General features: G+C 35.3%; 1 protein-coding gene across 2 annotated transcripts; it reads right to left on the bottom strand.

The window, feature by feature from the left end:
- Positions 1-16,471: 16,471 nt before the first annotated feature.
- On the bottom strand, positions 16,472-69,146 carry LOC145693645 (uncharacterized). Of its 2 annotated transcripts, none has more exons than XM_081769839.1 (3): positions 68,386-69,146; positions 46,583-47,121; positions 16,472-22,475 (listed from the first exon to the last, which is right to left on the bottom strand). In XM_081769839.1, the coding sequence occupies exons 2-3, from the start codon at positions 46,960-46,962 to the stop codon at positions 21,191-21,193; spliced, it is 1,665 nt and encodes a 554-aa protein (XP_081625965.1). In that variant the 5' UTR covers positions 46,963-47,121; positions 68,386-69,146; the 3' UTR covers positions 16,472-21,190. The 2 variants fall into 2 exon arrangements, with proteins under 2 accessions (XP_081625965.1, XP_081625966.1); XM_081769840.1 differs by having other exon boundaries at positions 68,452-69,146.
- Between the last annotated feature and the right edge of the window lie 2,943 nt (positions 69,147-72,089).

The following is a 72,089-nucleotide window of genomic DNA, read 5'->3' as shown; positions in this document are numbered from 1 at the left end:
TTACAACGTACGTCACCACACTTCGATTGCCTCTCTCATTTCCTGCTGGTTATGCAAACACACACTGCACGTAAACATTGTACGCCATTTTGTATCTTTTCGAGCTTTTGACCTGCTACCACGCCTTATGAATTACTGGTGGATAGACTCGCCCTCGATTTTCATGTCGAGACCCCTTTTCCTTGGGCAATTTTCCAGGAATCCCTCTGTTTCTTTGGGGAATCCCTTGCGCGCGCACTGCAGAGCTATTAACCATGCATTTCTGCATAGCGCAGGTCTGACTTCGATAGTCATTCATTGGACAGCCCTCTGTCCGATTCATACTTTTTGAGATATTCGTCTCTAAACTTCATTTTCCCACACTTTCGACAGCCCCTATCTCCGTTACGAAGCGTTTGCGGACACATGTTTACTAACACTTTTTTGTTAGTTTTGGCGTGTACTATCTACGTTTTAATTTATGACCATTACTTATTAAACACCCTATATATAGTCAAAAAGAACGATATTAGTGTTGAATCTATAGTTCTTGGGGTCGCCGAGATGACCGGTGACACTTCCGACCCCCTTTAAAATCAAATTCAGTCCCGCAGCTTGGGGGAAGGGGAGATAATAAAATGATCGAAAATGACCAATATTAGTGTCGAATCCATGGTTTTCGGGATCGCTGAGACGATCAATGATATTTCGGATGCCGTTTAAATCGATGCCATTAAAAACGAAAATAGCATATTTCACATAAGATACGGAGTTGTGCATTTAAATTTTTATTTCAATCCAGCGAAGGGGATAATTTATGCTAGTACTTTATACACAATAACACATTACTACACCGACCAGTTTTTTCATCCCGTTAAAAATGTCAGAACATGGTAGGAGTTGTTCTATGTGTGTATGAGACACACATTCTTTTTCTTCACTGAGACAAAATTTGGACCTTTTCTTTCACTGTCCATAGAGTAAGTTTATTTAATTAGAGTTAACCATACATATCAGATGGCAACGCTTCCAAATCCTACCACCGCCGGCATTTTACAGATCCCAAGAGCTTCAGATATCCTGTGACCTGATTGGCCGATACAGATACGATATCAGGAGTCATGACATAGCACAAAGTAAACGAAAGCTACTGTGACCCTCGTGGCCGAGTGAGCTAGCGCAAGATGCTAGGAAGTAAAAACGTTTTTGGCGTGGGTTCAAACCCTGCCTAAGGAAAGTTTATTTTATTATTTTTAAAATTTTTATAACACTTCCTTTGTTAAAATAATATTAAGAATAATATTCAGAAAGTTATTTAACGATTATTTTTTTTAAATTTCCATTAATCTTCTTTCATTAAAATAAGCTTACCCTTGTTCTATACAGATTCATAGCAAAAGCAGTAGTAGTAGTAGTAATAGTAGGTGACGTGGCCATTCAGCCATCGGTACGTGGCCAATAAGAATGCTACTTCAGCCATGTTTTGGATGAACCTCTCGGGATCGGCGAAAATGCCCCCCGCCGTTAACTCTTAACAGAAATTTCCAAGGTCTTCGTTTTTTTCCAGGCGAATGCCGAGACCATACTTCATAATGAACTACATTTGCAACGTAAAAATATATAGAAAGTGTTGAACCTTGATTTAGCTCCTCTCTCTTTTTTTTTTCAATTTTGTTTTTCGTTCAATGAAAAAACTTCCCATCCCTCTCGTTCACTCTGTCGTTCATCTGCTTGGAAAATGACATTTTCTTGACAAGTGGTGAGAAGACAAAAAAGACTTCTTACCTCCCTCCACCTCGTGTTTAGGCCAACATCGAGGGTTAACATTCATTCATATTTCTTTGCTCGAACAAAGCGGCTTTGCTTGGGGATGTGGGCTAACGGTCATGGCATCCTCTTCTGGAAAACAAGAAGCGACATACCAAGAAAGCAAGATAAGTTTTATTGCCCGCCCTGGAGTCAAAACGCTCGCTCGTAGTTTTTAAGAGGCAATTTTGAGAAAGATGGAAATAATGAATACTTGAATAAGGAGAATTTCGCATTAATCATCAATGATCAAAATTTTAAATTGTGCCAAAGTACACACAAAATGCACACAGATTGATATTACACTCAAAATGCACACACAGAGGACAAAATTGCACAATTTTGTGTAATTACACACACAATGGCAACGTTGATCAAAACTCTCTTCAATTCAGCGCAACAAATAATCAATTTTTCAGTGTTGCCAATTTCGCTGACGAAAGAAAAAATTAAAAGCGATGACCAACATTCCTTAAGGAAGCACTCTACATAAGGCAATAAATTGGTTATATCTAGTTACTGATTGAAATATCACAAAGGAGAAATACCGCTAAGTACATAAACTGATAATCGTGCAATCCTGTTTTATAGGGCCATAATTATATTTTTGAGATATTGAAACATGGATAGAATTTGCACTTTTACTGCCTTAGAAATTGCTTTTTCAGGAAACCATTTAAATTAATTGCTTCAGATCAGTGACGTAACTAGACTGGATCGAATCGTGCAATTGCTCCAGGGCCCTCAGTAAACGAGCACAAGGGCGAAAAAAAGGATACGGAAAACTTCCTTATGCAAAGAACGTTAGAAAACATTTCAAAAGGTACAGTATGATTATTAGCAGTTAATTGGCAACAGCTGGTAGCAGGGGAAGATCTAGGAATTTTTTTTAGGGGAGTACAGGTCTGAAAAATAAAACATTTCTCGATATTTGGTTCGCTAACTAAAAATGTGGACTGCAGTACTTCATAATATGTATTTATCTTCGCCCTTCTGGAGGCGGCATTGAAGATAGCCACGTTGTTCAACACCAGAGAATCCGGGATTACCCTGAATTGGAAACGCTTACGTTATCTGCAATGAGTGGAAAACGCATCCAGAATCTTCCTTTTGAGAAAAGGTTTAAAAGTTTTTATGCCACAGCCTTTGATCAAGCTCTTCATTAGGGACTATATATGTTAGTCCCCTTCCTTGATCCCCACTGGGCGATAGCCGGAGTCCCGTACAAGTGTCAGGGCAATGTTTGTGTAGCTAGCTGACTAGTGAAAGTTTTGCATAATGAGTCATTGCAATCAGCGCGTCCCGCTTTTTCCCGGGTTTGACCTTCACCCGGGAATAAAACGAATGTTAGGCCAGTTTAAAACGTAGTTGACACTTATAAAACTATAATTTACTCCTTATACACTACAGATCTTGTGTGTTGGAACCCGTAATTATAACCTTTAACCAATTTTTGTAATGTTTATAATTTCTAATCTTTTAAAATTCCCTTCAGTAATAAACTTTTTCGATGTGTTTTGTTTAATACGTACGTCAGGTAAACCGTTTTGAGACGGAAGCTGTTTTACCACTATAACTTGGGTAATAATTAATGTTAAATTTTTTAACAGATTCTTCGAAATCTTTGTTATAAAACTCTTTACCATGATCTGGTGCCCTGGGAAGCCAAAATCAAAAAGACGTATGCGCAGAGAGTTTTTTCCACAACGTTGCAGATAATAATGGAGGATTTGCAATTGAAGCCATAACATCCTTATTTCATAAAGGTTCTTACCGACGATGAACGGGATAAGCGTTTGGAGTTTGTAAAAAAAAGGTTGTGAATGTTGAAGGAAAAGCCGGGTTTCGAAGACCAGATCATTTGGACATATAAGTCAAATTTCATGTTTCGTGAAGGGTAAACCGACACAATTGCGTGTACTGGAAGAAAGAAAACCCTAATGTAAACATCACAGAAGAGTTTCTCAAGATTCCAGTGGGGGTCTGTCAAGCTTCTTGTGACAACTTTGCTCTTCGTCTTCAGGGATGCATCGATTTGCATCTTGCATTGGTGGAACATGCCATGGAGAACATAGATTGAAATTCTTGTAAGAAAGGGCAGAGAATAATGTGTTTGTCTTCAATTTTTTGTTCAAGTTACGTTGCTAGTTTCTTTACCGCAGTCTTTGAAACATCATATAGATAATTAAAGGCCACCCTGTATAATATTGGAATACGTGTATGAGAATGAATATAAACATGTCAAACCTTAATATGAAATTGTTCATTATACTCGTATAAATAAACATAAAGGTTTATTTGAAAAAAGGTTATACATGTAATTGTTCAACGGAAGTATGCGTTGTTGTTACAAATGAAGTTATACCTTCGAATCCGCCAATGTACAGACTAAAATATTCCACGAACGAAGAAGTTAAAGAAATATTTTAAGAGTAAGGATTATTAAAAAATAAACATAAGTAAAGCAGAGCCAGATTCAGGTTTGGTGGGGCTCTATGCTATTGAAGGTAATCTGACCTTCTATATGTCAAGCTATCCTTTGTTAACTGACATTTTAGGAAGCAGGCTAGCAGGAGGGGTCCCATTACTTATAGAAGCATGCTGTTACTGTATGTAGATTATATTATATTTACCTTATTTTTGAAAATGTACATCCAGTTTTTTCATTTGATGTTTTCGGGCCCCTAAGAGAGTGAAGCCCTAAGCTGTAGCTTGTTTAGCTTATACGTAAATCCGGCGCTGAAATAAAGTGTGTTGTAGAAAAAAGTATTAAGATAATGGTGATAAAGTATATTTTAAATGGTTATGGTTTGATGATTGGCATAATAGTTTGATAAGTAAAAAGTAATACGGTTTTATAATGGCATGTGTTTACCTTTTATGTATATAAGTACAGAAAAAATATAGGTTTAAGTGTATGGATATTTTGTGTATAATTGAAGAGAATGTAGGCCTATATCATTTCTAATATTTTAAACGGTATATGCTACAAAGAGATCGAAGACAATTATTGGTATGATATACTTTATGATTTTAAATCTATTATCGATAAATCTGAAGGACATTTCAATGATACTGAATTATGTGAAGATGATGGAAGATGTTTTAAAAATTATTTGAAAATATTTTCTAAACAGTTGATAAAGTATTATAACCAAGACCCGTGTCACGGGGCTATAACCCTCAGGCCCCGAACTTCATGGGTTCCTGTGCAATTGTAAATTTCACATTACGTTTCCTACACATTTCGTTCTAATTGACTTTCAAAGATTTAATACGTTATATACATACGAATAAAAGTATTTACAGGAATTTGCAATTCAATTCTTCATCATTTAATTTGTTTTCTTTTTATTTTGTTTTCTTTTCAGGTTAACATTAAATTAGTTTTTTTTAAATAAAAGAAAGTAGTTTTTTTATAAAAGAAAGAATCTTTATTTTTCGTGTCATTCTGTGATACATCTTATTTGTAGGTAAGGTTAATAAAAATAGTGGAGTTTGCTGTGTTCGGGACTTAAACCATATGAAAACAATCAAAGACAAAACTAAGTCTTAAAATCACTCTGTGATATTAGATGGTCAAGCCACGGTGAATCATGTAAGGCTATAGCTTTAAATTTTCAAACAATAATGAAGATCCATTAGGAAATAAGCGAAAATGAAGAAGAGCGCACCGATACTCGACAAGATGCTAACATTCTTCACAGAAAGATGATGTAATATGAACTCCATTTTGCGGCTGTTTTGTGACACAGAATACTAACAAGATTTAATAAAACCAGTAACTACATGCAAGAGCCTGGCTTGGATATTGTAACAGCAGTTAATTTGATGAAAAATCAGGAAACTTTCATATCCTCACTAAAGTGTTACAGATATATACAGAAAATATAACAAATGGCAATAATACACCTGAAAGAAGAAAAACCAAATGTTCCCTGACGGTAATGATGACATTAATTTAACGTTAAGAAAAAAAAATTCCAAGTTGAGACGTTTAGCGTTATTATCGACACACGTCTTCTCGGAATCAAGAGAAGAATTCCCACACATGAACATGTCTGTTCTATTTTCCACTTTATTCCAAACTGAAATACGTTAAGGAAATGTCCAACATTTCATTGCAGTTTACAAAGAGGACGTGGAAAATGAAAATATAAATGATGAAATCACTCATTTCTCTAGCTATACGATGAAAGAGCAGCTTGAACCACAAGATAAGACTGTACAAGGTATATATAGGCGTACGTGTAACAATGATTTGCAGTAAATTTTTCCAAATTGTTTATTGCTCTTCGCCTCTATCTAACACTCCCTATTTTTAGTTGTAAGGCCGAAAAAACATTCTCAAAATTGTCTGTCAACTAAGACCCAGTACCAAGTCACTGCGTTAAAGGAAGACAAATTGAATGCTCTTACCATTCTATCGTCAGAACATGATATAACTAGGGAACTGGACTTTTCTGAAACAGATTCAGTTTGCTGCACTGAAAGGAAGATGCAATTCAGTGTATGAAAGTAGGCTTATTTTAACATATTTCTTCCTAACCTGAATGCAGGTGTTCCTATGTAATTTAGTATATGTTGTTTGACATGTAATTAATGGTTTGAGATAATTTTTGTCCAAAAAAAAAAAAAAAAAAATATTCATGGACATGGATGTAAAATGCCAGCAACTATGTTTCAGTTACTTCTAATGTGTATGCAATTAAAATGAACAAATGAAGATGAGTTATTCTCAATAAAAACAATAATGTGACCTTTCTCCTGTTCATGGAAACTAGGATGTCTATATTATTATTATTATTGTAGTAACAATATGTGGCTATTCCTTTTATTTTTTGTATTTTTATATTCGACCTAATATACAAACTAGAGTATACCTAGGTACTGGAGTTATTATACATGTTTGTGTGCCTATTAAATGATCATCTTGTTTTTCACATGACTACTCACAAAGAGCTCCTATCGAACTTTATCCTTCCTGCATTTTCTGCTTTTAAATGTGCCCTGATTATAACAATAAGATTTGAAAAGCTCCGATTTCGAGAGTGTTCAAAAAATCAACATATGTGATAAAATTAGCCGGTTCTGAATTAAACAATACCACTCTCTGACACTTACATGTATATGACAATACTTCTTGATATTGCTTGTTGATTGTAAAAGATGTTTATGACAAATATTATATAATTGAGGATTATTTTATTGAAGATTTTAAACAATTTAAAGGAAACAAACAAGAAGTGAAAATTAAATTTGAAGAAGTTGAAAAATTAATGACTGAATTGAAATTGAAGTTGAATCTCTCAAACACACGGAAAAAGAACATACACAAGATCCTGACAAGTCCATAAGGTTCTCGTTGGAAAAATTAATGTATCAGAAATACAATAAATAAATAAATAAATAAATAGGAGAACACTATAAGGTGGTAAAAGAAAATTTGTTTAAAAGTACGAAAGACATTCTTTTATTTAAAATGCTCAACAACTTAAACATAACACTGGCTTACAGTGGTTTTGGTGCCGGGTGTTTCTTAGCTGATTTGAAGTAGAATTGGGACGCTGAATCCAAATATGGCGTTAGTTTTCCCCTAACAGCTTTAGTTTTTGAGATATAGGAATTGCAAGACTGACCTGCTACAACGTTGAAAATTGCATAGGTGCTGTTTTACTGTAAGTGAAAAGAAAACTATGACATTTAAATCTGTTATTTGGAACACTTTGAAAATAATGAAAACCATATAAACACAAACATCAAGTACATAATAACTCTGTAACTACATTTTATAATAGTTTTTATGAATAAAAAATCAAATAATTTGTTCAAAACGATCTATTCAACACTTCGGAAGCTTCGTTTTCGTGACATCCTTGAATGTTTCTTTGCACAGTCTCTTTTTAGGTTCCAGCAGTAATCTGCCATCATATGGGCATCCCATCTTCCTTGGTAGCGGTCCTCCATTGTTTTAATATCTTGGTGAAATCTTTCACCTTGTTCTTCACTCAGACTGCCTACGTTGTCTGGGAAACGGTCCAAATGGCTGTGCAGGTAATGAATTTTGATACTCATATTACATCCAAGTTTTTGGAATGCATTAAGCATCTGGTTCACTAGCTCAACATAGTTATCAGCTTTATTATTGCCAAGGAAATTCTTGATAACTTCTACAAATGAGGTCCAAGCTCTACGTTCAGTCTCATTCATGGACTCCACGAAAGCCGGATCTTTCATGAGTTGTCTTATTTGGGGACCATCAAATATTCCAGCTTTTAATTTTTCTGTGCTGATCTGAGGTAGCTTGTTTCCCATGTAAGCAAAGCACGGCCCGTCCTTATTTAGCGCCTTTACAAACTGCTTCATCAAACCGAGCTTGAGATGTAGAGGTGGCAAAATGATTTTGTCACACTCAACAATAGGCATGTTAATAATATTTTTCTTACCAACAACCATGTCGTCTCTCTGCGGCCACTCTTTTTTTGACCAATGGTTTGCTTTGTCTCTACTATCCCACAGACATAGAAAACAAGGATATTTTGTGTAGCCACTTTGCTGTCCAAGAAGAAAGTTCACCATCTTTAAATCCACACAAATCACCCACTGATGGTCCTGATATTTAATTTTTTCCATAACCAAAGCAATTGCTTCATATTCTTCTTTCAGTCGTGTTGAATGAGCGATTGGAATTGAGCCATATTTATTGCCATTGTGTAGAAGGACGCATTTTAAACTTCGCTTGGAGCTATCAATAAACAGGCGCCAATCATCTGGATTGTATTCTGGAAGACCCATGTGTTCTAGGAGACCTCTAACATCGTGACAGAATACGAGATTTGTGTCTTCAGTGAAAAATGGTAAAAACTCCTTTTCCCTTGTTCGGTAGAATGTGATTTTAGTTCTTTGTTCTAGTACGTTTTCCTCCTTCAATCTGGAAGCAAGTAATTCAGACGATTCTTTTGAAAGATTAAGGTCCCTAACTAGATCATTTAGCTCATCTTGATTAAACTGTTGAGGAATTGTTAACATTCCCTCATAATCACTGTCACTTCCATCATCCATGTCACAAGAATGTTCACTACGTTCGTTTTCAGTCTCACAAAGCTCTGGCAAGTGGTGAAACGTTGGGATTGGTATTTCATCGGAATGAACAACTGGACGTCTTGCTGAAGGCAGATCAGGATATGTCCACTTGTTCCGGTTATTTCTATTCATACCCGTAACATTTACCAGGCAGAAATAACAGTCATCAACATGGTTTGTGGGTTCCCTCCAAACCATTGGAACACCAAACTTAAGACTTTTTCTTTTTCCAGTTGTCCACTGTCGCAAGTGTTCAGTACACATTTTACACACAATATGTGGAGCCCACGTTTTATCTTGGTCCCCTAGACGTACACCAAAATATGCATGATATGCTTTTTTTTTACAAAGTCACTGATATGTTTTCTATTGTCTTTAAATGTGTACTCACCACATATGTAGCAAAACACATCAGGATGGTTAACACAACTTCTTCGACTTGAACTCATTTTATGTTCAGGCCACTAACACGGATGTTAAATATAAAGCCTTAGTATACGCGATACAAGTTATGATTTCAGAACAAAACTCACATGTTCCAACATGTCACTCCACCTGCAAGACAACAACTACGATCCACTAGCCAAGTAGAATACCATGCAATCTAGTGGACGTTCCTGGAACTACTATATGACTAGTTTCCGTTTAGTACCGACAGATAGCAGCACTAATGAGAAAAGAGCGCCGTTCTTCCAAATAGAAATCTCTATAGAGCACAGTAGGATTTATTTGAGTTGCAGAGTTTATAAGATCATATTCAAACTTGTTATTACGAGAATATTTGTATTTCTTTTGCTTATTTTGTATACTATTGCAAGAAGCATGCAGAAATAGTGGTTACATCATTTATAATTTACATATTTATTTTGGATTGTAATATTTCTTCCACATACATTGTAACGTAAATAACACTACTGGTACAGTAGCCTGTATCTACCAAAGTAGAGCTGATAGAAAAAAACTGCTTACATTATTGGATTCAGCGCCCCACACATAGTTAAAATCAGCTCTAAAATTTTAGGCACCAAGAAAATTTTTTTTTCTGTAGGCCTGTGTAATACTTCAATACATTAGAGAAGAATGTCCAGATATTACCGTACTAACTAATTCAATTAATCTACTGAATAAAGCAAAATATAATTTGTCGTTGACTATAGTTGTCACTTAATTTAGATTGTTTTCAAAAAATATTGATGATGATGATCAATATGGTTTTGTTGTGGAGTTTTTTTTTCTGAGTGTTAGAAATTCAAATTAAGATCGATAAGGTTTGACATTTTCTGTATTTTTACATAAAATGATCTAGATAGAACTCAATGTTGAGTTTTGTAGTTTTGTTCCATATTATCTATTTCTTTCGTCTCGCAAGCTTCAAAAATGAACTCGTTTAAAAGATTTTCAAGAAACTGTCGAGGGATTTATTACGAGGTTCAGATGTTCAGTTTGGGAACTGATTACAATATACAGTATTAGTGCAAAACAACAAGACAAATTAACATCAGGAATATATTTTTATCTTTATATGTCAGTTAAAAATTAATGATTTAATAAAATTCGTGTAGTTACTTTACATACCCTCCCAAAATTAAGTTTATCATAACATTCTTTCCTTAAAATCATTCCATCTAAATAGTGTCTAAATACGTATATATACTTTGAAGAAAGATCGTAATACTGCCAAAGCACTCCATCTTTAAATTTAAAAATAGAAGCTCCTGGTTCATGTTGTTTCATTGAAATCAAGTTCCGACATACTTTATCAACACAATGTCTTATACTGTTCTCAGATAAACTTTGGTAGAATGAAAAGTGAGTTACCAAAAATCAACTTTATCTGTAAGCTCAATAAATTCAAAATCTTCAGAAAAGTTTTGATTTTAAGGCACCTCTTCCCAATAAACTTTATCTGCAAATTCTTAGTACAATTTTCTGATAATCCTCAATATATAGAAATTTCTTTCAAATCAAGCTTGTCTGTTAATTTTCTAATAAAATCTTGGGAAAACTGTTTTTGCGATATTATTTTCTAAATCTTGCGTTTACGTATGAAATCCTATACAGCATATTCAAATTCATATTCATCTTCACATTCTTTGCAACATATAGAAAACAACTGATCGTCAGATAGTGATTCATAACACACCCACGAATATTTTCTTAAGGTATTTATCATTTTCTCAAGTTGATATTTTGAATAAATGACGTAACATATTAATTCACACACACAAATTGATTAAGTTTTTATCTGTGTAATCATAATCAATTAAACAGCTACACAGATAACTATGAATTTAAGAGATATCTCTTTAGCATATGACACATTTAACTGTATTCTCGTAATTTCTTTGTATGAATGTATATCAATTCATTTTTTCTGCATAAACTTAAAGATATTTACATAAGTGTCGGTAAGTATTGCGATTTATTTCAAGCGCAAATTAAACTTGCTCAACATGATCTTAAATAACGGAGCCACTATTAGAAAAAAAAAAAAAACTAACATTGCTGAAAGAGAAAAGGATATAATATTGTAAGAAATACACTTAAAAGAAGACAAGAAAGAGAGTGTAAAAGAAAATAGACACCAGAATCTAATTGGAATACTGAATGTAAAAACGAACCTGCCGAAAATTACGATCAGGTAGATTTTTCATTTGCATATATATGCTTAAAATTATATTGAATGATTCACTTTAATGACATATTCTTATTGTAGTTATCTGCGTATACAATATATTAATAAACTTATGGATTTTAGGGCCATACGAGCATTAACTGTTGTATTAGAAAACATGAAAATCTCAAATAATTCGTTCGTATTAAATAAAAAGAAATGGGTTTAAGAATTATAGTAGTAGCAGAAGAAAGAAATGACAAAAATAAAGTCAAATCAAGTCATCGAAGTAGGAAACAGTAAGATGAATAATAATTCTAAGAATATTTTTCTCTACTTAAGAAAAATGAATTTTATTAATAGTTGTGTGAATGGTAAAAATGGCTTAACCAGACTCGCGCTCAAAGTTATTATTAACACCAGTAACGAGCGCATTGTTTCGGGTGGATTCTCCCCTACAAATCATTTCTGAAGTCCTAGAGGAAGGAATAGAGGGAATGTTAGAAAAAAAATCATAAAAGCGTACTTGCTAACGGAAATTCTACAAAAACTGACACATACGTTTTGGAGAAATCGAAGAATAACATGCTGCAGATTCAAAATAAATAGTATTTTTAAAGTTAAATAGATAGTCAACCAGAATACCTTGTCGTCAGCAACATAGCAAAACATGGACATCTAAAAGCAAAAAAAAAAAAAAAAAAAAAAAAAAAAATAAAAAAAAAATAAAGAAAATGCAGTATTACGTCCCACCGCAATGTCGGTTAGGCTAAAGGAAATAGTTATGATGAGAAATAAATACAATGGTGGAAAGAATAAAGTAGGAGAAACAGGAAATCCCCGAAAAAACCTACGAAGACATTGTTTGTCCATCACAAAGCCCACGTACCAGAGTTCAAGGCTCTACCACTGAACCACAGTGCCTCCTCTCTAAAGAAATGACTTCTTGGGCACTTGCATATAACGGAAACATCAAAATTGCTTTTTCTAGCATTCACATAGAATATGTAACGACGGGGAAGAAATTGCTGAGCAATAAAGCAAAATTGTTAGGAAGGAGCGCATTCCAGGAAATGTGCATCCTCAGTTTCCACGCATAGCTCAAGAAGAAAGAAAATGAACAAATAGTAACAACGAAGATCAAATTAGGTCCCTGGCGGTAGTCAGGTACTCTTGAAGCAAGCCATTGGACCTCCTAAAGAAAATTACGAAAAACGATAATACTTCATGAAGTGATGTGAGAAAATTTCCTCTATAAAGAGTATACCTAGGAAAAACTATAAAAAGTGGAAATCCATAAACGCAAACCCTAGACAAGGCTTTAAAAAAATCCATCATAAACACTACGGTCAGAGTTGGACACAAAACAGAGCTGTCTCGGACAGGATTTTAGAATCCCTTGTTCAAACCAAACACCGTGAGTTTATTTTAGATATAAGGCTCACAAGAGTGTATACTAGGACCAGAACACCGTATTCTTTTGCGATGTCTATCTGCGATCAGCTGGATTTCTTGTAGGCATGAAATAAAAATGGGAAACATAATTTTCTGTGAAGGACGGATTGGAAGTTAGAAATTTAGTTCCTGCTGAAAGTTACCGTGGCGATATGTATCTGCTATGCCAATTCATAGATGGAATGAAATTTCACCAATGCTTTATCGACTAGTTAATAAGTGTGTCTGTCAGGAATCAAACTTTTTCACGAGAATTTCGCTTTCTACTCCAGCCCTAATTATTCGGTAGAACATTTAGATCCTAGAACTTCTGCTAAGAACATGCGATCAGTCGGGGCCAAGTTTTCGTGCCTGCAGTCCCCAGGTTTACGAACTACTGAATAGACTCTATGCACCTGCTACTATAGTTCGGAATTGGTCGTGGGTTTATAAAGATCCCATCTGGCACGCTGAACAGCGGTTGACGTTCAAAAGTGCCCAACGCTAAAAAATGATTTGGATGGATTGAGTGAAATTTGGAAGGTCTCTCAACTTTACTACAGATTTTAAAATATTACTACAGCACGTTACTTTAAATAAAACAAAAGTTATGAATCGGTCTTTCTTACTTTAATTGGTCTTAGCTCTTGTGCAAAAAAAAAAAAAAAAAAAAAAAAAAAAAAAAAAAACTGCTTATTTTAATGTTCATGAACAGAATAACAATCGTACAGCGTCAAAGAGGACAGGTTGAATCCTTTAAGTCTGATCAGTTCCAAGCGATGACCTTTCAATAATCGGAAGTTAATTGCTGACACAAATTATTAAAACAAGATTACTTTCTACCTTATGGTAAGTTGATTATCAATTTACTGTAATATCCAATAGTTATTCAATGAAAATTTTGTCTGATGTAAATCTCTTATTCAGTTCCCATCAGAATAATAAATATTAACAATTCCTCTCCATTAACAGTGATTCTATCAGGAAGGATCCGAGGATAATACCAACCGAATTACAAAATTCTTCGATATGGAGATATATGTAAATCCTTCAGTGTAACCAATATTTTTCAAGTCCTCATTGTCGCTTTCATTTATTGAAATCTACTCTTCCGGAGAAAATCTGAAATCGCCCGTGTTCGCTAGAATTTTTCTCTTATGATGAGAATATGTTGCATTTCTAAAAGTGGAAGTGATTTTAATTTAACATACTCTGATTTTTTTTCTGTTATTATGGGTAGTTCTGTGCATGCATTGTCCTTCAGGTAAACGTAGATACTCATTAGGTGAATAGAAACAGATGAAAAAGTTCAACTTCCAGATTAATATCTTATTTTCCTGCTAAGAGACTCAGACATTAAGCCAGTTGCTGTTTTGAGGGAGGCTCTAATGCCATAAGAAACCGGATCACAGAGGTCGTGAATGGTATGAAGTGTAATTAACCACCATTTCGCACGTACACACCACTTAGTTTCGCGAAAGAATACGGCAGAAATGTGTTGAACTCAAGTCTCCACGAGTAACAACAGAAGTCCAAGTATGTTAGGTTCGTAAATTAGGTTGACCAGAGAAAGTGCTCAAATTCATCTGCATGTTTCTCAAAGTATGTCGAAACAGCTCCAGCAGTATGTTAATGACTGGATTTTTATCCTTGAATAAAGAACCATTGCGGTTCTCTAAAATGACGATAAATTCACGAGTAATAATGCAACTGGAAGCGTCAGTACAAGACAAAACATAAGCAAAAATACTGCAATGAGCTCCCACCTTATTTATTGGAAATACAAAAGATACAAAAAACATACCTATTTGATTTATATAATTTATTATAACGTTACATGGAAGAAAACAAATTTAAGTTCATGTTAAGACATAATTGAGCATAAATCAAAAATAGAAAGAAAAAAGGGAGTATACAATCCATCGATGAGAATAAGAAAGTAAATAAGTTAGCATATAGGAATACGTCATTTATAAACATTATACAGTATTTCACACATATGTTTAATAAACTTTACCCTGGACTGAAAACAGTTCTATATTATTCAACTGTTAAAGATACTGAGCATTCTTACAATGGGTGAGTAGGTATGTGTCGAGCTATTAGCACTGGGCTTAAACTATGATTTTACCTACAATACTAGGATTCAAAAATTTTGAAATCAATTCGCGATAATATCTTTTTTTCCAAACTACGGTAAAATTTCATACGAAACTTTTGAGAAAATTGAACAAAGATTTGAAAGTGATTAGACAACCAGATTGTACCAAGAATAATTTTTCACCTATTACCTTATATTGTGAATTGCAACTAACGTACAAAATGTCAAATTGTCTTTGTTACAAATCAATCGGTTCTAATAACTTCATAGTTGGTTTCAGAACCTAAATTTTTAAAACAATTATAAGTCATAACTATAATCTTAAGGTTCAAATTGTAAAATTTTCAATGTATAACAAAACATTATAATAACTCTCTATCAGGTTTAAGGCCACAATTTTTACTTAGAGATAACACCAGTCAAATTTCACCAAAGATAACACTTCACAAATGATTTTTGACTAGGTCTTGTGTTCATCCAGAAAATCTTATGCTATAATAAGGTCTCTGATCTTAGAACACTCAACATTTTTGGTTTTTCATTAATAATTTTACTTACGCAACAGATCAATCTAAGCTATTGACATTTACGAGAGTATATATATGTAAGCCTTAGAGACCAATTACCAAATTATGCTTTTGACAATTCCAAAGTTAAGAGTGGTACTCAAACTTTAAGAAAAATATTACGGGGTATGCATGTCTAATATAAAAATGAGACCATGTATTTATTTTGGACCGTCCCCAAATTTCAGGGCGAGTATCAAGGTAACTATATCCTTATTTAAAAGAAAAACATCCATATGATCATAATTTGCTGCAAAACCTAGTTTAAATTGGTCTGGTGTAACTCATGCTAATTAGAATTTTCCGTCAAAATATAAACAGCTTATTATGTGCAGTGTTACGCATTCTTTTATTTCATAGAGATACAAAGTTAACGGGTATAATTTAGAGTGATATACTCGAGTCCTAGCGAACATTTATTAAATTTTGTTTTGTGAATATTCGTAAATTCAGAAAGTTGGTCGACAGTCAATTTGTAAATTTTGAGAAGTGTGCATCAAGGTACCCATGTCCTCCAAAAGAGAATACACCGCGGTACTTAACAATATAACCCTCTATCGTGATAAAGTCACCCAAAGATAAATTGAGTCGCCGACCACGTAGTAAACATGCCAAAATATAATTTGAATTTTTTGCACACAGAAAGGAATAAGCAATACCAGCCAGAGTTTTAGAGAACATCTATCAAATTTCGTTTTTTGACGATTTCTAACTTTAAGGAGTGGGGCACTTCGGAAACACTCTCCACACACACTTTCAAAATTTGAAGAAGGGAGCATCATTGTATCATGCCCTATTAAAGAAAAGGGATTCTTGTACTCACCCAGAAAACATAAGAGCTCCTCAAAAAAGACAAATCAGTTCAAGAACTGCGAGCACTTTTTGTTACTTTTTACTTATAAAAAGGAATAAAAAGAACCAACCAAATTTACAAAGTAATTCGAATTATAGTAAACAGCAAATTTTGTTTCTTGATATTTCTCAAATTGAACGGGTGAGACAAGACACATCTCCCAAATTTTAGGAAAAGAGTATAAATGTACTCATATCGTATAACAGAGAATGATCCCTATATTTAACTATAAAACGATATAATACTTAACCAAAAATAAGTAACGTCAAAAATCTCCGGAATTTACATGTTTGATAATTATTTATTAATGAAAGGAAACGAGGTCTCGAACTAAAATTATAGGTGGTCCCATACTATCTTATCAAATTTTTTAATTTCGTAATTTTCGAACTTTTAAGGAGGGTGTTATGGAGACTTTCGAAAAATTAGGCTTGATCAAAATACCCTTGTCAAAATTTAGGTGTGGAATTGTATGATGCTAGGTTACGAATCCTGCGTCCTGAGGCAGGTCCCACCAAAATCTTAACTAACGAAGCGGGCAGAGAGAGCCTCATAGTAATGTTATGTCTGATTCCAACCATTAAGACATAAATGTGTGTTATTTTATAAGGAATACACTGACATGACCTCTTTCCCCGCTGCCACATTAATTCTTATGGTGAGGCAAAAATGTCAGGCTCTTGAGCGTCTTATCTTAAACGTAAGCACCATTTTTCTAATATCAGTCCAATAGCCAGTGATGTTTCCTACTAAGAGCGACTAACGAAGGGTTAGTAGTAGATGCTAGCCACCTAGTTTCTCAGTGGCAACACGAAGTAGAGAGCAATTGTAAATGTTTTAAACCCATACGGCGATAACTATACTTTGAATTCATTATCAGCTCTTCTCGGCGTTACCCTACACAAACCTAAGTGTGAAATATGCACGGCACATCAACTAACTAGCGATAGCGTCATCCAGATGTTAAACCACGTCGCGATTATACTACACTGAAGCTCTACCATCCAAAGATTCGAAATGCCTTGACTAAAAATAGTATGGACGACATATAGAAGGACATCTGTGTGTGTGTTATACGTTAGGTAGAATCACAACGATCGATCACTGGAGACATCGTCGCAACAACTGAACTCAGAGGTCAAACATACTACTTAACTAAAAGAGGATTGTTAATTGAATATGAAATGACCTAAGGCAACGGGTTACTGGAAACTACAAGCTATAAAAGGATGAAAAGGAGAAAAGCACAAGAAGCTACAGCGAAACATTTCGAGTAAGATTTTCCTGATGCTTGGCCTCAGTTGAATGGAGAATAAAGCAATTACAGTCTACTAGACGCAACGATTGAGACTATTCGCTTCGCTCAAGCTAATCCGAAAAAAATCGAGCCAGTAACTCAGAGTCAAGTTCTAAGTTATTAGCTATGAGTTCGACAATGGTTTAGAACTCCGACAGACACTCAAATGTCAATAATCGACTCTGAACTAGATACAATAATAGTTGAATAAAATGTTGCAAAAATTAAACCATGAGACTAAAGCTAGACAAACGCAAAAATACGTTAAGTTCAGACGTGAGTAAACCGTAATAAATTCCAATAAATATCTCATCCAAAATTAAATTTTCTCTGGCAACGAATAAACTCGAAAATAAGTTGAATAATTTAATAAGTATTATGGTCAAGAATTGAGCCACTCTCTGACGAAACTAAACTGATTATGAAATACATAATCATTCGAAAAAATTCAAAGTCCGAAAATATTCTTCAGTTATCGACAACCATGATAACTGGTTCTCATTTCTGTATTTCTCTATTTCCAATACATCGTCCAATCAAAAGTAGCTCTATCCATCGAGACGTTGGCACTTTTATTTCAACTTCAAAGAAAATATTTTGATACTTGTAGTGTACAACAGAACCAATATTGGTAGATCGATATGTTTTCTACTTACGTAAGTCGAAGTCAGTCAGAGCAGAGTGCGTCCTCAGGTAGATAGTTGAGCTAATTAATTCCATTCGGTAGGTAAATATGTTATATCGAGGTCACATATGCAAAGATCGATTTAACAAACTGTTTTTATCATCCAATTCTGTTGGTACCATGCCAACCTGGATCATAAAATTTCGGCAGCCCCTGAATCAAGAACGTCTACTTTGATTGGAATTTGTATCAATCTTAAACTAGTTCTAGAAGTATTGCGATTAGTTAATTAATGACGTGGATTTTTGTACGTAAATTCATACAAAAGAGTATGGATCCACGTACATTATTAGTTTTCGTGAATGCCCGAATAGATATTCAAGGAAAATTATTTTATCCCTAGTGTTTGCTAGAAGTAACTACTTATGTGACTAGTGAACACTTGTATGGTACGAGTCCGCAGGAGCTTTATACGCTTATCTTATTCAAACACAACCTTCTTTATCTAAACCCAAAATTTCATTAATCCTGACTTAATTTGCGAAATTAAATTGCTGAATCTTTCTTGTTTTATTCTTTGTATTTTAGACAATGTCCTGCAGGCCCGCAACTAGGGTTTCTGTCACCCGGGGCAAACACACAATTCGGCGCCCCCCGCAAGGTTTAGTCGAAAAGTATCACTTATGGATTGCAACTGTAAATAACATTCTTAATGAAACCAGTTATATCGATTTTTAAGTACTTTAACCCTCCAATACGCGCGCGGGCTACAATTGTAGCCCAGCGTTTTTATTTTCCTTGCCGCAAAGTAATTCAAGATGATAACTCAAAGAGTGTCTGTGTACCTTTCTATCAACTATCATTCTGCGTGTTTAGGGTGTGGTCAAACGTAAAATCGAAAGGATCTCATTGTTATTCTGCTTGAAAGTTTCATGGGCTACATCTGTAGCCCGCGCAACTATTGATGTCACGGGTGTTCCAAAGCGTCAAAGTTTTTTCATTATAGTTTGGGTGTTGATCAGATGGTCAATGAGTTTGCAAAATGCCAATTCTGATGAGAAATGTTTTTAAAACCAATATTTACGATCCAAAATCATTAAGAACATAACAATGCAGCAATAAAAAGCTTATTTTTATTTCTGTAAATTTTTCGGTGTAATCCTTTGATGTGGAGAAAAGAAGAAAACTTTCCATCAATAATGAAGCACACAAGAACTCCACACTATATTGTTAGGTGTACCTCTCGAACTTGAGAACTTCCTGTACCTTTTGGGCACCTTTCTGTATACTTTCTCTTTCTGTATATATGCACCTCTAAGGTGCACACAAGTGATAGAAAAAACTGATTCGAGCAAAGCATCTCCCTTTACAGTGCATTAACTAGAAAGTTCATTAAATATGAAAGAAACTGCTTCATAAAATATTAATAAATAGATCAAGATATTTAGATTATTTAATGTATAGTAAATATTATACATTATACACGATTAATGTAAAAAATTATTGAAATTAACAATAAAGCATAATAAAGCATAAGTTGGACTGATAGATAACAATTCAAAATGCCTCGAAAAGCTCTCAAGCAAAACTAATAGATAAAGCTTCATACAGCCTTCACTCCCAAAATCTCTTGGTAGGCGTACAAGAAACCATTAAATACACCGAGGCGTGTAAATTATCTTTTCCGCCACAAAACTGCCCTCTAGTTTAAAAACATTACAGCAATTGCGTAACATTACAGGGGGCGCGTCTGAGCTAAACTCTTAAACCACCAGCAAGCAACAAAAATCGGGAACTTTTCGCCCCGCCCCTATTGATAACAGCGTTTTAAACTTCAGAGCTGTTTTCAATGGAATTATACAAACAAACAGCTCCTTGTGGTAGGAAAAGGAAAGGGGGGCGGATTCTCTCTGGTCGCCCAAGGAAACAAATGCATGCAATATTAGGTTTTTAATGTATGACATTACACCTATTTAGATGAGACTTTCTCTCTCTGTCTCTCTCTCTCTCTTTCTATCTCTCTCTCTAAGAGGTCCCATGGAAAAGGCCAAGTAAACTTTTGATTTCTTTAAACCTCTAAAATAAGTTCCTCAAGGGAAAGGGTGCGACTTTTAAAACAATTGATATATCTTCTTTCCGGCGCCCCCTCCAACCACGCGCCCGGGGCACGTGCCCCCTCTGCCCCCCCCCTAGTTGCGGCCCTGATGTCCTGTCCGTCATTTTCTTAGCTAGCTTTTAATTTCTTATAATTGTATTCCGCTAAAACATTAAGTTCTTCTTTTCAACTAATTTAATGGTTTCGTTCACGAAGGATTTCGGCTCGATTTAGTTGTAACTGCTCGCTAGTAATTTGATCACTGAACCGGAAAGCTCATTTTGTAAACTGTTAAGAAGTACGTTGCTATACTAGTGACTTTGTCAAAATATAATGACCCACATGCTCAAGATGGCATGTACTGAATGAATACTGGTGTATTTAGATCGCGAAAACAATACGGCATAAGGTTAAAACAATAGTTATTGTGATCTACGATGATTTACCGCATACATACAGAGAAGTATAAGATAATAGTGGTTTATTACGCATTCTTTCTAAATCTTACTGCACTTTATTATATATGGGAATAAGTTCCCCATGCGATTAGAACGAATATGGTTTTACAACTTTATGCGCCAACAATCGTTGTTTCAAGTGATTTTCTTGGTACAAATGTCTTCCTGTTTCACACAAAAGTCGATGGGTGATTTCACATGAATTCTTGATAGAATGATTTTCGACACATCTGATGAACATATTTTCTCACATCTGTGCAGCAATAGTGCTTTCGCAATTCATTCTGGAGAGGAAATCCCTTCTTCCGGCTTTCTCAAGGGTAATTTTCCATTCGTATGCGTTAATACATGCATTCGCAAAAGATGTTTACGAGCAAATGACTTTCCGCAATGGTGACATGAATATGGTTTCTCTCCTGTATGTGAAAAAAAGTGGATTTCCATATACCACTTTTGATAAAACGATTTTCCACATTGGTTACACGTATATGGCTTCTCTCCTCTATGAATCTTTGAGTGCTTTCGGAGATACATTCTGTGAGCGAACGATCTTCCACAGTATTCACAGGAATATTGCTTGTCTTCCCCATGAGTCGATAAATGATCTGTCAAATTAGTCTTTGTACAAAATGATTGGGCACATTTTTCACACGAATATAGTTTTCCTTCCGTATGCTTAATTTTTGAATGTTGTTTTAACTTACTTTTTGAGTAGAATGATTTTCCACATTTTTCACATAAATACACATGTTTGTGGACAATTAAGTGCATTCGCCACTGTTTTCTTCCAGCATAAACTTTTCCACAACGATCGCACAAATACGTTCTTTCGCAGTAGTGTTGTTCTAATTTTAACTTGCGATGAAAGGTTCTTTGACAAACCTCACATTTATACACCTCTTTGAACGTATGAGCTAGTGAGGTGTGCTTTTGCAAACTAGGTAAATCACGAAAGGATTCTTCACAGTTTTCACACGAATATTGGTTTTTATCTTTATGTAATAGCAAATGCTTTTGCAGGAATTCTTTTCCATTAAATGCTCTTCCACAATATTCACATGAGTGTAACTTGTTTGACAAATGCATCAATGTATGCAGCTCGAAATGAGTGTATTTCGCAAATTTGCGTCCACAATCACGACATTGATAGGTTTTCTCAACTCTATGTTGTAATATGTACCGGTTCTTATTTTCCGCAGTTCTGAATGTTTTACTGCAATATTGACGCGTCTGTAATTTTTCACTCCTATTTACTTCACTCATATGCTTCAATAAGTGCTTTTTCATATTAACCCATTTAACCAACGTTGTTCTACAAACCCGACAAAAATATTTATTTCTAAGTGCTTCTGAGCAACTTAAATGTGAACTATGTGGAATAAGCTTCACCAAGTCCTGTAATTCCGACCTCTTTGTTACTTTATGACGTACGCGTTCTCTCTCATTTCTGTTTCTAGTGGTTTCAGTACACAGTTTAACAGCATCTTCAACTCTCAAAATATATCTCGGAAAACTGGCATCACTTGAGGTCTCTCCATTACATTCCGAAGATAAAATGCTTAACCTGAAATAATGTTTTGGAATATTTCATTATCTGTAGAGTATGCATACATATTTATTTACAAGAATGCCTATCAACTATCTATTACATCATTGTCTAATAACACAATTATAGATATACTTAAAAAAATATGTTACATACATTGTTAATTTTATCCGAAAATTAATTTTCTTTATATTTTCGAAATCTGAAAATTTCTAGAAGGACAACAGAATAAAGGAAGACGAGAAAATATAACAGAAAATCACGATTTGGATATTATTCTTGGTTACTAACGCAACATATTGAAATTTGAAACCATATATAAACAGAGAATATATTCTCTTCCACAGGCAACACAGTGAATTATATCAAACTAAAGGAACTTACAATTGTTTTTCTATACTGACATCGGCAACGAAGTTACAAGCTGCTCTTAATCTTTTAGGTCATACATAGTGTACGGAGTACTCACAGGTAACTAGGGGAATGTTTGTTTTCAAGAACGGACATTTTTTCCACTCACTTTATAGATAAAACTTAAAAGTTTATTCCGCACAAATACGTTCGTCTCAACGCTGAATACTGAAACTTTGTCGAAGATCTATGGTATCGTTAAAGAAGATATACAGAAAGAATATTTGATCAAATCTATTGACACGAACTCGTTTTCAATAGTTTACTTCTAGTCGAACATTATGTAACAAATATTTTACGATCGTTTGGGGTAAATTGTAATATAAAAATTTCGAAGGTTAATTGTGGAGGAAACAAAAATTATTTTACTTATATTTCTTTGTGAGGTCATACCAAGTTATCAAAAATAACGGATAACATTTTAGGTCAGCCCAAATGTTAGATAAATGATTAAAGACTAAAATCGGGAATCTGAAGTTTTGTAATAGCAACGAATAGAGCTGATAATTATAATTTTTTTAATGTCACCTAAGATATACCTGAAAGATCAAAAGTATTCTCCGTCAGCATCGACGACCTTCTGCTAACGTTTGGAAGGGCATGGATACCAACGCGGTTAAACTTGGTGCGTGTGAAGCGACAGTTATTAACTGCATTTTGCACCCTACTAGGGATTTGAACTGGTATTATCGAAAGTGATTATCCAAGGAATGGAAGAGGTGAAAATCGGAAGGCGCAATGTTCGGGGAGTATGGCGGATACAAGAGTGTTTCCCATTCAAGGAGTAGGATATGTCATGGGTAATCCTAGCCATGTGGGCTTAGCATTGTCCTGTAAGAGGAGGGCCCCTATGCGATTCAGAAGTGCTGGTTCCAGAGTTTGTTGAACACGACTCAACTGCTGACAGTACACGTTGCATTTATGCTCTGACAAGCTGGTAGCAGTTTCTGATGCATGAAGCCGCGAGAAATTTACCAAACATATGAGTACCTTCTTCTGGTGTAGTGCTAATTTGGCTATTATGGAACCGGTTCATGGGATGCTAACTAATGACGACGGCACCATGGAGCTTCGTACATTATCCACTTCTGAACACACGTCAACATTCTAACAGGAAATGGTTTCTTCCTCAGACGAGACAGCAAAGAAACACAGGTCTGTGCTCTGGTTTGCAGTCAAGTCGTGTAGGACCAATCGACTCAACTTGTTGTCCTTCCCAAGTTGATGGAGGTGCTGCCGAATGGTTTCTCCACTCACACTTACGTGTACTCCTAGTTCCCCACATGTCTCGTTTTGTTCGCCGCAATTGATGCCTGAATATCATTTTGTACATGAGTATGTGTTCCGGCACGTGGTGCGTCTTTGAGTGTTTCGTCAATGTACATAGCCTTGTTAAACAACCGCTGGATTATCCCTGTAGTCACGACTCCCTCACCAAAGGCCTGGCATATCTTCCGACCCGCTGCAACGGCGTTTGACCCCAGTTCGAACTCGTAGAGCATACACATCCTTATGAAGCTCTGTGGATGTGCCATGTTCATTCTGTGCTTAGTCGCGTTCACGGTGTAACTGAACTGCCACAAGCAGATAGTATGTTGGATGCACACACACCAACATCTGACCTTCGCCCTATCTCCATTCGCATTCAACTCACGGTGATTGCCAATTTAATACAAACCTCCACAAAAGTGATAGAACGTTCTTGGTTACCTTTGTGTTTTTAAATATCAACGAAAATGAAAATGACATTTCTTTTCGCTTAATGTAATGTCAATACGAATTTGCATGAAACACGGAAGTTATGTTGGCGCTGAGTGCATACCTGGTTAAAGTCTGCGATAAGTTGAGGGAGACTGGAAAAGAGACAAGTATGTATGTATGTGTAGAAAAACATTTAGCTCACTTATTTTACAGAGTGAAACTCACACAATTTGTTGCTTTTTCCCTTTTGTGGCAAGGAGGATTGGCAGTACGGATAAAGAAATATTTATAAGGTAGGATTTAAATACATGTATTTTATTTGTTTAGATAAGAAAACTACTGCTGCGAAATATTCAAAGATGTTTGTGTTTGCTGAAATGTATATCTTCAAAAGAGTTTTTCTGTAGTAATGTTTGCTGATTTCATATAATGGGTTTGTCCGGAAAACAAATTTTGCGAGAGTGGTCAAAGAAATATATTTTACTAATACAGGTTGTTAAAACTCTTTGAAATAATATCGTTGGCTATCGAGAATACTACCAGAGCGACTTCCGCGCAGCTTACAGCTCCTGAAGAACAGCTTTCCACAGCTCCTACAAAACATACATCGTTTCTGCACGGATGGCCAAAATATCGTCTAAAGAGCGAGCTTTCAATACTGCGACAAATTCCTTTTGAGCTTCGGGAATAGGAAAAATCAGCTGAGTCCATTTTGAGTCTACAGTAAATGCGGCAAAGTACCAATGTCCTTTGTAGACAGCAATGACGGCACAGTAACTCAGCGTGACTCGTAGCGTTACCGTCAGGGAACTTCTAGTTTTTAGCAACCTTCATTTGGGCCCGACTTAAGACAGAAATTCTTTGTGTAGATACTAGCACATCTTGTCAAAGAAAACGAAAAGCGTTCTCTTGGTTCTTGACTTGAATATCTTTGTACACTTGGGGCGTGGGACTCTGGTATGATCCTCCCAACTTAGGTGTTTTTGCTCAGAGACATAGTGGAATACAGATATTTCGTCGCCTGTCATTAACCTTCCTAAAATGCCCGGATCAATCTCCAAATCGGGAAATGTCAAGTTCTTTTTTCCTTTTCTCGTTGCCCAGGACTTTCTGTAACAACTACGCACAACGTTCAATTTATCACTAACAATTTCGTACACCACTGTAAGGGTAACATTCAATTATTCTGCTATGAATTTTACACTCAAACAAAGGTCTTGTGTCAAAGAACTTATGACGTTGACGAAGTATTCGTCCACACGATTCGTCGAAGAGTGTCCACAGTGTTCATCATTCACGTTTTTCTATCTGTCCTTGAAATCTCAATGCCAACAGCAATCCAGTGCATTTAGCAACCTTGGAGCTGATAGGATTACGTTGTTGTGATAAATGTCCCTGAAACAGTTCTTCGAAGTTTGAAGCAAAATTTCACAGAATATTGTTACAGTCTCGACGTCGTTTTTAAACACAGATCGCGCGATAACTAATATTGATTAGCTAAAAACCCTACCACCAATTTTACTCGCGGTGGACGTGCTTTTGACCCTTGGAGAGCCACGTGGGAAGCAGTCTCATTATTTTCCGCACAAATCCATATATATATATATATATATATATATATATATATATATATATATATATATATATATATATATATATAAATACTTCGAGTGTTGATGTGCAGATTAATATCAAGGTGTTTATTAGGACCCTAGTTAAAATGTTTTAAAAGTACGATCAAACAAATAAGGATTACTTCTTAACAGAGACTAGCTCAGAAAGGGTCAAATAGGCAATGTCCGCTATAATTTTCTCATAACATTTACAGTGCTAACCATTTATGTATACGGAGTGATCGATCTTCTCTAGAATGAGGATCACGTAAATATACGGAGTTCAAAATTTATTTCGTGGGTCATTTGCCGTACATTTGTGTAGTTAGCAGTCCTGAGTAATGTTTGGACATCAAATTTTCTCACTCCGACACTAGATGGTGGGAAATACTCTTAATCACTCTGTTCGCGTTGTTCTATGAATGTAAAGTGTTGCATGCTCGAAGGTCACGATGGTGGGAATAGTTCTCAGACTATGATATACGCCTCACTTTTGAAGGAACAATTGAAAGTGACGGCGATTTTTTTGATGAAGAATTGCTGTGTTTTTATGAACAGCATGAGAATTACACGGAAACAAATAATAGATGTTTTACGTGAATAATTTTGATAAAATGATGTGCATAATAGCATTTGTGATCAGTGCTCTATGAGTAGTAACTCCTTCTGGTCTATAAGGAAAATAATGAGTAAGTTGTGTTTGCTTTGTATGTATGTGTGAGCATGTAAGTATGAATGAATGTATGTGCGTTGTGTATATATATTTAAGTATGTCTATCTATCTAACTGTATGAGGTATTCTGTTTATTTAAGTACGTGTAAAATACAAGCAAAATATGTCACTCAAAATGTTTTCGTTGTTTTCTCATTTCAGATTCCGACGAGCAATCGGGACTTGAGGAACCTGATTCAGAAGAAATCATTTATGTTCAGCAAACTACCGTCCTGACAACAACTTTTAATGGAAGAGGGAAAAAAGGGTTATGAACAGCACAGAAAAAGGGTTAAGAAAAGGGTGGATAGGCGAAGAACATATTCTGAGGAAGGTTGGACAGGCAGGTTAGACAAGATATCGATAATTGTCATCTTTCGAGGAAGTAATGGAGCTTCGAAGCAAACAAAGAAAACACTTCTTTAGATTTTGTTCAGCAATTCATTAGTGTTGGTATATTGGCACACACACACATGTACACCTTGTCTCAAAAAGGTTGAGCGCATTCTTTACTGGTGTTTTGAGGCAATAATTTTCTAAGTCCAGCTTCGGGTATCTTCGGGAAAAAGTAAGCCAGGTTCGAACCTCCAAGCCAGCCTTTGCAATCGGGAAAAAGTTTGCAGATGTGTTTTTCTTCTTTTAAATATAATAAGACTTGTTACCAAGTGTTTAAAAAGGCAACATTGATTGAAATACTTAATGATACAATATTTCGAAACCTTTTTTTTTAATGTTAGCACATGCTTGTTTGTCATTTAGCTCTCCATACGTAATGGAACATTTAAATACGTTAAGGAATCTTTCCATATGTAAAAGAATGCTCAAAGTTAAGAAATAGAACATAATTATCGCCTGAGTACTAAAATAAAAGTCAAAGTAGAACAGAAACAGCGTTTGTAATGGATATGAATGTCATAATTATCTTGAGATCCGTTATACCTCGCTAGAAGGTTGTGTTAGCTCATTGGTAAGCTGTCGGATTTCAAATCATAAGGTTGATGGTTCGAATCCCGTCTAGGCTAATCCTTTTTTTTAAATTATATTTTCCGCAATGCATGAAAAATTATATAAAATAATTACATTAGAATACATAAGTTCTGTATATATAACATAATCATTGCAGAACATAGTAATTATTATGTTTAAAATATAACATCTGAGATAATTTTCACAGTAGGTCGGTATTATATATGAGGATGTAAATACAAGTTAGGAAAATCATTTAATAGCAATAAATAAGTTATGTAGTGTATTTATTTGCATCTATTTGTCATACAGATGTAACTTCTCAATATTCTCATTACAGCATGTCATTTACATTCGTGAAATACAATATATTCCTACGGATATAGAAAGTGTATAAACAGAGTATCCAAAGTCGTATCCTGCTTCAAGATACATAACTTTTCCCGATCCCCTTAACGTCACGGGAAGAAACACAAATTCTCTTTAGAACGGAATGTCGTTACTTAGAGTCTCATTCGAATACGTTGAATATGCTTTTGTATATTCATCTCTCTCTCTCTCTCTCTCTCTCTCTCTCTTTCGCTTTGTTTATGTGTGTGTGTATGTGTGTTGCGGAATATCCCAAGTTGAATACAACATTTGCCAAGTATATGAGGATCATTGTCATCGAATACCAGAAATTGAAAATCGTGTTTCTTCAGATTGGGTTTGCGTGTTCATGTTAGCTCACTGGTAGACTACGGACTTGCCAATAAAGAGGTCTTGAGTTCAAAGGCTACAGCTAATTATCATTCTTTTGTTGGTAGGATTGCACAGAAATCGGATACAAGGAGTGGTTTACTTCTAGAAATATTTTCAGAAGCGTTTAGGTAGCCCCGAAAAGGGCTGTTTTCGGGAGTTAAGGCTGGGACATTAATATTTTGTCCAAGACCCTTCTGAATTTATTACTCGCTCCATTCTTCTGGGCATGGAATCTATTACATGGGTGACAAATCTATCTCCTTCCCCTACCTCCAGCCATGCTTCGGAAACAAGATGCCACAGGTCATCCTGAGTTCTTGGTGGATCTGCCTCAGGCCAACTTTCCCTTAGAGTACGCTTCACTTCTGCCCACATATTTTCCATGAGATTGAGGTCTGCTCCACGAGCGGCCAGTCGATTAAATCAATCTCAGGATGCCCTGCGAACCATTCCTGAATCACACGGGAAGTATGTATTGGCGACTGGTATTGCTGGAACTGAATTACACCATCAGGCTGAAATACTCGTACAGATAGCACCATGATATTACTGATAATGTCTAAGTACTGAGCATTGTCCAGATGTCCTTCAATTCTATGAAGCTGTCCTGCTCCGCGACTGGAAATCCAACCCCAACATAAAATAGATACATGGCCACTGCGATTGCAAGCAGCCACATATCCATGGTCATATCGGGTGCCTCTCGGACGATACACAAAACGGCGTCCCTCCTTTGATGTTGTGAATATGGATTCATCTGAGAAAACTACGTTTTCCCAATTGAGACCCACATTCGCCTGTGCAAACGCGAGACGGTAAATTTTGTGGTCGCCTGAGAGTTTTTCCTTCACGGCAGCAACACGGCCACGTAACCCAGCATGACGAAGCCTTCGCAGAGCTGTATGCTTACTACCAGGAAAGAGAGAAACTTCCCTTAGCTGTCTAGACGTCCTTAGTGGGTCTAACCGGGCTTCGTTTACTAATCTCGCATCTTGGGCTTCGGTTGACACATGCGGACGACCAGGAGATCGTAAATTATCAGTCTGACCTGTAGCACCATATTTCCGAATCCATCGCCTTCCTGTAGAGGCCGGGACACCTACTCGCCTGCTAGCTGCAGTTGCAGAATAACCTTCCAACTCCCATAAAGTAATTACTGCTGTACGTCTATCCATAGTTACCAATGTTCTGAGCTGTGAGAAGGAAGCAATAGGTAAAAGCTAGTACCTGACGTGTGATTGGTTACTTGCACGACACGCCTATTGTGGGGAACAGCGTTGCCAGATCTAGCATAATGATGCTAGATCTAGCATAATTTGCATGTCTCTAGCATCTAGCATCTTGCTTTTAGCATCCTGCCCAAATCTAGCACAATTTCAGCAAGTTTATCAAAAAGCCGTAAAACCTGGAGATGAGAAAGAAGTTGGTCGTGGGAAGAAAAAGAACGGCAGAAATGTATCCTCTTCCATTGATTCATACAGTCGGTAAACCATACAGGCAGTCTTATTTTTCGAAGTAAGTTCGAAACGTCTTTGGGCTTTTTTGTGGCTCCACCCAGGGTTTTCTAATCCTTTAACTCCAACGCATGGGCGGAGCTATGGGGGCCATTCTCCCCCCAACTTTTTGACAACTTCACCATCTTTATTTCTGACTTCATGATCATATTTATTCCTGAAATGACAGCTCCGAGACCGACCAAAAATCTTCCCCGCCCCCCCAGCAGACGATTCCCAACTCCGCTTATGCTGCGAAGTAATTTTCTTTCAAAATATGTAAACAAAAACTTTGCATTCATTTATACGACATATACGCCATTGAATCTGGCAACGACTGCATTAATTTAGTTGAGTTAAAATTTTGGTGCGTGAAGTATTGAGTTCTATCCATGCATTCTTGCTCTCTGTGTATTTTAAGTTACGTTATCGTATCTCAACTTCGTTTTTTAAACTCCTGAATTAGTAATTATGAGGATCTAGCATAATTTGACCGAATCTAGCATAAGTTCGATCAGGTTTTGGAATAATTCCGAGCTGTGAGTCTGGCAACGCTGGTGGGGAACGACTTGGTCAACGACTCGCGAAAGAAATCTGAAAATGGTGCGCCGTAATAATAATATTAAAAACAGTTTTTATAAAGGAATATTAATACATACGAAAAGCTGTTTAAAGAATGAATTGTTATACTGACTTTACACGTATAAAAACATATACCATATACCAAACAGATTGAGCGATATGATGATAGCTGTTTTGAGACAAACACTTTCGAAGTCCAACTTCGGGTATCTTCGGAAAACAGTAAACTAAAGCTGCTGGTTCGAACCTCCAAAGCCAACCTTAGTAATCGGGAAACGATGTACAGATATGTTTTTCCTTCTGTTAAATATAATAAAACATGTTCAAATGGTATTAAGTGTAGAAAAAAGTAACATTGAAATACTTAATGATACAATATTTCGAGATTATGTATTCACACTCTCGTTTCGTCATTGTGATTTCCATACGGAAAAGAGCATTTACGTATGAGCTCAGTTATATTTCAGAAGCAGCTTCCGAAAAGCGGTCATATTAGCTCAGTGGTACACCACCGAGCGCTTAAATCGTGAGTTCGATACCCGTTCAGGTGAAATTCTTTTATGATATTTTAATTTCCTCAATGCATGAAAATTATGTAAAATAGTTACATTACAATTCATCAGTTGTATATATCAGTTGAATATATATATTCATATCATCAGTTGTATATATCAGTTGAATATATATATTCATATCATTTCACGACATAAGTAATTCTTATCTTTAAAATATAACATCTGAGGTATTGACAGAACGTCGGTGTGTTATGTGTGAATATTGAATACAAATTTAAAAAATCGTGTAATAGCAATAAATAAGTTATGTAATGTATTTATTTGCAGCTACTTTCATCGCAGATAACTTCTCAATATTCGCATTACAGCATTTAGGTAGAGCATATCGAAAATCGGATCGTGGTCCAAGACAAAAAACTAGCTAGCCCCAAACTGTCACGCAAGAAATTCGCGAATCGCAAAAGTAAAGTGAAGAGATTGAGAGCGGCAATTCCTTAATCGCTCTCTCTCAACTCTCTCTTATCTGCATTTATACATATAAAAGTGTATGTATGTATGTTCCAACATAACTCATGCATGCCTAGAGCAGGGTTTCTCAACCTGGGAGTCGCGGCCCCTAGGGGATCGCGAAGATAGGCGGAAGAGATAAATATAGTTAGAATCTAATACCAGAAATTATTTTTAAATATTATTTTTAATTTTGTTCTGATAAGCATACTTTTATTTTTTATACACACTGTAAAGAACAATAAAAAATAAGTCTACTGAACATTTTCAAAGGGTGTAGAATTCGTGTTACTATTCGGTTCAAAGTCTCTTGTCGTCGCGAATTCTGTCGAGAAATTTGAAGCTTAAAATATACAAAACGATAATCATGCCTGTTGTTCTGTATGGTTGCGAAACATGGTCGCTTACTCTGAGGGAAGAACATAGACTGAAAGTATTTGAAAACAAGGTCCTTAGACGAATATTCGGACCCAAGAGGAACGGGAATGGGGAATGGCGGAAACTTCATAACGAGGAACTACATAATTTATACGGTTTACCCAACATTGTTAGGGTCGCCAAGTCTAGAAGGCTTAGGTGGGCAGGTCATGTAGCTAGAATGGAAGAAAGTAGAAACGCTTTCAAAATCTTGACTGGAAGACCAATCGGAAAACGACCATTAGGAAGACCTAGGCGCAGATAGGAGGACAATATTAAGATGGATCTCGCTGAGATAAGAATACAAAGTAGAAACTGGATCCAATTGGCTAAGGATAGAAGTCAGTGTAGAGCTTTTGTGAACGCGGCATTGAACCTCCGGGTTCCATAGGCCATAGAGTTAGTTAGTTAGTAGAGTTGTTTAAAAATGAATTTAAATCAAAGAGGTATGATATAAAACTAATGAGAACTGTATATAGAAATACTAGAAAAATACACATGCAACAAAACCTGCACATTGAATTACAATTAAAATTAAAACCTAATGAGATACCTAAGCATGGTGTAATTTCACTAGTGCAGCAATGTCCGGTTCAATCTTCATGACGAACATTATCAAACCATTTTCAACTGATAAGCGATTTCTTATCTTTGTTTTAATGTTTACCATAAAAAAAAACACTTTCGCACAAGTACGATATAGCAAATGGAATTATTACTTTTAAAGCAGCAATCCCCAGACCAGGATATTCTTCTCTCCTCATCAGGCAGAACTTGTCCAAGTCTTCGTTACAAAAAACCAGTTGCAAAGACTTGTAGCATGATCATTCTATTATTTGGTCAAGAAGTTGTGGGCTTAGATCGGATACGTTAATGGCCTCTTCAATGAAGGAGTTTTACATCCATCTTGAACCAGCACCTTCGTCATTGGGAATATAGATATTACAGTTACTGTATCCACTGTCAGTGCGGGGCGCCGAAAAAAGGGGCCACACATTTCGGAGGAAGTGTGTTACTCATGTTAGGAAAGTACATGTGCACATGTGTAAAATAGAAGGAAAAACGTAATAAAATGTGCTCAAAATTAAGGAAAGGTAGGGCTTATTTTGAAAATGTTATTGAGCTTCGTGCTAACCATGGTGGTGCTTCGTAGCTAGTCTGTCGACGTCACTCATATATACGGTGACATCGTACTATACTCTCGCCCCGGGCACTGATTTTCCATGGCACTGTTCACTATAAACAAAAAAATGGATTCTACTATTATAGAAATAGGTATGTTAAAAATCTCACACAAGCTTATTATAAAACAAATTATAAAAGGGTCGCTGGCAAGAGCGTGTGATAAAAGGGGATCGTGATAGGAATTAGATTGAGAACCACTGGTCTAGAGTAATTTTAACCACATTTCTTATAGTTTCAAAAAGATTGCTGTCGGGTTACCTATGGTGAATGGGAGGGGGATACATATAAAAGATTGCTAGAAAATGATCGATATTAGATTCATAGTTTTCGGGGTCGCTTAGATAAATAGTGAGACTTTCAATTTCGCTTAACTCCGATTAAGCTCTCATTAGTAGGGATGGGCACGAACGACTTTTCTTTGAAACTCGACTCGACTCGAAACAGACATCTTTGAGGTCTACTCTTGGACTCGGCGCGAAAAATATCTTCCAACTCGACTCGGATTAGAGTCAAGTCGAACCAAAACGAGCCAAATCCTGTGTGTAGTCCTACCTAGACAATACATAGACAATATTTATTCTATCATCAATTATACTACTGTTACTACAAATAATAATAATAATAATAATAATAATAATAATAATAATAATAATAATAATAATAATAATAATTATTATTATTATTATTATTATTATTATTATTATTATTATTATTATTATTATTATGACAACACCGTGTACAAACATGAACAATAGATGGTTAGTAAAGGAATACTAAAAGCTAGTTGACTGCCGACGTCGGTAGTCATGAACTCTACAAGGCAAAGACATCGTTCATTACTCTAAGCTGTAAGCGTCGGTGGACTACAGATGGTCAACTATTGACCTCTCGCCAGAAATTGGTGGCCCCGCAGCGACGATCCGTGGTGGCCCAAGTTCCATTTTGAAAACTTTACCACCAGCAGCAGAGACGCGATGAAACGCCAACGAACCACAAAATTACTCTCCCAAAATATGTCAAAATGCCTATATGTGTGATTTGTTTATATTTAGGTGAATCAAAAAAAACACAAAACAAATACCCGGGGTGGACGCAAACTATCAATATTACGATTACTAGGCACGTGTTCTCCTGACTTCCCCACGGAAACGATCATAAAAGGCTTGGTTGTTGAAGGATAAATCATTGACGTCTTAATTTAGCCAATCAGACAAACCCCTACATCTCGAGTTCTAGAAGGTGATACCGTGAACCGTTTCAGATTTATTGCTTCCTGGTGGAGTACTATCCATGAGCAAAATTTGAGCATAATAGCCGACATGCATCTTCGGTGCCTCTTATCTTTAGTACAATTTTAACCAGAGATGGTGTGGGTCAATGAAAATTTGATCCACGACCCACCATGACCCACTATCACCCACCACCCAAATGCCCCATTGGCCCACTCTGACCCATCAACCATCGTGATCCACTCTGACCCACCACCAACTATGAACCACTCTGAACCATTGCGACCAACTCCGACCCACCAAAACCCATCGACATCAACTCTGACCGATGGCCCACGTCCTCCTCTCCATTGACTAAAGAGGTTACACTTGTAATAAAACAAGACTGTGAAATTATCACTTATCGGAGTTTGAATTTCTACCGTCAATGGCTCAAGCACCTCTCTGTTACAATACTGGTGGGTCTGACCTTTACGATATATAATGGCAAAGTGTTTCTCATCTTCCAAATTAAAATGAATTTAAATTTATCATATATAATTATTTCTTTGTTGCCTTACAGACACATTTCAGTAGAAAATAGGGTGAAATTTGAAAGTTTCAAATCAAGGAAAAGTAGACCAACGTAAAAAAAAAAAAAAAAAAAAAAAAAAAAAGAGAGAGAGAGAGAGAGAGAGAGAGAAACTAATTTTCTATATAATTAAGCATGCCGTACTAATTGAAAATGCCCATGTAATTAAGTTTAGAATACAAATTTTATGGCCATTTTTCTCTAACTTTATGGCTTGATTGCCTTATGCTCGGAACGCTCCATACATTAAACACCAGCTTCAGCAATTATAAATAGAAAGCAGTGGGTATAAAATTCAAAAAGAACTTTAGTATGCATTACTCAATTTGTTTCTCAACTAATATCAATCGTTTTCGATTATTTTTACAAATCAACCCACTACCAATTTCCAATATATAGAAAATGCACCCCCGTCCCCCCGCCCATAAAAGATAATTTAAAAAAATGCCAAGACATATTTTCTTTATTTTTAATAAAGAGTTATATGTTGAATTTCAGCTCTCAGTTGAACGGCTTGTAAGATACTAAATTTTTCGCAAAAATTCGGACTTCTACTCCCCCTAAGGATATGTATTATAATGAAAGTGACACGCGTATGGTAACTTCCCAGTTGGGAATGGAGCCTGATTATATACCAAACGTCAATTCATTTGACTTTGCAATTTGACCGTGATGATTACGCAGACATAGTTACTTTCAATTTTTTATGATACATATCCTTATTTCATATGTTACAGATGATTCAAAAATATTTTTTCAAGCAGTTAGCTCCCCTAGAATCTCACAGGCTGCATCCCAAAATCCAACTCCTACTATCCTATGACAATCCAAAAGTGACTGAACTTTTTTTTATTAGGAACAAATGACAAAAGAAAAATGGAGATCTTGAAAGTAAAATGTAGAAAAGCTCGGTGCCCCCAATAACTACATATTTCTCCACCCCTTCATCCCGAACTTAAAAATAAAACTTAATTCGAATATGGTTAATTAGTGAATTTATTACAGTTAAATTCCACTCACTACATGCTACAGCTACAACTATGTAACAAAAAATAACAACTGTGAAACATGTTCTGAATTACTATTAGATTTCTTACGCTATTATTAAACATATTAGAATAGTAAAAGAGGATTGTTCGTGAAATAGTATATTTGCTCTTGATTTATAACTTTTTCATACGGAAAAAATTAAAATATTATCAAGTTTTAAACTTTGCACTCTGCAAATATGTTGCCCTCTAGGCAATGGGACTAATGTGAAATGTGGACTAATGTGGACTAATGGGAAATGCTGCACTGTTAGCGGCGCTGAAAACTTACGATTCGATTCTAATATCGAATGATTTCGATATCTTTATGTCGCTACGTAACCACCCTGGGTGCTAATGGAAGCTTAATTGGACTTGAATTGAAAGTAGAACTATTCACCTAAGCGACCACGAAACTATAGATTCGATACTAATATCGACCCGTTTCTAGCATTTTTGATATGTATCCCGACAGTACTCTTTTTTCCAGACTGTAAGAAATATAGTTAAAATTGCTCTAGATATATCAGAATTATGTTGAAATACACACATAAATCCACTTTTATATTCTGTATAAATAGAGAGTGAGTGAGCGAGCGAGCGAGCGAGAGAGGCCGACTCAAGGCATCACCACCTCCACATTGCAAAAGCATATATCAGGAATTGAATTGAAAATCTATGTAAAGACTTTCTGCTGTGGCATGCTTCATAAGGACAATTCCAGTCTGCTCACGTGACCTTTGGGGTTCATGAATTTTTTTTGCGAGCGTTCCGACTTTGGATTCTCTGTTTATACCTTCTGTTTATGCATCGAATAACTTTTCAAGAACATAAATGACATTCTGTATTATGAATGTTGAGGATTACCCTCTATATGACAAATAGCTGCAAATAAATACACTACATGATTTATTTATTGCTATTGAACGAGTTTCTTAACTTGTATTTACATCCTCATATATAATACCGACCTACTGTGAAAATTATCTCAGATGTTATATTTTAAACATAACAATTACTATGTTCTGCAATGATTATGTTATATATACACAACTTATGTATTCTAATGTAATTATTTTATATAATTTTTCATGCATTGCGGAAAATATAATTTTAAAAAAAGGATTAGCCTAGACGGGATTCGAACCATCAACCTTATGATTTGAAATCCGACAGCTTACCAATGAGCTAACACAACCTTCTATCGCGATATAACGGATCTCAAGATAATTATGACATTCATATCCATTACAAACGCTGTTTCTGTTCTACTTTGACTTTTATTTTAGTACTCAGGCGATAATTATGTTCTATTTCTTAACTTTGAGCATTCTTTTACATATGGAAAGATTCCTTAACGTATTTAAATGTTCCATTACGTATGGAGAGCTAAATGACAAACAAGCATGTGCTAACATTAAAAAAAAAAGGTTTCGAAATATTGTATCATTAAGTATTTCAATCAATGTTGCTTTTTTAAACACTTGGTAACAAGTCTTATTATATTTAAAAGAAGAAAAACACATCTGCAAACTTTTTCCCGATTGCAAAGGCTGGCTTGGAGGTTCGAACCTGGCTTACTTTTTCCCGAAGATACCCGAAGCTGGACTTAGAAAATTATTGCCTCAAAACACCAGTAAAGAATGCGCTCAACCTTTTTGAGACAAGGTGTACATATATATATATATATATATATATATATATATATATATATATATATATATATATATATATATATATATAGCAGCAAACAGACCTTCGTGCACAGCAAACGCTATCAGTATTATGCAAAATATATATTTTCACCCCAAAGTAGGTTGACAAAACGGAAACGAATTACTTTGCAAAGGGTTAGGAATTTTCTGAAATAGCTTTCCACATGATAAGCGAAAAGAAAATGACGTCTGAACATTGGTCCGAAAACGAAGTTCACCCCGAAATGTCATGATTCGTGATAGCTTCCTTTTAATCCTACGAAATTTTCATATCAATGATAACAGTTCAGCAGAAAGAAAGGTGAAGTTTATGTGATTCACTGTCTAAAGTCAGCCCACAATTAGGTAGTGTACATACCAATTTCCAGCGAGCTTATATACTAGCAGAGGACAACACAATTCACGGCGGACTGTGTAAGTTCCGTTAGCGTGTATACTTCAAACAGTAGGTGCTTCAAAAGCCAAGCAAATATGGCTCAATATTTTTTGTTGCCTGAATCTGACTCTGGGCACATTCGGAACTAGTATTTTTTTCTGGGACTAGTGATAACACTGTAGGTTTAGTAATGCAGGTGCTTGGAGATTAGTATGTTTACCTACAGATTTTACACCAAGCAGATGCTAGCTGAGGAGGTGGAAAAGAGAAAGACTGCGCTTGCAGAAACTAAAAAGCGAACCAATCTGGGCTTTCCTCAAGCTTTCAAAAATCAAATCTTCAGAAAGGAGAGGAAAGTTTTCGGATGAAAGGAAACAAGTTATCCTTCTGGTGGGAAGATAAGCGTAATGTTTTCATGATAAGCACAAGGCATATGCTGGATGTAGGTGTTACTAACTTAAAAAAAAAGAAAAAAAAAGGTGTTGACCTTTCCGATCACAGGATGTGCTATGCAGCATTTGAGCTCGGTACTCTGAAGTGGTAATGGAAGCTTATATTTTCCACATTTCTTATGGTTTTCGTCAACTCCTCCATCTTGAACAAAAACGCCACAGAAGAGCAGCTTCGTCTTCCTGACTTTATGAGAATTGAGGAACTAAGTTGCATGGAAGGATGGAGAACCATGCGTGAGACCTTCAGGCTATGCAATTGCTAAACTGATTATAGGGAAACAGTTTTTTCTTTTTTTAGAGAAAATTACACCATTTCCGGAAAGCAATCGTCAGAAAATTTGAAAAGTCTACTCGGAGGAACATGTTGAAAATGTAATGCATAATTGAAAAACTTTTTTCATAAAACAGTAGAGGAGACATAGCATAATATATGTAGCATAACTTTATGTATGTGTTCACGTTTTGGATGTCATCTATTTTTGAACACTGTATTTTTAGTTCATTTCATCTCATTTATGATTAACCTCCAAGGAGGGCTTGTCCTCATAAAGAAACGTGTTTTATATATTAGAGCGAAGAGTAAAATTCAAATTTTTAACAGTGTATGACTGCTTGTATTTCATATTTCTGGATTTTGAAGTATGATTTTTTAAATCGTAGCAAAAATTGCCAGCATACTTGGAATGGCTTGCGACCTGGAAGTCAGCACTGTAAGTGTTAAGCTTAATGTGGTTAAAATTTTCGGTTTGTTTATGCAAATTCAAAAGGATGAGACATATGTAGCAAATACTGGTATTATATGACCATGAACATCGTAATATTTGGTAAATTAGTTCTTTATTCCTCGCTTCTAGTATTAGTAAAATTGCATTGGTTGTAAGCATTGCTGTGATATTGCATTTCCTGAACTGCACAAAAATTAGCTGGTTAAACCGTCGGCTTTAAAGCTCCAAAAACTGGTTTCCCTCTGGTATTCGTTCAGTCTTATTTTCTTACATCCATTTTATGTTGATTAATGATTCATATTTTTGAATACTGCCCTTAAGGAAAACTGCTTCTAATATTATTTTTATAGTATATGGATGAAGCATTCCTACTAAGGCTAAGGTAAGCTAAGCTAATCATTAGCAGCAAACTGAATAATAATTAATTAATGACAAGCTTCAATTGGATGCCACCGAAATTCCAAGGCAAATGTAGTTATGATGGAAATAAAATGAAAAATAACGGAGCATTATAAGTGAACACGGAAACAATTATTACATATCTCAGTATGATAATTTAGGTGAAGACATACGGAAAATTCTTTATTGTTTTGTAACCTGCACTGAAAGAGTTGTATTTGTGTGCATGTGCATCGTACTCGCAAATGGGGCTAAAGAGGTGCTATTTTTGCAGAAAATATATGTAATGTGAGAAGCAAACACAGGTTAAAAAAAAGAATAAGGGCGAAAGAAACATATTCTTATCCAAACATTAATGGATTAGTAGCTCTAGAACAAAAACAATACATAAAATTAAATTTCATAAAAATAAAAACTGCAGCTATTCTAGAGAAGCATTTCAAAAGGTATTTGACATTTCACAGAGGAAACAGAGAAATATAGACGTTTAAAACTGTAATATGTGTCGATAAATTCAAAATTACGATTTTAGTTAGCAAGAGCTTAAAAAGAACTGATGCTGAAATGGAAAATGTTAATGACATTTAATTTTTTACATACCATGGTAAGGATTTTCCACACATTGAAATGTAACGTCACCTATATTAAGCCACCAGCAAAAGGTTTTTTTCTTATTTGCAAGAGCAGAAGCATGTAAAATCTGATCTGACAATTAGATCTGAACCAGATACTGATGCTCCATGTCAAATAATATTTTTCTTTATTCCAGAGGAGACAGGAAAATAAATAAGTATGGAAATAAAGTGACCTTGTTTGCAAACGACAGGAAGAAATCAGAGACGGTTATTCATTACACACACACACACACACACAAAAGAAAAGGATAATCAATAAACGCAAAGGAGGAAATTTATGATACAGGATAGGGAGAGAGACTGCAAGGGCAAACATTAAGCAAATCAATCAAGAAAATATCCCTCGGAGAATCAGAAAGATTGCTAACCACATTGTGATACTGTGGAGACGGAACCTCTTCAAATATCTATAACACATGTGACTTAATAAATTAAGCAAAAGAAACTCTCAATAAATTTGCATTAGCTCAAAGATTTTAAAATATTACGTGGTGGTAGGAAAGTAGAAATTATATGCATCATAAAAGCAAATAAGAATATTGCGTAGTAAAACATATCACATTTAAATGCAACACAAAATATCATAACAGTCTCTGAAACACAGTACGGTCAGGAAGAAGAGGCAAATTTCATGTTGAAGAAATACAAAAATTTTTCCAATCATGCGTACGCTTATCTAATTGAAGACAAGTTTACATTGACACTTGAGCTATGGAAGAAAAATATAGTTATAATGTATTCAAGATGATCAGCGAACAGGCATTACAAAAAAAGCGTAAGCATTTATTATACAAATTAGCAGTTCTAGCATAAACGAGGAAACTAGAATCAAAGGTAAACTTTTGGTTCGTTCGTGAAAGTGAATATCGGTTTTCAATTTTCTTACAATATTGTAAAATTGACATCAAGAACCAACGCCACTATTTGATGTAACGTCATCTATGTTGTTAAAATTTAACTTGTAAATTACTCGATAAATTCTAAGATTATGAAGTAATCAATTAAATTTATATTTACAGATCAACATTTATATCAAATAATTTACTTTGGAAGAAAATTTCAAATAATACTCGACACTGACACATATCTGCTAACCATATAGCAGAATTTATATTTGTGTATTACCTTAAATCCAGGAATGTAATAATAAACTAAACGTCGCTACTTTTCGTTAAATTAATGTGTATACAGAAAATAAAGAAAATAATGAAAACATCCGAAGGATTTATAACTAGCGTTAATAAAAGAATGTGACATAATCGCACCTGTACAACAGATTTGATTCTTCATAGAATGGGGGCATACAAATCATTTAGTGTTTCTACAGGAATAGCATAAAATTTCTGAAGCAACAGGTACTTAATGAGACTGTTCCATCAGCATGGATGCGGAAAAATATTTTCACCAGAGTTCCAATTATAACATATAACACAGGCCTCTAGTAATATTCAAGTCTCATATGTGTTTCTGCATAGGAGGTATTTCGTAGTCAATCTCGAAACAAATAAACAAAGAAAAATGAAATAAAGTTTTACGTCCGACGGTTATGCCGGTTAGGCTAAAGGAGACGGTGATGATGAGTGATGAATGAAATGGTGGAATGAAGTGGGAGGAAACGGGAGAACCCAGAGAAAACCCACGCACACGGTGTTTGTACACCACGAAGTGCACTTGGCGGGGCTGGGATTGAAAATGGGACCCCAAGCACCAGAACGGAACGCTCTACCACTCAGCAACCGTGGCCCGAAACAAAAAAAAAGACCTCGTCTAGGTAGACACAGCAGTACGAATTGGAGAAATATCATGTTCGGTAAGTCAGTGTGAGGGGGGCGCGGTGGCTCAGTGGTAGAGCGTTCACCTCTAGTGCTTGGGGTCCCGGGTTCGATCCCAGCCCCCGCCAAGTGAACTTTGTGGTGGACAAACACCGTGCTCGTGGGTTTTCTCGGGGTTCTCCCGTTTCCTCCCACTTTCTTCATTCCACCATTTCACTCATCTCTCATAATCACCGTCTCCTTTAGCCTAATCGGCATAACCGTGGGACGTAAAACTTAAGGATTTCATTTCATAAGTCAGTGTGCTCTGCGTGAGCACTTAAAATATTACTCGTTGTATTATAAGGAATACAACAATTTTGTGGGACGCAGCACCACAGAGCTAAACCATATTTCATGGTAGGGAGAAAACAATACAGAGATTGTTTGGTCCTATATTATACATAATCAGAGATTGTTGAAAATGAAGTGACATAGAACTCATCGAACCACACGTTTTTTCACTTATTGGCGATCCACTTTCTATGCTATCTGCAACAAGATCTTACACCAAAGCGTTGTCAGCAGTCGTAAGGGATTTATGACTTTGCTGGATATCGAAATCGTGTCGGATCAAAACTTACAATAGAACGTTCCTAGTATGGACTGAAATTCATAGTCACCTCGTTCGCATTTGCTCAAAGTTCTTGGTGAATATCCTCTTCACCGTTAGACGACTTCTGTTAGTAAGACTTTGAGATGTTTAACAATTTTCTAGTATGTTCTAATATTTAACTACAGCCAAACATATTACCCTTTCAACCTGGGAAGCATACCATTTTACCTAAACAACATACGCTCGTTTCAATTTACGTTTTCATTTCACCCCGCCTGACATATTACAGACGACCAGCAAACACATCTCTAAATACGGTCAGGCGCTGAGTATGCGTTTTCAGAACTGAGAAGAAAATTACTCTTGAGATGTTCAATTAATACGAAAAATTCATTCTTTGCTTCTTCTTACCGATTCTGATATTGAAATTAGAAGTAGTAGTTAACTTATAACACTTGGAGTTATTGTAGTGAGTTGTTGATCGATTCCACAAAAAAAACATTTGTTGCTATTACCGTCCTTGTCCAATGGGATAAACGTTGAAACTGGGAGTAGTTAATTCTTACAACCTTCGGGTTCAAAAGAGAGCTAATGAATGCGATGGAACCTACTGATGGAAACTGAATCTTTAACGAGAAACCACATCTCCATATATATTACGCCTTGCCTTGCCATTATTTCCGATTTTGCCTTGATATTTGCTGACACAAACACAAACATAAGCATTGTATAGGACTTCGGTTAAATCTTGTACATTCTTTAATTTGTTCTAGTCTTAATGTTTATATGTTCGATTTTTCAATAACTAAAAAAAAGTGTAAAATTTAACTTTTGTGAACTACCAGAAATCGAATCCAACACGATGTATGCCGAAGACAAACATTAGCTAGTAGACCAACGAGGAAAGCTATCTTTTACTATTATTTTTTACTAATAAATTATATTATGAATTCTCTAACATGATTCTCTAAAGTGTAACGCAGATTTCTCATCTAGTACTTCGTTTTCGTCTTTATGAGGTGAAAAAAAAGGAAAACATAATTCTATACAGCAGCCCATTTGCTGCAATTTAATCAAATTGTTATTTTGACAAGAACACATATTAGTAGGATGTCAAAAGAACAATCTTATTTCGTGGTCATAAGTGAAAGAAGACTCCACACTATCTTTTATAAAACGATGTCCTGTTTTTTCTCTTTCTTTGTAAATATGAAATGAGGATCGGTGAATATATGGCAAATCAGGGGCGGATCCAGGACGGACTTCTGGGGGGGCGGTCGGCGGTAATACTGCTACTTTTAAGAGCTCCAAACTTGTTATGGATGGGTTTATTTATATATAAAATAAGAAAGTTTCCTCTTGTGGGGGGGAGATCGCCCCGATCGCCCCCCTTTGGATCCGCCCCTGTGGCAAATGTTGCTGATATATATTGGTGTGAGATTTACAGACATTTGCTTCATGCAAAGAAACAGTAAATGCTATTGAAATTTCAACGAAGCCATGCTATGATCAAAAACCTACAGCTAACAGAAGTTTGCGAATTCTAAACTTGTTACAGATAAACTTTTATCTAACATTTTCTTTGGAAAACTTGGACACGTTTCAAGCTCCCAAAATTGCTGGATCAAGCTACATGTCATAAGAAGGCAAGAATGCCATTAATACGATCTGATCGAAGAAAGAAGTACGAACACACGTAACAACAGACTTAAAAATGAAATCAGCTACAAAAATCAAGAAAAAACAGCAGCTACGTTTAGAGTTTGATGGTAACGATGTCCGATCGAATGCCCAAATGTTGGAATATCTGAAACTGCTAAACCTGAAATACAACATCTGATTGCATATTTATCCTATACATACACACACACACACACACACACACACACACACACATATATATATATATATATATATATATATATATATATATATATATATAGTTACGGTGTAACATTAGGCTGGCCTAGGAACCATAATCAAGCCGCCACTCATTTATTTCGGTCACTACTGACATGAAGTGACCCTACTCTTGGAGAAAATCGGTAGAGGATCGTTATTGAAATTTGGTTCTTGTAGGCACCATGCCAACGTGATTGATATTTTTTATTGTCTTTTTAATTCTCCCACACCTTTGGAAAAAGTAACAGAGCAAGCCACGATGAAAGGATTGACGTAAATAAGTAGCCGATGATAAACACGTATTAAATTATCAAAAAACAATTCCGTGAAGTATGTGACGAACAAAAGTCAGAGCGTTTCTGAGATCTCTATGGTATGCAATTAAGAAAATTACGGAATTGAGTTCTCCTGAAGTATGACGCTCAGAATTATTCTAAATTCGTCAGTGTCCCTGCACATCCAGATGTCTTGGGTTGCGTTATTTTTCCAAAAGAAGGGAATGACGGTGTCTGATAAAATGGGGCAGTTTTATCTCAAAACCATAAAATAAGAACGGCTTCTGCCGACTCAGTTCCTGAGTGGGTGATCTTACGTCAGACGGCGCATATAAAAATTAGAAAAAGGAAATTCACGCTGATTGTGGGGCTAGTCTTGTGTGGAGTTTGTCTTGTGCGGGTCTTGGTTCAACGTCGTCGCGCGGAGTGTCAGTCAACACTTCGTGTAGAAGTTACTTCAAGTATGTAAGAAATGAAACTTTAATATTTTCTATTCAAGGCAAAGAAAGTGCAGATATGAAGGTTGGGAGGCTGAAACTTTGGACTTTAACAACTTTCCGTCATTCAGATCATTAACTCTAGCTTAGTAAATTATTTGTTTTATATACTTTCCTTTTTTTGACGTAGTTAGACTACAGTCGTGAGATAGCCAATGAAATAAAGGGTATTCAATTTGGTGTTTAATATTATAAAAATAATCTACATAAATGGTTAAAATATGTTATTGAAGACGACTCTTGTAAATCTTAACGAAATGCTGCTATTTTTTCTTAATTCTTATTTTTGTAATTTTTTTTTGTATAAATCATTTTAACTATCTTGTAATAAATTTACTAGCTTAAAAGGATTATTTCATATTTTTTATGGGTTACTGTTCCAAGAGTTAATGACCACTAACAGCTGTTTGGAGGATCAGTCGATAGACATATTATGCTACTCGATCCCGTTAGTGTATTATATCTAACGTCCCCGTTTTCTTTATAAGTATCCTGTGAACTTGGCGCTGATGACAGGTTTTCTCGAGGCAGTTTAGATAGCTGACTTCTTACTATCTTATCCAAGGGACATGATATAGGGAGTTGCTTAAGCAAGTAGTGAATTAGAGTGTGAAACACCACCGTGAACGAAAAACGTGTCGGAATCGAACCCTCTCGTAAGAGTCTCACTTCCCTTCAATCTTACTCTTCCGACACCTACTCAGTGTGCATTCTCAACAATATAAGACTTGCTTAAGGAAGATTTGCCTAGAGGAACCGTCTGGGAGCAACCTCGATAATGGCATCATGGGAATCTAATACCCATATTTGGTAAAGTAAGTATGTTTCTTTTTCAGGATCCTTCTAGAAACCACATAACTAGTGTTCTGCATACTTACGTAGTAACTAAATTAGGGTCGCCAATTGACTCTTGCCAACTCCCTCAGATTTTAGTGTAAAAGGTAGTGTGTACACACACACATAAATATATATCGTAATAATAATAATAATAATAATAATAATATATATATATATATATATATATATATATATATATATATATATAAAGAACGAAGTGATTACTCATTTTAAACAAGCGTACCATCCAGATTAACCAAAATCCAAATATTACCTTTCAGTTTCAGGGTTAATGATAACTTTCTCTGTTTCTTCCATTTCCTTTGTCGAAAATGATTCGGATGATTTACTATTTACGCTACATCCTTCTATGAATTCAGAATCGCTCTCAGACAAATGTGTAGAATAATTTTCAATTTCAATATTTGGTTTCAAATCACATGATGAGTTTGGAGAGGCAGTGCAGTTTGTGGTTTCACATATGGTTCGGTTCTCCTCAGCAGATTCTTTCAACTTCGGGAACGTGATTTCTATCCAGACTTCATCTTTAACTTTAAGTGGATCGTCAGCAGAAAGATCCTGATCTTCAGTTTTCAAGGTAATTTTTGATTTGGTATAATATTCATCGTAGTTTACTTTATATTGATCATCCATTATGACTAACACGGTGATAAATATTATTTGTTAATATAGAGGAAGAATATTGTATTAGTACTTTATATGGAAACCAACAGATCCTGATTTTCAAGTAGTAACTCATTTTCATGTGACGGATTTGTAGCAAAACAAGAAATGGTTGTTGTCGATTAAAGTCTGAAAAACACAGAGAAAAATACAATCATCTTAACTTTTATCCAAAATAAGTAGTAAAATAAACTTATACTTTTACCGCAAATGTCTATCTTTGTCAGGAAAGCTTTCAGAAATCACATATCATCAAATATAACACTGTTTAATAGGTAATGAGGATTACTTGCTATTCTAGTGACATTATAAAAAGCAAAGATGGCCCTTGATCGAGTAGAATGAAAAAACAACAAGAAACACATTATTGTCAATTATAGAACCACATCATATTGTAAAATCATTACGATAGGTGAGAAAAATTTCGGTAAATATATATTTTGAGTGTGAAATCAAATCTTTACATTTTTATCACTGAAATAATTTTTAAGTGACAAAAATAAAAAAATAAAAAACGGGTGAAAAACTATATAAAATAACTGACAGTGGAATATATTTTAAAAATTGCAAGAATTTAATGTTCACACTTTTCATCCATTTCAACCCAAAGCATTTGAGAAACATTTTAAGAACGCACACCATATTGATTGAAATAGTTCTTACGAACTTTACATTATTGTTCTTTTCCGTTACGAAATTGCATTTCATATTTCCGTGTTGAAATTGTTTTGAGCGTTCCAATTATCGATATCCTCTTCAGTCTGTAGGTGCACATATGTCTACCTCTGGTTTTTATTTTTATGCTTCTACTCTGCGGCTTGGATCGTAATAGAAACTGCTTTGTAACGTTTGTGTACCTCCCACCTATGTTTATTACTAATCTTGTTCATTAAATGGCCTCAACAATCACGATATTTCAAGCAATATTTACTAAAAGAAAGTGGACCTTTTAGTGACAGGACTCTAGAGGATATAAGTTTATTATTAATCCCCTCCCCCCCCAAAAAAAAACTTACGAAATTTGATTAAAATTAAATATATGTTACCCAAGTTGTCCCGGAACAAATTAGTTCTCAAAACTACTTTCAGTTTACTACTAGAATCCTAAACATTCTTCTTTTAATTAACTTTATTAACTTTTTATACAGATTAATACCTCACTTTGGAGATATTTTGATTTTTTATCACATACGAACTAGTGTTTTCTAATGTACAATAATAAATAAATTAAAGTATTTACTAGAATATATATATATATATATATATATATATATATATATATACATTTTATTTTCCAACCCGAATATTGGGTAACATTTGCTTTTATACTTTCCACGGAGACGAAAATTTGACGTAAAATGAGATTCTACTAAGTTGCATTGAAGTTTTTTTTTTTTTTTTTTTTTTTTTTTACCTTGATGATGTATTCCCGGATATTCTTGCCTCTAGAATTTTTATTTTGTTTCACTATGAATTTATCTTGAAATGTTTTGTTCAGTAATAATTATTGCAAATAATGGAAACAAGCTGAAATTCTCGAGTTTCAAACTGCCATTACTTTACATATCTATGTTCCAGAGTTGCCACATCCTAGATCTAACCATTGTTTTCATGAGAATTGAATAAATCCCTGAGTAAATTAAAAGGGAATATTTTTATTTCCTGGGCAGTTTTGATTTCGTGGTTTATTGTACTCAAGTAGTGTTGTAAAAAAAATATTTTTTCTGTGAAGTTTTTTTTTCATAAAAAAACATCGTTCTTTTTCATGTTTTGTTCAAATGTCTGTTTTTTTTTCTGGCAATTATTATTTATTGATTTATGTTGCAGATTATTGAAATAACTAACAAAACTTGAGTCGAAACCCTCGCAACGTACATATCGTTTGTTTCTTTGTACCTATACGAGCAAAATTGTGTGATTATTACTTTCGGACCCAGGTCATTTTTGTTGTTTTCCTACATTTTCAGTTAGTGTATTATTGCTCAAAAACTACTATTATTCGATTGACATTGTTAAGGCCTTGTTTTTTAGAAAATTGATGTGGCTACTTTTTGGTGTAAGATGAATTGAAGTATTGCCAACGGATGCGAAATTGAGGGAAATGTAGGGTGAAAATTTACAAAAAAAAAAAAAAAAAAAAAATCCCTAACCGAATTTCAAAATTTTTGGTATCTAGCACCGGTGCTGCCATATGCGTTAGAGTCACCTAAAAAATTTTGTCGTGTGTTGAGAAGAAACAGTGAAATCCTGAAGTCGCTGGCATCCATTCGAAGATGAAAAGAAATATTCTCTTTCATCATACAAATGAAATTTTGACACTTTTTACGCCTCAGAAGCAGAAATCTACAGATATGGCGGGGCTACAGCTTCTCTACTTATCCTATTGAAACTTTCTATGGTGTGATCTGTAGGCCAAAGAGGAAGCTTTTAGGTAGCGGTATATTTGTTTCCATGTAGCCAGCAAGAGGGAAATAATAGAGGGGAAAAGGAAAATTTTCCGAATTTTTCATGTAAAAGCGGGAATAAATTATTTTGGCCGAAAATACTGCCATCAGACAGACAAAAACTATCTGAAAGCAAACCTTGGTGTCCTTAGAATATCCTACAAGTATCATCGCGATATCTCACAAAGTAAGCATGACATTAAAAAAAACTTATTCTACCTCAGGAATTCACCATTTACAGAACATGGTTTATTATAAGCCTCAACTGTACTTCCCCTAATTATTCTAGTGAAACTTTTTATGGTGCGCTGCGTAGGCTAAGGACGAGGCATTTAGATACTGGTCTGTTTGTTCCGATGAAGCCAAGAAGAGGGAAAGAAAAGACAAAACAGGTAATTTTCCCAAACTTTCGCCCTAAAATTTGGAATTAATATTTTTTGTAGCTAGCAATATTGTTACCAGACAGTCGCAAACTATCTTATGTTAAACATTAGTACACCACTAATATATCCTACAAATATTATGATGATATTTAAGGAAGAAAGCTTCTAATTACCAAAAATATATTACGGTAAACAGAAAAGTAGAGAAAACTAGAAAAATCAAGGGTTAGAACCTAAATACTCATTGTAACGATTTGTACCCGCGTTTGTTCAGTAAGGACAAATGTTGGACTGGCGGAAGTTGACTTGTACTCGGACGTGGACGTATAGGTACGGATTTATAAACAAAAATTTTGAATTTTTTGCCCAAATTTAGAGAAATTTTAACTTCCCTAATTGGCAACACTACTCGCAGGCCCATCTAATTGATGTCAGCAATTAGGTATCCATTCGATGCATCTACCTGGCAAATATTAAGGAGGTATCTCTCTGCCATGAAGGAAACTACAGAAAAAAAAAGAATTCGAAAATTCTCGAATTTTTGACGGGTAAAATTTGAGAACGAAATTCGACACCCAGAAAAAGAAATTAATATGATAAACTATGGTCCAATCATATCTGGCAAAAATAATATCCTGATATCTTAATTAGTGTCTATGAAGGAGCGGATTAAAAAAGTGACACACCTGTGTGTGCTACTTTGGCCACCTGGGTCGGAAAGGGTTATTGGACATTTCATTACATTTTTTGACTAGTAACTCGTGTTGTTGTAGTAGTAGTCTCTAATAATAATAATATCGTTGTTGTAAACAATCACTTTATAAGAAAAATTTTCTCTCCTATTTACATCTTAGTTCCAATACTGATGGTAAGAAATACAGTGTGTTTGAAAATGAATGTCGAGGTTTTAAGTCTTGGTAGTACTTATTGCATTTTACGTACAGATATAAGCAATCCGTAAAGTAAAAGAGCACCTCAAACTGTCTTTGCTACAAGTGATGTGAAATTCATGTTCGATGTGAAATTCATTCGTCACAGTGCACACATCGAATCGATAGGCGAGAAAGGGCCATAAAGTTTCTGTTATATGGCACAAAACACATTCAACTTAGGGGAGTCTCGTTTCAACTGTACCATCTCCTGAGAATTTGCTGACCGCCATATGTTAATATTATGAGTGTTCACATTAGAGTGCAACACGATCCAGAAAATTTTTATTGTTATACAACAATTTTTCACTTGCGAAATTGGCACGTAAACCGTAGTCTGTAAGCTTTAGAACTGTAGCAACTGCAAACAATAGGACGTATTTGCGTTTCCTTAATACACTTCACACAGACGGTAGCACTGTAATTAGAGATTCTGTCTTTATTAGAACACAAAATGCTTTCTGCTCTCTAGTCTCGCTACTTACTCTCTATAACAGCAGACAAAAGAAACAATGCATGTGCACGCGTGCGTACAAAACTGTTTGAGTTGCTCTTTCATTTGATATAATATTTATAATTGTAATAGATTGTACAAAGTTTCTAAACCCTTATATTAATTTTGAAACACCCTGCATTACTTCAAATTGTGCCATCCTATATTCATGTCATGTATATACATATCACCAGGGCTGGCCTTAGGCAATTTGTAGCCCCGTGCAATGGCATAATTTGCCGCCTTCCCCTTTCTCCAGAAAGAACATATCTTAAAAGTTATGATTTTAAGTATGCTACTCCAGCACGAATAACGAACGGGAGGGTGAGTACAGTTGCAGATTAAATACTTACTAAAAGTACAATCTCGTTGCGTGTTTTTTTCTTTAAAAATTAACCTATTATGTTAGTTAAAGATAAAGCAAACACACCCGCAGAGGAAAGATGGTGATCCTTTTTATAGAATTCAATATTGAGCTTCAATCTTTATGTATCAATTTGCAATTGCAGTACAACTAGCTTTTTTTTTTAATTTCCTTGATTTTTGTTCTACATCTGTTAACATTTTTTTTAAAGAAATCTTGTTTATACCTTCAATGATAAGAAGCCTGTTTGTGACAAAAACAAGACTAGGTTTCAAATCAAAACTGTGATAACTAAATAAACGGAACAGATATTGAATCTCATTTACTATTCGAGAATTCTTGCATCTGACAACAATCAAGCAATTTGTGCTCGGATTAATTTGAACTTTGGTTTAGCACTGTCTATATAACTTTAAACTAATGCGACCTAAACATAATTTATGAAATAGGTCAGCTTAGTAAATGTAACTACATCATCATGAAGTCTTTCCAACAAGAAATATTTATTTTAAATAATATACTTATGACAGATTTTGCCGGACCCTCTAAACTACTCGCTCCATGGAAACGCACGTGTTGCACATATGATAGAGCCGGCTGTGCATATCATATACCGGTATATCTAGTCGACAAATTATTTATATACGATATTTAGAAAAATACTAGTAGGCAAATTAGTATTAGTTTTTAACGTTAGACAAGTTATTTGAATTTTATACTGTCCGTGACATTATTTCGTACTTGTTAAAAGCCTGTTTTCACAAAAAAGCAAAATTTCATTTCTACTTTTATTTCTTAGTTGATGTTGATGAAAACTGCTGAAACCCGAATTGTTAATAGGTATGCTATTCATATAAATTGTAAAATATTTGTAGCGTATCAGTATCTAGCGTGTAATTTATGTTGCATTATACGGTGATTACATGTACATAAAAACATTTCATACTTAAATAGACGTAAGATGCAATAAAAATGACTATTTGAAAAAAAAAATAGAAAAAAAACGAAATGCAATGTGTTTTTCCTAAGAAAAACGTACATTTTTGAAAAAATACGATCTTTTTTTTCTATTTACAACACTACACTCAAGTACGTGATCTGAGAGTTTGGCAGTGTCCGCAATAGTGATCGCTTCGTGTGTTGCTATTGTGGGTGAAGAGGGATAAGTGGGAATGCCTTTATATACAATAAGCTTACATTATGTTTTTCAACATGTACTTATGCACACACACCTTTCTTAGTTTTCCACCACTTTCTTTTTTACTAACACACTTCTCACTTTCCCCTTTCTTTCCCCGAACGCCTTGGTATCTTGCCCTCGTTCTCTGTCTGAGCTCTCTCTCTGACTTTCACCTATTTCTGATTTGACGTTTCTCTTCCCTTTTGTATCCTTTTTATTATTATAACTTACAGTAAAAAAAAAAAAAATTATTCAAGCAATTCTACTAATATAGGATCTTTTTGCACTACCGCATTCAAGCAAATATGATTTGAATATATTTTATTGACGTAGTCTAATGGACCCTATGGTCTCGACTTTAAAGAATTACACACCCGCCTTTAAGTGATATAGAGTAGAATAGAAGTACGTGATCTCAAATTTTGTCTAGGAGGCATCATCACAAATTGAATGAAATAAGTATGAGTCTTATTTTATGAGATCCAGAATTAAATCAGGATTTTGGCAAGCCAGGTAACCTTTGAGGTCACAAAATTTATAAAGATAAATCACGAAATCACGGAATCTGAATACGGTTTGAAAAGAATAATCCTTTGATAATACTTGTAGAATGATGGAAGTTAGATTGTTAGTACAACAGAGATGGTATTTCTTTGTGCGCTTTCCATACTTTCTCTTTTCTTACTTTTGGAAATATTGAGGCGTACACAGGCCGGTAGCCAGCCCAAAAATGTAGGGAGGGCCCGATCCAACCATATTATAGTTTATCACCATATTATAGTTCATTTGCAAGCCTATCGTTAACAATTTAGAGGGGCTAGTAAAACTTTAGGAGGGCAGGATCCCCAGACCACCCTCCATACGGGCCTCGGCGTATATAACCCTTAGAGTTTTCGATGATTCAGTGGTAGGGTTGACTTTTGATGCGTGAGACTCTAGGTACGAACGTAGCTAATTCCAATCCTGACAGAAATAATAATAGTACTACTATCCATTTCATAAAGATAGGCCCCTGATTCGTGGTGCTGCCCTGACGTTAACTCAAAACTTATATTGCAGTGTCGTATCTCGTTAGAATTGTTGGAATGTTGACTTTTGATTACTGAAGACAATTTTCTTTTGTACTGTGTAGTGAGAGAAAAATAGAAATTAATGAAAAAGTGCGTATTTTATCGTACTTTTTTGGTAGATTAATGTCTATAGGATTATATATTGGAAACGAGATCACATGAAATAATTTTCTGTTGACGATATATAGGTAGGTGCATGTAGTACCTGTAAATTCTGAAAATTTCATTACTCAACACTTTGTAATTCCTTGGTATTCAGTAAAAAGTAAGAATGGATTATCTCTGAATTGCTGCGGTGTATTATCAATCTGAAAAAAAAAAAAACTTTGGAAAGATCTTAAAGTACCTTTTTTAACCAAACTGTTTCGATTAATTTTAAAAGATAAACAATGAACGTTATGACATTATGATTTTCTTGGCGCGTATACACCCTCAGCCCAACGAGTATATAAATATTTCACGCACACTGTTCGGCACTTTTTATTGGTATTTTTAAGTTTCATATCTCCATAGAGTTTTAGCCAATTTCTTAGAAACTAACAGGATTAACAGTAAACATATTAATTGTTTAACATTAGAAGAACGAACCACTTATCTCATTTGGATTGCATATGATCGTCTTCGAAATTTCTTAGTTTTCGTCAGTTTTTTTCACTTACTGCTTACAGTAGAAAATACACTTACACAGAAACACACTCACAAAGTTTATAATATGGTACAATTTTAGTTGACATGTAATATTGAGACTACACTTCTTAGAAAATCTCTTTCCAGTTCTAGAACTCCCAGTACTTCTTTTTGGTGTTGTACATTTCGAAGCACTTTTATACTCGAAGTCCATCTTCATATATCAAACAATAAACGCTAGTATTTTTTAAAACTTCCTGTCATCTAGCGGATGCTACACATTTTACATCTCCTTCGTCCTGTTCTATTAGGATTTAAGGATATTAAGGGGACTCCGTACGGATAATGGCCCCTTGCTACCACCCTTCTACCAAGTGAAAACTGCGAAAACTACTACTTCAATGCCTGCTCAGTGAAGCAGTTCTGCTACATTCGCATAAAAACTTCGAGGTGTGATGATTTCCTGCTTTCTTCCTGTACAGTGTGTGAGCATTGACAACTGATATGTCAAGAAGGAGAAAAAGCAGCTTCTTCCTCCATTTGAAAGATATATTAATAGCTATTGCGTAATTAATTTGTAAAAATCGGTAAAGCTGGCTTCAGTACAAGCTACATGTGAATAATTAATGTAAAAAATTTCTTGTTTTCAATTGAAGTAATAAGCTTTCACTTAGACAACAAAGATTTTTTTTTAGAAATTTTTCATTTTCTTATATGTTGGGTATTGATTCCTTTGCAACTATAAAACTTTATCGGTAAAAACAGCTGAAACACTTTATATGAGGAATACTCTGTAGATAGCTAAGCATTTTGATCAATTCCCGGGACACCATTTAACAGAGATTTTGCACTGACTTGAATTTTATTGCTCCAAGCTACATCAGAGTGTACCTTCGAATAGGAACGACGCGTTTCTTTCCGGCGCAACCTGAGGTTCACTTGAAACAGAGTTACTCTCTTGTTCATGCCCGGATAAGCCACTGAGCTCAGAATATCTCATAACCATCTTAATCGGAGTAGTTCTGCAATTTGATTATTGCTCAAAATTTTACCTCTTCTTTCTGTAATACCGCCATTCGTAGAAGTAATTTCGGTATTTTTTTTCAATAAAAAACACGAGAGATACTCAGGAAAAATATAAACGCTCGTTCGCCCGTCTCACTGCAATAAACGTATATGATGTATGTAAGTCTTTGACGCCTACGAACCAAGGGAGAGTGTTGGAAACGTAATCAGTGCGACACGAGTTACAATAGATAATAAGACGCAATAACAGCCCTCGTCACGTACACGTCGTCGAAACAAAACTAACAACCCTTGTTTTTCTGTTATATTTGGCAGAATATTTAATTGTAGAACTTGGGTGAGCACGTGATTGCTAAGACTACATTTCTTTTTATCTTTACTTTTTAAATTTCGCATATATATGTATGTATATATACAGTGGCGGATCCAAGGGAGGGGCTATAGCCCCGCCCTTGACGCTTAGGTATACACTGGATAAAATGGGCTTCAATCCTGCTTTACACTGGATAAAACGGCAAAATATGGTTTAGCCCCTCCCTTGATCATATCCTGGATCCGCCCCTGTATATATATACAAAGATCAGACTCAACCTGATGCAAACCCAGTTGAATATATATACAACATTCGGACTCTGAGTGTTTTAATCGTGGTAGCTGGGCAGTGCAAGAGAGGTGTGTTACTGAAAAAGTGTTTATCGTTTGATTCATCTATTGGTGTTAGTGGTTCGTTTTGTATTATTACATGTCATTATCATGCATTATTTCCAAAGTTCCAGAAGGCAATGATTATTAAAGCTCGAGCTTATTTTGATGCAGAGAAAGGGCAGGGTGTAAGCAATTGTGTATCTCAACCAGTGAAGCGTACGGCCGAATGTCTTGGTGTTAGTGAGCGAATTATGAAACGCGTTACAGAACACCGCGAAAGTGGGGAGATTTCTTCTCCAAGGAAAAGTTCGGTAAGCTAGAAAAAGTTATATTGGATGAGTTTATGCAAGGGGTAATTAGGCAAGAAGTGCATGACTTCTATGCGGTTCGAGAATTCCTTACGGTAAGGCGCGTTGTGGAAAAATTGAAAACCGATGTAAATGAATTTCCGGGTATGAGCGTGACATCTATTTGGCGGCATATGAAGAAAATCGGGTTTAAACACAGAAAATAATTAAAAAAAAGTTTTATTGGAGAGTTACAGGGTAACAGGGCAGAGGGATTCCTTCTTGCGAGAAATTATGTTTTTGCGTAATAATGGATGGATAATATATTACACGGACGAGTCATGGAGTGAGGCAAACCATTCGAAAAAAGTATGTGTGGCAAGAGCAAAGTTTTATTGGAGAGTTACAGGGTAACAGAGCAGAGGGATTCCTTCTTGCGAGAAGTTATGTTTTTGCGTAATAATGGATGGATAATATATTACACGGACGAGTCATGGAGTGAGGCAAACCATTCGAAAAAAATATGTGTGGGAAGAGCAGATAATGCCGTGTATTTCAACCAACTAAAGCTTTTGATTATCATAGGGGATCAGTGCAACAATTTAATGGATGGAAAGGTGGAATTCGAACACCATACGGAGCTGGGAAAAAGTGATTATGTGTCACACTGGAAACGAAGATGGGTTTCTGATGCAAAGCTATGCGTTACTGGAAAGAAAGGGGGATCAGATTATCATTCAGAAATGAATGCCAAACACTATGAGGATTGGTTTAGAAAAATTTTAACACCTTCCGACAAAATCAGCCATTGTCATTGGTCAAGCTCCATATCACACCATGATAATTTCAGAAAGGAGAAACCCATCCATGAGGTGGACGAAGGCCGATATCATTGAATGGCTTCAAAATAATATTTGCGTTCCACCAAATGCTTCATCATTTGATGACCTTACAAAGGCTGGTTTACTTCAATATGCTATACCGTACTTTAAACGGGGAGAACTACTTCTGGATAGTATATTACGTACTATACCTTACAAGGAAATCAAACTCTTGTGGTTGCCCGTTGAGGATTGTGAATTTAACGCAATTGAACTTGTTTGGGCATTCGTCAAAAATAAAACTGCGACAGAAAACAAAACTTTCAGAGTAGCTGGTGTCTTGCAATTATGCACCGATTCTCTGCAGAGTGTACCTTCTGCTATTTGGAACAATGCAATGGAACACGTTCGCAAGCTGGAAAAACTGTATACTGATGGAGCTCACTATCTTCATGAACAAATGGAGCCACTGATAATAAGCGTCCAGGTAGACAACAGCAGCGATGAGTCAACAAGTGACGAAAGCGAATTAAGTAAGTAGATAAATATATTTTTGGATGTTTTACTTCATTTTATTTCGATGTTAATTGAGATACGTATATCCATTATTATTTTTAAGATACAGACTTATGAATGTAGGCTCCGCGCAGCAATTTTGCTTAACGCGACAACACAGCACTAGATGATCTATATAGCGTTACCGCATTTCCAGTTACTGAATGCTATTTCTTTATATAAAGGCCGGGAATTTAAAATTTGGGCTCAAACCTGGCTCTCCGCTTAATGCATAGAATATGTTTGTATAAACATTTTGTTTTAAAAAATAAATACTCTACCAACTTAACCCTTTTCAAACAAACCAAGTTGTTGTAGATGTCTATTAAAAAGCACGAATGTTATGCATACAACACAACGGGCAGGGCGAAACTGGGGGGACGAGTCTGCAGCCAGGAGTACGTCCGAAGGGAGCATGTGCGTCTATGACGGTGGGTATTGGTGTAAGCGAGGGTAGTGAAAACACGTAGTTTTCGCCGTGATACGACTTTCAATGGTACCTGTGATGGTTTCATACTAGTAGCGTTCCCACTTGTATACATACAATATAGCTTCCGTACATTGTACAGAAATATATCACCGGTGGAAAATAGAATCTAAGAGTTATCTTTCATATACACTCATTCATCTTACCAATCGTATTTGTATTTGTAATTATCTGCATCCTTTTGGCTATACAGAATATAATATAGGACTTCTTATCAAGTCGGTACAATAGGTATTACATATATATAGATGTCACATTTACATCCAAGTAATTACAAATTTGTTTAATACAAATTTTCCAGTAAACTCTAAATAAATATTGAGTACTGTACTTCCGCCATATGCTACCTTGACATTGAATATGATGTTGTGCAGGCACGTAGCTAAGGGGGGATCCGGATCCCCCCTTCGAGAGCAGAAATGACAAAAATTGAGGATGAAACAAGAAGAAACGAGAAAAAGAGGAATCAGAGTAAAAAATAAAAAGACAGAGCAAGATTTTGGTCACTCTTTCTGAGGAGATTTGCATTACTTGCAATACATGGTGGCGAATGAGCGGGATATCCTGAAAAATCAGGAATTTGAAATTTCTAGAAAAATTACTGTATGCAATTTTCAGAATTTCTGCTACTGCTCTACTTTTACTTTGCACTTACTCTCCTGTTTGAATTATACTTTTCGTTTCGATTTCGTATTACCTCCTTGCTTTTAAAATCTGTTATCATCAATTTATTATCCCAATTTTGGCTCTTATTACTACTTGTTTCATTTTAAAAAAAATGCTGAACTGTTCAAAATTGTTTTTTCTGCCCTGATATTTAAATGGAAACTAGCGGGACTAAGATTGCTTGAAATTGAGTAGTTTAACAACACAACCACTTGCGGTATGAATTTTTTCCATGATACATGATCGTCTTTACAAACAACCTAAATAAACTGTTCCGATTCCCGATGGATTCTTTCGACTGCGTTCGAAAAAGGGTGGTAACGAGTCACATAGAAAATTGTAACACCATACTCTTCCATTTTTTGGTTGAAAGTTTTTGAAACGTAACAACTACCTTTGTATGCCAAAATCGCGCAAGGAATTCCTAGATGCACAAATTAGAAAGATTCTAAATATTTAATTACACACTGAAGTGTGCATTATAACCACTCATCTATTTCATAATGAATATGTTCTTTAAATTTATAAGGTAATGTATATTGTCTTTTTACCAAAGGTTCATCCGTGGCTACCTCAATTGTGTACTCACACTTATTCAACGACCAGGAGTATAATGAAAACTTTTCTTCTGTTCCAACAATAATTTGAACAAACTTTCTTTCTCTACTTCAAATAATTTAGCTTCATTAACTTTTTCCTGAATTTCCGAAAAAGAAACAAATTCACCCTCTGGCTGATTAACATTAGCACTACAAACTGCAACTCTATTTAGCATATTACAATGCGATTGTTTAATTTCTTTACCAATTTCCGAAATTTGTTGTTAATAATTATAAAAAAAATACCCTGACTGGCAATTTTCAAATTCAACATTTTTATTTCTTTTTCATTACTAGAAGAATTTCGAACTTTAGTGTAAACATTGTCAGTTTCAACGACATGATTTGTCCACTCTTTTTCTAAACTACAGTGGCTTACAAAATTGATCGTACACTTGGCGCTTTGAGACAAATGAATAGAAATAACCTCTTTTACATAGTTTATATTACAAGAAACTGAAATATATTATGTGAAGGGATCTTATAAACAAAATATATTTATTTCATCCCTTTACACAAAATCAGACCTTGAACGTAGAAACAAAACACTTTCATACACAAACTGAAGCGTCACAAAATTATTCGTACACCTTGTCCATTTACAAATTTGGAACGTTCAGTAGCGAGCTGCGAGCCCGTTTCTGCTTATTACCTCGGTTAGACTGTTTGGCATTGATTGTACCAACTTCTTTGTAATACTAGGTGTAATCTTGAGCCACTCTTCTTTCAGGAACGTCATCACTTCTGTCAGGTTATTCGGTTGGCGCTGCTGCACATTCTTCTGTAATTCCCACTATAGATTTTCTATGTGATTGAGATCTGGTGATTGAGGAGGGGTTACAAGAGTCTTTGGTGTGTTGTACAATAGCCATGAGCGCACAATATGAGCGGTATGCTTAGGGTCGTTGTCCTGCTGAAATTTGTAGAACTGTCCAAGTCCTAAGTTTCCTACACTAGACTTCAAGTTCGTCTTCAATATGTTGAGATATGAAAATTTATCCATTGTTCCCTCAATAAAGTGTAGATTTCCTACGGCATAAGCTGCCATGCAGCACCAAACCATGACTGATCCTCCTACATGTTTTACTGTTGGTCTAGTGTGTTCCTTCTTAAATTCTGTATTAGGTTTCGTCAAGTAATTTTGTGTCCATCGGATCCATATAGGTTAAATTTGCTCTCATCACTAAATATTAAGCTATTCCAAAAGTCTTTGGAGCATTACTTATGTTCCAGAGCAAATTGAAGCCTTTTGCGTTGATTCGTCTTGTTAATATAGGGCTTCTTCCTAGCAACTCGGCCATTGAATCCAGCTTTTCTTAAAGTTCTTCTCACTGTTTCTATGAAAAGGGGTCTCCCAATAGACGGTACCACTTCTGTTGTCAGTTTGGGTACACCTTTACGAGGATTCTTTCTATTTTTAAAATGATTCTTCGTTCGTCTCTTTCACTCAGTATAGATTTTCTTCCTCAAACAACTTTATTTCTTATCCTGTCCTCGTACTTGAATCTGTTGACAACTGCCTGGATGGTTGAATGTGTTCTTCCCCTTACTTTTGCTATAGTTCTTAAAGATTTGCCCTCCATGGCTAGTTTAATAATTAATTTACGTTTAGAATGTGTAGTTTCACTTTTTGGTGCCATTGTACTGCACTTTCATCGTGTTGCACTCACCTCAAATGTGTAGAAGGACGTGGATAAACTACTTATACAGTGACTCACTCCTTCAGCTTTGTTTGTTTGCACCCCTTCCCCTTCAGCACGAGGTAAATGTAAACTGTACCATCAATTTTGTGACTGTATTTTGTACATGGATCTGGAGAATCCACCTATAACTATAGACACGGAGGACAAGAACGTGCAATACTCATACAAATGGGTCTCATAAACATCAGTTCCACCTCAAAACCTGCAATCATGTAGACTTTACGACAACTAATTAATTTACGCGTTCATTTTTAGAAATTAGTAGGGTGTACGATCAATTTTGTGAGCCACTGTACGTTTTCACGAATCAAATTATTTACTATGGGACATTCTAAATTTAGTTTTCCAATCTCAAATAAACGTTCCTATTCATCATCATAATCACTAACGACATTTACATTACTTCTATCAGCTTCAGAAACACAATGTACCTTTTGCTGCTTTTCTTTTTTAGTCAATACTCCTTTCTTTTCAGCAATGACGGAATTACTACCAAAATCTATTTTAGCCTTAGACTGAATAAGGAAATTTCTCCCGAACAAGCATTTTGTATTTAAATCAGAAAGAACTAACACACATACGTCAAAAGCAATATTCCCTATTTTAATACACAATATTGTTTCACATTCAACCTATTTCTTTTTCTTCCTGGAGAAGTCTACCAACAAAGCATGTGGGGCAGGTCGCAAGTAGTGATTGTTAAATTCCCCGGAAGATATTGTTCGGGAATATTCCCAAAATGGGAATTTTTCCGGGAATTTATGTACAATCACAAGGAAAATTGCATTCTATTACTATATTAAGATTTCGAATTCGTTTTTTATTACAGTATATTATTATACTTGTCTCCAGGGGATTCTTTAAAATGTATATTCTGAACGGTACTATGTCGCTTTATTAATACTTTATTATGTTTAGATAATACGCATAAATGTATATTTACTTACAGTATGCTCTATGAAAGTAAATATGTGGAAAAAATGGTATAGTAAGTGACCATATTTTAAAACGCTAAACAGTCTAAATTTATAAGTAAGTGGATCTTCTATACTTGACTCTACTACTGATGATTTAAACACATTAAATTTTTAAATGTTATAAACAAATTAGATTGGGTAACTGCTTAAGATACATGTCTCACAGTTTATCAACATTTCCGCATACGCATTTATGTTCACAAAATTTGCAAGATACTGATTTATCTTTATAATTTAGCAAGTAGGATTGCCATACACAACCTTTCTTCCTACCTATCTCTCGAAATTTCATGCATTAATTTACATGTCAGAGAAGTCCGAGTACTTCTTGCGAAATTCGAGTCAGAGAGAGGTGACAGACCAACGTATATTACTAACGATGGTTCAGGGTTTATTAATAGTACTTCATCTCTATTTCTACATAATTCTACTTTAAAAAATGGTTCCTTTTCATCATTTGTAAATTAGTAATTTGCTAATTTTGGCTATTGTTTAGCATTGGGGACCAGCTTTCGCACCTACTTTTATGCGATATTCTATTCCGATGCGGTTGTTTTATGGTTTCATACGTTAAATTACGTTACCAACATTAATATCAGACAGCACTGCAGAGCGAGCGTCAGCGAGTGAAGGCGGGTTAGAGCCCCAAATGGCACGTTGTTTTCTATCTTCGTTACCAACAATTCACTTTCTTTTCTCACATAATTCACTTCCACTCACCTTTACAATTTGTACAAATCCTGTACTGCACAAAAAAAAAAAAAAAAAAAAGTGTTCGATACTTTCTTGACTACTTGAACACCACATTCAACTCATTTCTTCCGTAAATCATCCTAGTTTTGGCTCTCCAATATTAGTATTATTATTACAATTACCTTACTTTTTAGTGCAAATGGAAATGGAACTTAAAAAATCATATTATTAGTTATATAAATTACAGTCAAAGAATTTTTAAGTTTTTAACCTCCAAAATCTTTAAAATCTAGAAGTAAATCACAATATATTAAAATAAGGTAATTTTCATATGGTTCTTATGATTTGGAAGATAAAGTTAACAAATGGAAATAAATTCCTTCCCGGCAATTTATAGGCCAGGAAAACGCCCGGGAATATTCCCATTTTTTAAAATTCCTTCCCATCGGGAATATTCCCACTGCCCATCACTAGTCGCAAGTGAGGGTGGGAAATTGCAGACGCCATTCCTTCCTTAGCGAGAGAGATTTCTGTCCGCAGTCATCGGGCAGCAGATGGCTCTGGCTGTCTCTTTTACAACGAAGCACTATTCCAGGAATTTTGGTTTCGGCGCTCGTTCGCAGAGCTTGCTGCTTCTTTTCTTATTGGTGGAATCCCTAGCAGACTCTCAGATCGAGTGTTGAAGCAAATGAGGGGTGCGTGCGTTGTGAATGCTCTCCGAAGTTCGTCTTGCGTAGCAGTTCACATCACTCTCTTTTTTCTTTCTTCAACTCATTAGAAAGGAAACCAAGAAATAGATGTTGCGGTCTAGTTAACTGATGACCACTAAATGGAAGGGGAGCTTGTGAAGGTCTGTTGTCTGGGAAGTTGTCCCAAATATCGGTGGTCTTTCGTGAAAACCCAAGAGAAACGAAGCATTTTATCCTGGAGATTACGAAACACATTTTTGACATTAATATATATATATATATATATATATATATATATATATATATATATATATATATATATATATATATATATAATTCTAAATCAATATTATATTAACGGGAACTACTGTACACCTTACTTTCCACTCATGTAATATTTTGTCATGTAAGAAGTTTGTAGTGTATTTCCCATTTTTTTTTTCCAGTTGAGTAACAATTTTACTTAATGAGAACATATTAGTACTGTATTATTTTCAGTAGTGTTCCTCTTAACTAAATAATAATAATAATAATAATAAACTTCTTTGCTGAAAGGAAAGAACCAACGTTTGTAGTTGATGAAAGCCTGGTATGGATCAATACAAACCGAAACAAAAATGAATTTGGAAACCCTCAGAGGTCTCATGAATAGTAACGGAGCATGAAAATGTATTTGCTTGAGGCAAACTTTCAGGTATAGACTGAGAGTCCAATTTACATTGATATAATTACCAATCAAAGGAAATCAGCCAGTATATATATATATATATATATATATATATATATATATATATATATATATATATATACATATTTGAAGGTACTATCACGCTATTTGCCTGGTAAAACTGTTAGTGAGGTAGTAGGCTCAGAGTATCTCAGTTACGAAGCAAGAAGTCCATTCATAATCTTAAGCCAGAAAAATAAATAAATAAACAGATGAAGCTAAAGTTAAAGAAATATTGAATGGTAGGTCGCGAAAAGGCATGAACTTTATTAAAGAAAATGAAAGATATTCAGAAAATAAGCGGATCAGTAATGGTTGTTGGGGGGGGGGGATTTTCCTCAAAATTGTCTGAGAAATTTTGTAAAAACCATATTGCAAGACTAGTAGTTTCGAGAAATAGACCTCTGAACAATACTCGTATCGAGAAATGGAATACAAGTTTCACATTAAAACAAATGAAAGTGGTGTAATATATTATCGTAAGACGGGTTATTTTGCACAAGATTTAAGCAATTTTAAAGAAAATCACATGTAACTTACAAATGTAATGATTTAAAACACTGAATTTTAAACATATAGTAGCTAGATATATAAGGAAAACATTAGTGCAAATTCATTAGTAAACATTGTGTGACCATAATTATTGAAATATAATCTTTGGTGCAAAGTAAGTCCATAGGTAGGGTTACTTTGCATCAGGGGTGCCCACAAGGGGGGCTATGACGCAAACTTCGTCATTGAAATGTTTTGGGGGGGGTAAAATGTATATAAATATGTTTGAGGGGGTGTAAAAATTAATCGAAAAGAATTTTTTTTCATGGAAGAACACCTACGGATAGACAATTGGGGGGGGGGTGCGTCATGGAATAAGGGGGGGGCATCACTGCTTTGCATAACATACAAAAAACTATGTTCAACATACAAATCATAACGTTTGTGTGCAATGTTTTCCTTCAGCATTTATACACTTTACTTTTTATACAAAACTGCATGCAGTTTACAAATATTGATATTAGAATGATGGTACCGGTATCAGTACTTAGTTTGAATTATAGATATTTGTAAAGAAAATTATGTATTTGCTGGTATTGACACAGGAACCCCATTCTAATAGTTTAGCATATGTCCCACAAAAATACCAACTCAGGAAAAAAAAAATCCCCATGAACTAGTTTGTATTGGTTATTCCTTATGTCCATATCATCCCAACCGTAACTAGTGGAAGATTTACGAGTTTTGGGACTTTCAGGCTGAATCCGACTCAAATTGCATGATTTCTTTTTTTAAAAATATAATTATAGAAGTTTAATTACATTTAAAAGAAAGAAGCTTTTGTGAATGAAGCCCCTCTCAAACTACTTTCCTGGATCCATCACTGCTCAAAATTTATTTTCAAACAAGAAATCCATTCCGGCATCTTTTAAATAGGAAATTTACCTAAATTTAGAATGCAGTAGGTTCCAGTAGTAATAATTTCCTATCTAAGCGGTATTTTGGACAAGTGCAAAGTAACCCCGAGTAGAGGCTGAAACTGCCTTCTCCCAGGTTTTTTTTTTTTTTTTTTTTTATTGCTTTAAAACTTTTCACATTTCAATTTCAACTATTGCATCAAAGTCCCATTGTACACAGTAGTTTTCTACGAAACTGACTTAACTTTTACGAAAATTCTTGTACGTCATATCTTTCAAATTTTGGCGGCTTTTACAGTGACTGGTTTCCATACCTCTACAACAACGAACCCTCCCGATAATTAAAACTGATGTTAACTCCCAAAATTATAGCCAAAATACAGTTAGATGTTCTATCTTACGGTGGCAGTTAGAAACTTCCTCGTCACTGTTCATGGTTTTGCCGAAAGAGGTCTTTGAAACTCTTTTCATATTTTGTGCAAAGTAACCCCCGTCTTACGGTACTTGAAACTGCAACAAATAATATGTATGATTTGTTGTATTTTTTCATGGTACGAGAGTTACCACAATTCTCATAGCAATTTTTCTTCTTTCTTTCTTCTTTTTACAAAAATGAGAACGAAGTAAGAAATTCCGAAATATGTAACTGAAAAATGTACATGTAAGTACATATGTAAACGTTACATGAACATTGAATGAACATATAGAATAATCTCTATCAGGGTATAGCATGAGGAGAATGAGTGTAACTAATCTGTCGTTTCTTATGTGTTTTACCTCAAGTTACAACATTAAAAAACATTTCAATTACAATTATAATAGTATGCAGGATCTTCTCTTGCGATGGAGACAGGAAGTACTTGAGCACCGATCATGTTCGTTACTTATCACCTTGCAATATAGATCTTACAGTATACGTTCCACGAATGCACCAAGGCTAAGGGAAATAATGAGATAAATAATAATACTGAAATGAAGAAAGTGGATTAAACGGGAGAACCTCGAAAAACCCAATCACATTAGATGAGTGGGCAAAGCATCCCAAAGCCCACTTGGTGGAAGCTGGAATTGAACCACAGAGTCCCTGCACCAGAGGTAAGCGCTCTACTACTGTGGCACTGCGGCTCCAAGATTCTAAAGACTGTACCTCCAGACTCACTCTCGGAGAACGGAATAAAAATTTTCCATTAAGCACGTCTAAAGACACTCTCGCCGATTAAGCGGCGTCTTCTATTACATCTACAGAGGATTAAAGCAGTATTAGTTGTGTGGGTTAATGTAGTTCTCAGGGGCGGCTTTAGGATTTTAATTTTGCGTAGGCCCGCTCCCTCGCTTATGGATACATATATACATGTAGTTGATTAATGACATTATGAAATTACTTTTACAGCATGGGCGGAGTTAGGAATTGTCTCCTGAGAGGGCAGACCTTTTGTCTACTGGGGGGCACGGTAAATGCAAATGAGAATTGAAGGATTTTATAAGTGGCACTTTTATTTTTTGTAAAAAAGTTGGGGGAAGGGGGCAATGCCCCCATAGCTCCGCCTATGTTTTGCAATATTGGTTGATGCTATTTGTTAAATAATTATCTACCATTAATATAAACAGTGCAAAATACTCTTTATTCTATCTTTTAGCGTTTATATTTTTCAAATTTTTTGGGAGGCCCGTGCCTACAGGCCTACCCACTAAAGCCGCCACTGGTGGTTCTGTATATCGCAAACCATCATCCATCAACTGAACTAATGAAAGAAGAAAAAAAAGGCCTTAGGAGGAGGGCAATTATCTCTTGCTCTCGTAAATAGCCCACTGATTCAGCATTAAACAATGTTTTTATTGTGCTAAAACTGCATTTGTACCGAATTCTTCGACACAAAATATGGCTTTTTTTCTTTTCTTTTCTTTTTTTTTTCATTTTTACGAAAGATATTTGGGATAACTCAGACATCAGACATTTAAAAGCATCCCTTTCATTTAGTGGTTAACCAGACCGCAACATCCATTTCCAATAGTTTCTTTTCTAGCGAGGTGAAGAAAGGAAAAAAAAGAGGTGATGGGGACAACCACCCTTGACAAAACTCAAGTTTTCGTCTTGGCGGAAGACCGTCTCAACGCACGCACCTCTCATTTGCTTCAGCACTCGATCTGAGAGTCTGCTAGGGATTCCACCAATAAGAAAAGAAGCAGCAAGGTCTGCGAACGAGCGCCGAAACCAAAATTCCTGGAATAGTGCTTCGTTGTAAAAGAGACAGCCAGAGCCATCTGCTGCCCGATGACTGCGGAGAGAAATCTCTCTCGCTAAAACGTGTAGAGATTCAGCCTATTCAGTTCCTCCTCTGTCTTGTTATTTCCTCTGTGACTCTACCAACCGCACTCGCGTTGGAGAGCGTACTCAGTTTAAATTATGTCCTTTATTTTACGGAAACATGACTTTAGGGTTAAAATATGGAAATTGTGGTGGATATTGTCAATAAGAGGGCACTGACTGCTGTCTGTTCATCACTTCATTGTGATCATTGTTTACAAAACTAACTTTTTCATTATGATTCGGCATTACTTGATCGTAATTACCTTCATAATCGTCATTACTTGTGCTTCGACCCTGATCGCTATGATTACCTGTAACATGACCGTTCTTACGGTTTCCTTTACTTTTATTCTCACGGTTTTAGTTTTTAAATGTACCTTTTTTCTTATAGTTCTTATCATTACTTTTGATTTCATCCACCTGATTAACTCGAACAGTTCTACCACGAAAGTTATTCCCGTTTCCACTGTTCCTATTGTCGTAAGACAAATCTTCATGATTCAAGGTATTTTCCTTCGTTCTCTTCGGAAGTTTGATGGTATGATTTGTTTCATGTTTAGTGCTCTGAATTACTGGAGAATGAATTTTCAGTTTTGATAACTTCCAAAAAATAACGTAATGGTCACGATTTAGAAACACAATATGAAATTACAATTTTCTTTCTTCCTAGTGCCATACGTTTAAATTTATTTTGAATTCTTTAATTTATCTTCAACTCAGAAGAAAGAAACAAACTGGAGCATCTATGTTTGACAGTTGATTTCTCTTTGATGTAGAAGCTGACACTTCATTATAATGTCTTGTGTGGTTTGTTATAAAATGAACTGCAAGACTGTACACCTCTTTTACTTTTGTTGCAGCGAGAATTATTTTTTGCATATTTTTTTGCTCATAAGTGTCTTTTGTGCAATAGATTGCAAATTACCTGATCATACTAAGACTCATTTTTTGATTTCGTTTACGTGTGTTCTTTAGTAGACATCTCCTGATTACTTTTCCATTCTCACTATCGTGCTAATTTTAACTACTTTTTTATAGTTCGTATTTCTAAGTGGCCGTCTTTCCACATTTTGATATCTGGTATTAAAATTAAGGTAACTGTATATTATTGCTTACACTCTTTCATTGGCAGGAAATAAATTGGTTAGAATATTCTAGTATTAACAAATGAAAACAGCTAACCAAATTTATATAGATAAAAAACTCTCCTATTAATATTTACCAAAAATACGAGATAAGTATTAGATATATATTGTTTGTAATACGCGTAAATTTATCTGTTCAGTATTGTGTATTTTATCTTTTTATCTTACGCTTTACCAGCATAAGATAATGTGAAATATTATTTAGTGTTGAAAATTGTTTTAATATACTCATTTTTGATAACAACTATTTTTATGATAATTCACTTGCGCTCAACAGGGCCAAAATGTTTTTAATGTCATCTTTCTCTAGCCGTATCGAAGCACTAAGTACATATATATATATATAGTGAAGAAGGTTAGGATTGTTTTTTACGTTATATCGATTACTAAAGCTCATATATTATTTAAAGAAAAACTTTAAACGCATTTTCAAAAAATACTAAATAACATGAGCTCTTGCATAACTAGGAATAATCAAATTCAACGTAGCACAACAGTCTAAAATATTCTGTTAAAATAATTTCATAGTGGTGTAGGATTTGTGCCTAACTCAAACCAGATCTCGTTTTTGATCATCTTTATCCATTACCTCATAATCGTAGATGTTCAGATATGTAAATTAAAACACCCGAGCAATTCGAAAATTCATTCATTAGACTAATAATATTGCGCCGGAAACTAATACTAAATATTCCGATAGCTATTTTCTCTTTACGTGGTCAGTTACATTTCTTTGAGTGTGATGTTTTTCATAGAATCTCCATTTCCTGTAAAATTTGCTGTTTTTAATGTTCTCTAAATGTTCTATTTTCAGCGAACAAAATACTCTTATTACTGAAAACGATATAAGAGTTGACGCATCTAAGCAATCTCGTATTCGGCATGATGTAAAACTTGCAGAAACAGGTTTTGTTGAGTGAGGTATTAACATTTAAAGATAAGACACCTAATACTTCTAAAGAGTATGCCAAGGAATTCGGCCGATATTCAGATTTAGTAAGAAATATTGTAACACATTTTGTAGAGAAACGTGATTCTTGCATGGTGTGTGGAAAACGATTTCAACAAAATTTGAGTTTTATAAGACATATGTGAGATATGTAGTCTGCGTCTGGATGATGGAGATGAATTCAGTCGAAAATGCTTTTTGGCTGAACAGATTTTTAAAAATAAGGATGATAAAGCTCACATACTTAAAAAGTGTATGAAGGAATTTATTCAAAAATATAATTTGGTGAAAAAGATGTTAACACAAACGGACTGCAATCCACATAAATGTGAAGAATGTGGGAAGGGGTTTGCACAAAGAAGTGGTTTGGCAAGACACATGTTTAAACATACGGGCGAAAGACCTTGTATTTGTGTCGAATGTGGGAAGGGCTTTATAAAAAAGAGCGATTTGCTTAGATATATGGTATCACATACAGGCGAGAAGCCTCGCACGTGTGAAAAATGTGGGTGGGATTTGCGAGAAAAGACAGCTTGCAGATACACACATTGAAACATACAGGCGAGACAACTAAAAACATGTGCAGAATGTGGTAAAGGATTTGCGGGGAAAAGATCTTTGATAATACATATGTTAAAACACACAGGCGAGAGATCTTACATTTGTGTGGAATGTGGAAGTGGGTTTCTAGTGGAAAGTGATTTGCTTAGGCATATGGTAAGGCATACAGGCGGAAAATCTTTCATATGTGATGAATGTGGTATTGGATTTGCAAGAAAAGCATACTTGCTTCGTCATATGGTAACACATACAGGCGAGAAACCTCACACATATGTGAATTGTGGTTTGGGATTTACAAGGAAACAAGATATCTCTAAACATATGGTCACGCATACAGGGAAAATGGTTGAAACATGTAAGAAGTGTGGGAAAGAATTTACACAAGAATCGGCAATGGAAATGCACATGTTAAAACACACTGCCGAGACAGCTTACATATGTGAGGTTTGTGGAAATGGATTAACAAGTAAAGTGTCTTTGGGAAGAGACATGTTTAAACATACAGGCGAACGACCCAGATGTGTGCGCAGTGCGGGAAGAGGTTTATTCAAAATAGAGATTTGCTTAGCCATATGGTAAAGCATACAGGCGATAAACCTTACACATGTGAGGAATGTTGTAAGGGATTTATAAGAAAATGGGATTTGCTTATCCATATGGTATCAATTACAGGCGAGGAACGTCACACGTGTGAGAAGTGTGGATAGGGATTTACGCAAAAATGGGCTTTGGTTAAACATATGGCAAGGCATACATGCTAGTATCTCGACGCATGTGAGGTATGTCCGGAGAAGTTTCCACAAACAAGGGGCTTGATTGTGCATATGGTAACACACTAAGCATACAAGCAACACATGCGAGAAATGTGGAATAAGATTTAATGGTAAAACATTGGATAAAACAATATTATCACACAAAATTAAGACACTTTATGAATACGAGAATCAGGCAAAGAAATTTACCCAAAATTATAATTGGTAGATCGCAAGTAGACGTACTGACGCAATAAGCATGATACATGTAAAGTATAAAAATGTATTAACATACAAAGCTAAGGCTCTTCATGGATGTGAGGATTACTAGAAGGCATTTACCCAAAAGTGGCAATTCATTAGATCACAGGTAAACGCACTCACGGAAGTAGATGATAAATGCGAGGTATGTGAGAAGCAGTTTGAGCAGGTGATTAGGTATTGACATGTGTTAAGCAATGCGCACACACCTGTAACCTCATGTTTCTGGAGTGTGAGAGAAAATGTTAGGTCTAAAAACATGCTTAGTATTACACGTTAGCCAGAAGCGGGGAAATTGATGCGAATCTTTAATTATAAGAGGGAATTTGTGTTTTTGGCAAAATACA

This window comes from Thermobia domestica, chromosome 8, assembly GCF_964235325.1.
Source record: "Thermobia domestica chromosome 8, izTheDome1.hap1.1, whole genome shotgun sequence".
In the NCBI taxonomy this organism is placed as follows: Eukaryota; Metazoa; Arthropoda; class Insecta; order Zygentoma; family Lepismatidae; genus Thermobia; species Thermobia domestica.
The sequence above is the reverse complement of the archived record's forward strand: the minus strand, read 5'-3'. Positions and strand labels throughout refer to the sequence as shown.

Bases quoted from the DNA above. Each gene is read 5' to 3' on its own strand.
- LOC145693645 (XM_081769839.1), bottom strand. From the start codon at position 46,962: ATGGATGATCAATATAAAGTAAACTACGATGAATATTATACCAAATCA. The intron at 22,476-46,582 runs GTAATATTTGGA...ACATTATTTCAG, and splicing joins ATTAACCCTGAAACTGAAAG to GTTAAGCATTTTATCTTCGG.